General features: G+C 35.7%; 1 protein-coding gene across 1 annotated transcript; it reads right to left on the reverse strand.

Moving 5' to 3' along the window:
* Positions 1–21452: 21452 nt before the first annotated feature.
* On the reverse strand, positions 21453–23848 carry LOC123552191 (uncharacterized). The gene is made up of 2 exons (XM_045341655.2): positions 23718–23848; positions 21453–22018 (listed from the first exon to the last, which is right to left on the reverse strand). The coding sequence occupies exon 2, from the start codon at positions 22011–22013 to the stop codon at positions 21453–21455; it is 561 nt and encodes a 186-aa protein (XP_045197590.2). The 5' UTR covers positions 22014–22018; positions 23718–23848.
* Between the last annotated feature and the right edge of the window lie 48241 nt (positions 23849–72089).

The raw sequence follows: 72089 nt of genomic DNA on the forward strand, positions 1-72089 counted from the left end.
TATTATAGGCAGCAGAGTATATTGGCAGTTGTATAATTGACAATCTTTTTGATAAAAACAGCCACTCCTCAATGTATATAAGTAGCTGGAAACAACAATATTAGGAGGCAACATAAAACGAATATACGTTCCCTAAATTATAAAAAGAAAGAAAGAAAGAAGAAAACGTTAGGACCATAGATTATTGTTGTCTTATATTGACAATACCCATGTGTTTTGTTACAGGCAGCATGGTTTATTGGTAATTGGATAAATGACAAGTTTAATTTCATCGGTCATGCAAAAGTGCTCTCTTTTTTATAAAGACAACACTTTCAGATTTTATCATCTATTTAGGTACAGTGGTGCCTGGTTCTTATTTCGTAAGTGATGGTAAGACCACAATCAAGCGATAAAGGCAAAATAAATGACGTAATTCACACTAATTTTACCTCTGAAGACACAAATTTGTTTGACCACAGCAATTTCATGGTTAATTATGAAGGTCAGATTTCTTCACCCACACATATTTGCCAGTAAGTGAATAAAACATTTTTATAACCGGGTTTCGCCCGGTTATCAAAACCTCTTACCTATACTAAGAGGCAACAAAAAATGTTTCTTAAATTAGAAAGAAGTATATCTGTTCTGTTTGCAGGTCTGTTTTGGATTTTACTTGGATAGTTTCATCTTTAGGTGTGACTAATTAATGACCTGTCTATTACATTGTTTGGCATTTTGATGTAGAGGAAGCATTCAATTTTATATGTATTTTACTTTATTTCTATCCCATTTATACTTTTAAATGTATTCCTACAAATTTTATATATTGATGACAATGTTTCCATTGTTTTGAAACACTGTAAATCTAGGAATAAAATACATCTAGTCTCTAATGTACTAGAACTTAGAAGGAATATTAGGGTTCAAAATTCTACAAGTTTTATCTACATCAGTGTCATTTTCGGAATAGAAGTTGGATTTGACTGTGTTGTCAATAAAAAGGTAAGACAAGAAAAAGTTAAGAGATTTAAATAAATCGCGAAGCGGGTTGCGTAATCGGCTTACCTTCTTAAGCGTTGATCTACGGATCGTGGGGTCGCGAGTTCGATCCCCGGGCGGCGTATGTTCTCCGTGACGATTTGATAAAAGATATTGCGTTTGAAATCATTCGTCCTCCACCTCTGATAATTAATGTGGGGAAGTTGGCAGGTACTTGCGGAGAACTAATACAGAATCAAGGAACGCCGGTTAGGTTAACTACCCGCCGTCCAAAAAAAAAAAAATAACATTCCTTCCAGTACAACTTTGACTTGATAAATTTTCCTGCCAGTTTTATTTACAGAGTGATTCAAGACAATGGTTACACTTTCATCAAAGTAGAGAATTATCTAAAATTTAATACAGCGCCAAAGAAAGTGCTAACAGGCAGGACAATAACTGGTACTGATGAGAAACAAACAAACAAAAAATAAAATAACAACAACAAAATGTACCTAGAGATTATAGGCAAATCGGCCCGTTAAACAGCACCAACTTACTTTTTTAATTTAAGGAACATATCTTTATTTTGTATTGCCTTTTAATATTGTCGTTACCATTTACTGAACCCGTTGTACCCAATAATTTTGGTTGTTTCTGGCTCATCTGAGCCATAGGCTCATGGTGAGCTTCTGTGACCGCTCAATGTCCGTCGTGTGTCGTGTGTCGTGCGTCGTGTGACGTGTGTCGTGTGTCGTGCGTCCGTCAACATTTTATAAAAACTCTTCTTCTTGAAAATCATTATGCAGAATTACACCAAACTTCACAGAAATGATCCTTGGGCGGTCCTCTTTTAAAATTATTCAAAGAATTTAATTCCATGCGGAACTCTGGTTGCCATGGCAACCGAAAGGAAAAACTTTAAAAATCTTCTTGTCCAAAACCGCAAGGCGTAGAGCCTTGATATTTGGTATGTGACAACATCTTATAGTTCTCTATCAAAATTGTTCAAATTGTGTCCCTGGGTTGAAAAGAGGCCCCGCCCCCGGGGGTCACAAATTTTACATAGACTTATATAGTAAAAGAACTTAAAAAATGTCTTATCTAAAACCACAAGACCTAGGCCTTTGATATTTTGTATGTAGCATTGCCTTGAGATCCTCTACCAAAATTGTTGAAATTATGCCCCTGGGATGAAAGGAGGCCCTGCCCCGGGGGAACTCAAGTTTTACATAGACGTATACAGGAAAAAAACTTGAAAATATCTTCTTGCCTGAAACTGCAAGAAATAGGATTTTGATATTAAGTATGTTGCCTTTCCTAGTGTTTCTGTACCAAAAATATTCAAATTATGTCCCTAGGGTGAAAAGAAGCCCTGCCCTGTGGGTACCAAGTTTAACATAGACTTATATAGGAAAAAATAAAGATCTTCTTGTCTGAAAGTTCAAGGCCTAGGCCTTTGATATTTAGTATGTAGCATTGCCTGGTGGATCTCTAACCAGTTTGTTCAAATTATGCCCTTGGGTTGAAAAGAGGCCCTGCAATGGGGGTCACTTGTTATAATTATGAGTTATATAGGAAAAAATACTTCTGAAATTATCAGATCATATTTCCTAACTGTTTAGTTATAATTACCTGATGACCCCAAGCGATTAGGGATCACTTGACTGTGATTTTGACCTGCTGACCTACTTTCTTGTTTTTAGATCACCTGAGCAGAACTCAGAACTTTGGTTGCCATGGCAACCGAAAGGAAAAACTTTGTCCAAAACCAGAGATCATAGGGCTTTGATATTTGGTATGTATCATCATCTAATGGTGCTCTACCAAATTTGTTCAAATTATCCCCCTGGGGTCAAAAATAGCCCGCCCTGGGGGTCATATGGTTTACATAGATTTATATAGGGAAAAATTTGAAAATCTCCAAAACCACAGGTCCTAGGGCTTTGATATTTGGTGTGTAGTATCATCTAGCGGTCCTCTACCAAGTTCTTTTCAAATTATCCACCTAGGGTCAAATACGGCTTCGACCCGGGGGTCACATGGTTTATATAGACTTATATAGGGAAATTTTTTGGAAATCTTCTTGTTCAAAACCACTGGGTCTAGGGCTTTGATATTTGGTATGTTGCATCCCCTAATGGTCCTCTACTAAGTTTATACAAATTATCTCCCTGGGGTCAAATATGGCCCTGCTCCTGGGGTCACTCGGTTTATATAGACTTAAATAGCGAACAACTCTGAAAGTCTTCTTGTCAAACACCACAAGGTCTAGGACTTTGATATTTGGTATATAGCATCATCTAGTGGTCCTCTATTAAAATTGTTCAAATTATCACCCTGGGGTCAAATACCCTTTTAAAAAATTGTCAAACCATAAGGCCCAGACCTAACATATTTAGTAAGTGTTATGCTCTACTGGTTCTCTGTCAAGATTGTTCAAATCATGATCCTGAGGTCAATAAAGGCCACACCAAGGTGGCCCCTTGTTTTACCTAGACTTACTTGTTTTTGAAGAAGTGACAAAGAAATTGACATCACAAGCGAAATGTTTGATACAGATTTCAATATTAATCTAGAATTGTCTTAATCATGACCTACTGACCTACTTTCTTGTTTTTGAAGGTACAGCATAAACATCTGGACAACATTTATAACTTTTGATACTGATTTCAATGCTCATCTTTAATATTCATAACCGTGTTCTGCTGATAAACATTTGAACAACGTTTATAACTTTTGATACCAGTTTAATGTTAAAGCAGATTTAAGTAGTTACCTTGAATAATCTTTACCATGACCTACTCACCTAGTTTTTGTTAGTGAAGCTAAGAAATTTGTTTAAACAAGTTACTAAACTCAGGTGAGCGATATAGGGCGAGCATGACCCTCTTGTTATCAAAAAGAGAACACTTTTACATGACACGTAGAATTAAATTTGTCAATTATACAATCACCAATATACCCTGCTGCCTATAACAAAATTTGTAAAACTGAACAATCATGGATATTTGTCAATAATTCACATTACCCGCTTCATGGGTTAAGTATGTATCCTCTTAAATATACTATCAAAAGTCGATTTTGAAAGTATATAATGTACATGTTTTTAGCTCACCTGTCAAGTGACTAGGTGAGCTTTAGTGATCGCGCGGCGTCCGTCGTAATATCTAGGTCAAGTTCGAAACTGGGTCATGTGCGGTCCTCTCTAGAGGTAAAACTTTTCAATGGATCTTCATGAAAATTGGTCAGAATGTTCACCCTGATGATATCTAAGTCAAGTTCGAAACTGGGTCACATGCCGTCAAAAACTAGGTCATTAGGTCAAATAATAGAAAAAACTTGTGACCTCTCTAGAGGCGATATTTATCATGGGATTTATATGAAAATTGGTCAGAATATTTATCTTAATACTATCTAGGTCAAGTTCGAAACTAGGTCAACTGCGGTCAAAAACTAGGTCAGTAGGTCTAAAAATAGAGAAATCTTGTGACCTCCCTAGATGCCATATTTTTCAATGGATCTTCACGAAAATTAATCAAAATGTTTAACTTTATGAAATCTAGGTCAAGTTCGAAACTGGATTACTTGCGGTCAAAAATTAGGTCAGTAGGTCTAAAAATAGAGAAATCTTGTGACCTCTCTAGAGTCCATACTTTTGAATTGATCTTCATGAAAATTGGTCAGAATGTTCATCCTGTTGATATCTAGTTCAAATTTGAAACTGGGTCACGTGCCTTTAAAAACTAGGTCAGTAGTTCAAATAACAGAAAAACCTTGTGACCTCTCTAGAGGCGATATTTTTCAAGGGATCTATATGAAAGTTGGTCTGAATATTCATCTTGATGATATCTAGGTCAAACTTGAAACTGGGTCAACTGCGGTCCAAAACTAGGTCAGTAGGTCTAAAAATAGAAAAACCTTGTGACCTTCATAGAGGCCATATTTCTCAATGAATCTTCATGAAAATTGGTCAGAATGTTCATCTTGATGATATCTAGGTCAAGTTCGAAACAGGGTCACGTGCGGTCCAAAACTAGGTCAGGAGGTCTAAAAACAGAAAAACCTTGTGACCTCCCTAGAGGCCATATCTTTCAATGGATCTTCATGAAAATTGGTCAGAATGTTCACCTTGATGATATCTAGATCAAGATCGAAACTGGGTCAACTGCGGTCAAAAACTAGGTCAGTAGGTCTAAAAAATTATATAGGAATAAATACTTCAAATATTATCAGATCATATTTCCTAGACTGCTTAATTATAATTACCTGATGACCCAAAGTGATTAGGGGTCGCTTGACTGTGACCTTGACCTACTGACCTACTTTCTTGTTTTTTGAGATACAGCCTTGAAATTTGGATGACATGTACAGGTTTGCACACCGATCTTAAATCTGACTTTCAATGACCATGAATGTGACCTACTGACCTACTTTCTAATATTTTAGCATCAGTTTGCCATTTTAAACATGTGGCTCTTATTACTCAGGTGAGCGATTCAGGGTCATCATGGCCCTCTTGTTTCATAAACGTTTCCTATTTTTATCTTTTTTCCAAATTAACGGTATCCTTTGATAAAAACTGCGTTGCCTGATAAAACAGCTGATTATTTAACATATCTTGCTCTACTACTGCTAGAATAACACTCAATGCTTATTGCTGCCCCGAAGCAGCAGCTGGTGACTATGCCGGAAGTTAGGTCTCTGGTGGTGCACATATAGAACAGGTATTCGAAAATGGGCAGTAGAAAATGAGTACAATTACGTGTTCAAAAATGTTCTTTTATGAATATATTAAAAAAACTAAAGGAAACAAACCCAGATCAAATTCAATATAATTTATTAGGATTAGATCTAATTAGATCACATCCATATTTATCAATATTATAATATTTATAATATCATCAATATGTAATCAAAAGAATTTCAAGACATACTGTTATACATATCAAACAGCATAATAATTTTCAATATTCAAGAAAAACGCCAACCCACCGGCCAAGCAACTGAATGAATTTACAAAATTCATGAAAACTATAACACAATAGTAATATAAATAATAATAAAATAATAATAATAATAGAAATATAAATGAATTTTAATATAATATATACAATAAAAATATTGTAATATATATGTAATAACACAAATTATAATCATGAATGACCATCAAAATCAGAAGTTCATGACTTGTCACAAGAATTTCACACAAAGAAATAAAATAGAAATTCTTAGAAATAAAACTGACTCTAAATATACATATTCAGTAACTGTCTCTCAGAAATTAATCTGACACTTATTAGTTACACGTCATGACTGTCTCTTTCTAAGAAAACGTCAAATACCATTTTCTTTTAAACATATGTCCAAAGTATACATACTACTTTGTAGAGAACAGACTTCCTCTGATAAATTATCGAAAAGTGAAGTTTACTAGATCCGTAAATTAATCTGACATTAAATATTATATACTGGAACATCGTTTATCTAGGAAAACGTCACATACCATTTTTTCTAGAAAAAACATCTCCAAAGTATTACATACTACTTTTTAGAAAACAGAACTTCCTCTGATAAATTATCGAAGAGTGAAGTTTACTAGATCCATTTCTATACACTATATAAAATTAAGCAACTGTGAAGTGTTAATCCCAGAAATTATTACAGACTAATTTCTCAGGAAAAATAATTACAAATTGTTAGATACCAATCTGCAATTAATATTATTTCTTCAGAAGATCATGTGCCCTGAATAAAGTTTTAATCAATTATACTCAAACCAGTAATTTTCAATTTTAACTTGTTATACTTGAACAAGTATATCAGTACACACAAAAAATTATTGTGCTATTTTTTTAACCTGTCAAATGTGCATACATTACACGCTCTGTGCATTCGATATTATTCTATTCGGCCCAACTTCGGTGCTATCCGTATGCTATCCGTATGTTTTACGGAAAGAAATTTTGGTTAAGTGTCCAAATTTCATTATTAGTATTGTAAGTGGAACACATATTCGTCGTTCGTATCTGTGGCTCAGTGGTTACAGCACATGACTCAAATGCTGGAAATCGCCGGTTCGAACCCATTAGGGAGAGCATTTTTATTTTTCATTTTTAATTGTTTATATGATTTATATGACTCCGATGACAGCAGTACCGATTAAACTGAATGGTGAATTTAGCTAGTTGTAATCTGTATGTATGAAATTTGTAATGTAGCGAAATGAACTGTGAATAAAATAACATAAACATATATTTAAAATGAGAAATTAAAAAAAAAAACGAGATAAAAATATAAAAAAATACTTGTGATAATACAATGAAGGGAACATTGCATAAAAATGTACATGTACAAAGTGTTTCTTGAAATTTGTGAAGAAGAAGAACAAAAAAAAACCCACACAGACTCTGAACAGTTTCGATCTTAAGACCTGCAGATTTCAAGCTATAGACGATTACCACTGAGCTATCGTGACTTGCGTACATCCGTATGGACGCTTTAAATATAAATCACTTTAATTGCTGGTTACTTTCCGTATACTATACGGAACGTACCGAAAATCAACCGAAGATTAAAATATTCCGTGCACCGCCCATATAATCAGTATGCATTTGACAGTTCAATAAAATAGTACAATACTAAATGGAAAAGTATACTCTGTTTTGCTCTAATTCGCTTCACTCAAACGAGCACAAATTATTTATAACCTCCAAGCATACACCTTTTATATATAAACAACAAACAACTGTATATATTTAGGCCTGAGGTCGCCCGGGAGCCGTCTTTATTTGTTAACCCAGCCCTAACAATCTCAGATTCTGAACATACAATAATATCATTACATTAATACGAATATTCATATACCAAAAACACCTGAATCAAATCTTTTTATTTTTAAATGCAGCCAAACTCTGAATGAATCTAATTATTTATCAATTTTTGATTTAGTCCTTACACTGTCGTTATTCATGATGATCTGAACCGAAAGATGTTTTAAAAACCAAAGTCGGACTGCAGAAAGCGGGGCACACAACCCTACTCCGTCTTCGGAGGGGGACGTGCGACATCAGAAAAATGCCATATCCTTTAAAAGGATTCCTTACTCCCGTGCTTTGAAACTGCAGCGAGTAAGTGCGCCTGTCCGACGATTCCCTAATTTTGAATCCAAATTTAGTTATAAAATAGTGTTCAATACGTTCTCAAAATTAGAAAGCAAACAGTAAAATTAGCATGTAAAGAACGATAAGATTAAATAATCTGTAAAATAATGCACAAATTAAGAATAACTAATCCAGCATGCCTTCGATATAGAAAGTTCATAATCCTGGTAACTTTATAATAAGTATTCCAAAATTCGCTTGTAGGTTCTTCTAAGGAATTTTCTGAAAATATAATACATAAGTACATGGCGTATATGCATAAAATGGATAATGTCCAGAATATGAAATGGTAACGAACGTGACTGAATCATAAATCAAATGTAATCTTCGAAACTATGAGCACGTTTAAACCAATATAAATAAACAGGAATATTATTTACAGATGTTTAGGAAAATGAAAATATAATTTATAATTAAAATTACATTTTCGGAAATTTAGCAACTCGACGGCTGTAATGCGCGCATTCGAATGATTGTCAAATCATAATTCCGTGCAAAATACCCGCCAAAACCGTTTACACAGCACACACCAATCAAAAAGAAAATCGCTGAACTATGAAAAACACCTTTAAAGGTGTATACCCACCGATAATAAATATATTTAAAGTGTTAACTTTATTTTGCAAATTAAAAAAGACTTTGAAATTCCTAATAAAGAACCTTTCTCAAGACCTAACACTGATTTCTAAGATAATTACATATGTGCTACTATGTTTATGAAGAATTGTCAATCTCATTGAGCCCTCTAAGTTGAGGTGCAAACCCCCTTCTTTAACAGCATAACGTTCTCTACGAGAAGAATTGGCCTTAAGAAACGGGCGAAAGGTTTTTAAAAATCTGACCTTTCTATCCTTACACATTGCCTCTAAAGACAAATTTATTTCTTTGACTTTAGAACCAGTATCTGTAAAATCAACTGGTCTTGGTAAAATTGATGAAAAATACACTACAGAGTTATCTGCATATGTTTTAGCACATGTGATTTAATTGGAATAGAGGGTAGATATTTCACCAACTGAATGGTTATTAACAGCATTAAAGCCCACATAAAAAATAATGTTATCATAATTGAGATTTATTGATCCTTTTGCTATTTTGGAAGTCAAATATGAAATGATGGCTCCTGGAAACGAATATCTGTGTTCCAAATATCTTTAACGTGTTTGCCCATGGAATCCGAGATGATGAGGCACTTGTTGACGTTGATTTATTCTAGAAATTGAAGAGAAAAAGGAGAAAAAAAAAGAAATTTTAAATTCTGCCTGAGCAAAGACTAAGAGATCATTAAAACTGCAACTAATCACTTAACGAAAGTAAAATATTGAGTTTGTCTTCTATTGAAAGTGAAATATATTTTTTATACACATATCTGACTGCCAATCGCCTAAAGTTTGAATTTCATCAGCATTTAACTCAAGAAGAGGCGCCTTAATGTACGCTGTCCAAACTGAATAGTTTTTGACCGCCTCATTGTCACACATAAATTATCCCCTATAGGAGAAACATCACTTCTCAACAAACAACGATGTGATTCAATATCAGACTTAGTTGAGGGAACTAGATTTGACTTTTTGGCGACCAAGAAGAGGGCAAATAAAAACAAACACCAAACAACAGAATCATTTGCTTCTTTGCAATCAAGAATGTCATGTAATTTACTCAAAATCAAAGGTGTTATAGGCTCTGCTTGTTTAATACAATGTTGTTTCATTCTAGTCAATCCCTTTAAAGACAGGTTTATAAGAAATTGATTAACATGGTCTAGAGAGTTACCCAACATTAAATGCATGGTCCTAATACCACTTAAATAATCCCTAATGCTATCAACTGATTTAAACGATCTACTCAAAAACTAAGCATACAACTGTAAAGTGTATGTTTCAGCAGGTAAATACTGTAACCGAAAATATAAGCAGAATAAAATGAAAGATTCCCATTGAATCTTCAAATTCTTTCTCGAACTTGCTGCATAAGCTGACAAATTTGACACTTTGAGATCTTTTTTTAGATCTTTAAACTGTTGGTCTGAAATAAAATTATAGCTGTTCTACCAGACATTTGCAAACTGAAATAAATCATCTGATACAAAACATTGATATGTTTCTAAATGACTGGTTAATAACTCGAAATCTTCTTTATACTTTTTACTTAAATGCCATCTTGAAAGAGAATCTGCTAATCTATTTTCACCAGTTGTTAAATGCTTAGTTCTGATTTCACATTCATGAAGAGCTGACAAGTAACAAACTTCTCTTAAACCTTCCTGAAATTCTTCTGACCTTGACCTTCCAGTGTTTAAAACTTGACACACTGACTGATTATCACAGTACACCATAATACGATTGTCTCTAAATTCCTGACCCCATAATTTTAAGGCAATGATGATAGCTATTAATTCTAACATACCAATATCTAATTTCTTCTGCTTAATTTTGTCAGGGAATTCTGAGTGAAAGAACGAGCTATTAAAGTAACCCCCACAACCTGTTAAACAACTGTCAGTGGAAAAAATTGCATCTTGCTTAGACTAGTCTAGACTTACAAAGTCTGTTGAGATCAAATAATCTGTAATAATATTAATTTCTTCACACTGACACTAAATTATTTTCGCAGAAAAACATTTTCTCTCTAGGCTCATCTCAACACAGAGACAGAGGCAAGAGATATTGTAAATTTTTTTAGAAAGTGGTATCAGAGAGGATTGATTTTATGGCCAGGTGCTTTACATTCAATGACTCTAACGACTGATTCCAGTCTAAGACCAGTCATCATATAGCATAATGGAAATACCATTATAATGTAACAGAAATCTGTCCCAACAAAACAAGTCCTTTTTAACCATAAAAGGAATATTGGTCTGAATATTTGGGTGTAAAGCATGTATGGACCGTAACCAATTCAACATTCTATTTATGAAAATACGCCCTGGCCTGACGCAAGCTGCAACAGAATTTAACTTTCCAATCAGAGATTGTAACTCTCTAAGAGAAGCAGTCGATTTGTTTAACCAAAGAGTGATTAGCTTCTTAATTTCATTTAGTCTATCAGCTGTAACCTCCATTGTCATGGAGTTGGAGTTGAAGAAAACTCCCAAGAAAATCATAATTTCTGATGGAATGCAAGCTTCTTCTTTTGATTCTTCCAAGCCTGCTTTCTCTAATACTTCTTTTAGAGAATAAAATGCAAACCAAGCCTTTTCTCTAATTTCCACACCTACTAAATCATTCAGATAGTTTAAAATAGCTATACCAATTTGAAACATCATGAATGAAATTGCATTTGTAACTCTTTGACAAATAGCTGCAGCGTTTCTTAGACCCATAGACAAAACTGTATCACAGAAAATGTGCTTTCTCCAACGAAACGAAACTAAATTGTAGTCGCCTGGATAAATATTAATTTGTCTGTAAGCTTCGCGCAAATCCAACTTGAACATTAAACAATGTCTACCTTTTGCTTTTATTAACTGAATGAAATCATCAATTTTTGGAAAGATTAATTCTATTTCTTCACCTAAATATCTCTCTTTACTAATAAAATCATTGACAGCATTACCCTTTGGGAAACTGAGGTCTAAAATAATTCTTCTCTCTTCTGATTCCTTTTTTGGTACCGAATTCAGAGGAGAAATTTTTATGTGATCTGAAAAAGGATTGCTTTTAAAAGGCCCAATAATAGAATGATTTGCCTTTTCTTTTTCTAAATATTTTGTATTTTCTGCAGGATAATTTTCAGTCCCTTTATGATTTTTGTGTTTCCATAACTCTATTTGTCCAAAAGAATTTACATCACCATAGAAATCTAAAGGGAAACCGTATTTTAATAGATCTATAACCAGAGTATCCTTATAACCTGTTAACATTCTTTTCCAAAACTAATCATTTATTTTATTATTGACAACAATGTGACAACCCTGAAAATTATGTTTACCTGCCCTTTTGTGTGTAAATTAACCATATCTAGAGATACATTATCCACTTTTGTTTTTGTTACTTTACAAACTTGACATTTTTTGAGTGATAACAAAGTGAATGTTTTATTAGTACTTGTTTCCTTTTGGTCAATAATGTTATCAATTGCAACCAAGCAAAATTTTGGAAGAAATGTATTAACTAAATGTTCATTTATCGTACAAGCTTCTGAAAGTTGTGCAAAACGCGTTCTAAGTCACTTTTGTGTGTGTGGACAAGCACATGAACATTCCGGATGCTCTAATTTCTTATTATCCTTTAGCCAGCAAGAAGCACAAATATGCTGAGCCCACCTTTGCTTTCCCTTAACAACCATTAAGTAAGACATGGATTTATGTTGACATTTGTTTTTCTGATAAAGAGGGCAAAACCATGTCTTATCATCTGGTTGTTTTTCTTTTCTACTTTTAAAACCTATCTTTTTGTTAGAGGGAGTTGAAGATCTCTTTACTGAAGCTCTTGACAAAATATTGGTCTCCACATAATGAAAGTCATCTCCCCAACATTTGTGACCCAGTTCTATTTCTCTTAGAATTGCTACATACAATGATTTAATGATTTGAAATTCGTATGAACTGCTCAAATACATTAAACGCTTCAAAAGTTCTAATCTTTTTGGTTGTAGACTGAGAAATGATTTCCAATTCCCCGGCCACAAATAAATTGAAATCTAGTGAATCAAAACTGATTTTGGCAGAAACATGTTCATACCGTAAGTATGCCTGTGGGTAATTTTGTATGAATTTGACATGGTCAGAAGATTTTGCCAAAATTCCAGATTTTTTTCTTATACTTTCTACTTCTCTTTTTATGAGAAACAGAACTGTCTGAATCTGAACTACTTTGTGACTCCGATGAACTTTCTGTATCAGCTGTTTCTGATTTTTTTCCTTTACGTTTTTTGTCATCTTTACTTTCAGCTGACTTTGAGGTTTTTAAATTATCTCCAGACTCGGTAGGCTCAGAACAGAATCTAATTCCGATTCCGAAACCAGCTCACAGGAATTTAATTCTTTTCGTGCTTTAGCACGTGGATTCTTTTTCTTTCTTAAATTTTGCAGTGTTACTTTACTGTCATTAACATTTTTAATAGGCTCACCTCGTAATTCTGCTACAGACTTTCACTAACATCCTGTCCAAGTGTCATAAAGATTGGGTCACAAATGTGGCCTCTAGAGTGTTCACAAGGCAGATGTTGACGGACGACGCACGACGCACTGACGCACGACGGACGCCGACGGACGCCGACGGACGCCGGACAATGACCGGTTAAAATAGCTCACCTTGAGCACTTTGTGCTCTGGTGAGCTAAGAAAACAGAATGAAGCGCCAATTCAAGAATACCTATATATTTACCTATCTCTTACCTATCAAAGCGAGAATATACAATTAAAAATGACCAATCAATTCAAAAATTAAAGAATCCATTGACCAACCGAAATTATTGATACAACATATAGGACTACTTCATTTTTGAATGAAGGAAAAATTATAGTTCCACATAATTTACCGATTTTAATGCAAACAATAAAATACGCTAAATATATTGACACCTGTTGACATCCATTTTGGCTATCAACTAACATACTGACTGAAAGTTCTTGAAAAATCTCCGGCAGTTTTAAAATGAATCCGACTAAAAGTTAACCCAACGTCAAATTTCCTAACAGTAAGAAAGTTGGTGCAACATGCAACAAAAAGGAAACTCCGCTTCAAACAAAGCAGTGTATGTTGTACTGATGATATAACGATACTTATGTCTTTGTTGTAGACCATAGGCAAACAGACCTAATTATTGACTGATCATGAGCCATATGCTAAATCGACCTCTAAGTTTCATTATATGGAATGAAACGTATTGTATACACAAGGTTGTGCTTAAATTCAGTTTTTAATACGTAGCTGTTCATCCGAAGTGACTTAGTTTCAAACTTAGCTCAGATGTTATCAAGACCATTATTCTGATAAATGTCTAGTCAGCCCTACTAAGGTGGGCCGGTGGTCTAGTGGTAACACGCTTGACTGCCAATCCAGAGGCCCAGGGTTTGAATCCCGATCCAGAGCCTGGAAATTTCTTAGATGCTCTTGAGTGGCTCCCATCTGACTAAGAGGCCTGTACTGGTTCTTCCCAGGAAAAACGGCTTCGCATGTATCGGTGCTATACACCGGGCACGTTAAAGAACCAGACTGTCTATTCGCAAAGAGCTAGGCTAAATTAGCCGGACAGGCCTGTATCCCTCTCTGTTCTCTCTGTCTTTTCTGGGGGCTTTATCTCACTCTGTTCCTCTGGTCAGATCGTTCTGTGTCTGTACTAGTAGAGGATGAATTTTGCGCCCTGTGTGGCTGCGTTTGCTGTATGTAAAGCGCCTTTGAACGTGTTTATCATGAAAAGGGCGCTATATATATATATCTGGTATAACAATAATGATAATAATAATAATAATAATAATAATCAGGAATGTGGGATGCATATGATACTTTCAAGTTAAATTATGAGGAAGGACAGAGATGTACACTGAATGAAACGCAACAATCATTTTTCCACTCAGATTTCAAATATAATGTGGTACCGGTAATTAAATGCTGATAATGATAGTTTTAACTTAGATGTTAAATATTCTAGTTGTTAATGATACACAGTACTAACTTTCTATTGTTGTTAGATATCGATGACATTATTTATTTCTTTACTATCAAAGAATAATACGCATTTCAATGTTACACAATTTCAGCTCTCATAAATAGAACAAAACTTGCGACCCTTTCCGATATACGGATAGAGCAGTAGATTTATAGACCTTTTGACACAAACTATTGATTGCTATGCTATTTCACGGATGTTTTGATTTTAACGCGCATGCGCTCTTTACGTGTGGCAAAAGAACGCTAAACGATAAGAAAACCTACATAAAAATATCTTTTTTTGCCACTATAAAGATGATTTCAGTCAAGTAATTTATTATACAGTATGCTTTGATTAAAAACATGTATGTATTAATAACTTACCTCAAAAGCCTGCTTTATTTCTATTTTCGTCAGAAAAGAACAAACATTTCCAGTCTACTTTCACACATCATACAAATATAAAACTTGTTCCTTACATTTAAAAACGTCATATTTTCTTTGATTTCATCTATTTTTCCACATTTTAAAATAATTGTTGTATTTATTTTCTTCGACTTGAATGACGTCTACATACTTAGGGGTCGCGGCTCCATGTCACTGAAGTTGCTGTTTTAAGTAATATACCGGAAATTAAATAGAGCGGATCATAAAAGTCATGAAGCATATAAGATGGCTTTGATGTGACATACTTTAATGCCTTCTGTCACCAATGCCATAATAAGAACTCACTCGGATTAATATATCACGTAGCGGAGCTGTTTTGTGAATCAAAAATAAACATTTCACGTGATATCTAGTATTTTAAAATCTATAAGAATATACTTTGGAACTGTAATAGACATTTCCTTTTAAAACGATGAAAGTGTAGTTATAAAAAATCTAGATTTGTAAGATATGAATCAAATTAAGGACTATAACTACATACTGAAGGAAAATACCTAATATAACTTTTTTATCTCTGAAGTTTACAGGCTGGATCATTTTCATATTGAAAATGTATCGTGCGCACTCATTACCCGTAAGTTAATAGAAAATTATGATAAACTTGAATTCCGCAAAGAATAGGAACATCGTTTTACAACAGATGAAGAATGTAAGTAGAACACCTCTCCCTTCTACCTGCCTCTCTCTCTCTCACTCTCTCTCTCTCTCTCTCTCTCTATTAAATCTGACCGCTAAATTCACCACCCAAACCACTTTGATATTGCCAAATAAAAACTTTCAAATTCAAAGAATCGATAGAAATAAAAAATAACAATTTTTCGATTATTATTACTTTTTGAATACGGAATGAACTGATATAATTGGATACAAAATCAAAGGCTGAACTTTTGTTAATTGAACATTTTATTTTAAACTTCATTTAGTTAAAGTATATCAGCTGTGGGTTTGCAAAGATCTACATATATTTTCCCTTGTCTTGCTGTGGATATTTACTATAAAACAAACTAATTATTGATCCAATAGATTGAAATGCAATATAACTTTATCGTAATTTATATTGTGCCCCTTTTTGCCCTACGTAGAGTGCACAAGCGCGAAAATTGTCTCCCTTGCTAAGGAAATAGCTCTCTGTAAAAAGGTCTACACCGGTTTCTCAATACAAAAACACAAGTCTCCTTTATCTTATTTTGTTTCCTGTAAATTTTCATTTTCATATTATAATAATTACATTTAATGAAGAAGCAAATCTTACTTAAATAGATACAGTTTTTCAAATAAATGATTCATATACATCATTGATTTACTACCTCCATTTTTTTTTAATTTTCTCGTGGAACGTCACTTTCGTGATTCCATACAACGTTACTTATCTTATGTATTTGTTAGCCAGAATAATTGCAAAATATGTAATCTAAGACTTGTGCATGTGACTTGATAAAGGCCCTGGTCAAAAACGTTGTCGCAAAGAGTGATAATTAAGAAATTATTTGTACGACGTATTACCGCCCGAGTGTACGAATTTAATTTTCTTTCATTCCCTATATAAAAAGTGGTGGTTACCACTTGTGGTGAATAGGATATACCATGTGTGGGTGACCGTTCGTCTGTCACACTTTTGTCCGGAGAATAACTTGAAAAATGTTAATGGCATTTGATTGAAACTTCACATAATCATATAAGCCATTGAGATGAAGTGCAGTGTCAAAGAACCATGACTCTATCTTACCTAGTTTTTTTAAAAATTATTTCCCGTTTTTATACAAAATAATGCTTGTCCGGAGCACAACTTGTAAAGTATTTGCAACATTTGATTGCAACTTCAACCAATGATAGAGGCCATTGAGAGGCAGTGCAGTGTCAAAGAACCTTAACTCTACCTTACCTTGTTTTTTAATTATCTCCCTTTAATGCTCAAAATAATGCTTGTCCGGAGCGTAAATTGAATAGTATTAAAGGTATTTGATTGAAACTTCCATTGAGAGGAAGTGCAATGTCAAAGAACCGTCACTCTACCTTCCCTAGTTTTGAGTTATCTCCCCTTTTTATACAAACTAATGCATGTCCGGAGCATAACATGTATCGTTGAATCAGACTTTTTTGTGATTAAAACTGCCATTTGAGCAGCGCTTGTCACTAATTTCACTCACGTCAGCATATTTCATGACCGGACCGAGTCTTAATGCAAAGCCAAAGTTGGTCTGATCAAGGTTAAACCTACATTCGTAATGGTATAATTATGTTTACTTCGATTAAAACTGATCCAAAGTATATGTGTAATTTAAATGATAAGTTTCCTTTCTAATTTCAGGCTATCATATAGCCAGTCCTACATTATCGTGAAACGAAACCCCAATTCAAGGTAAAACTTTATTACTAGTAAAACTAAATATTTTAAATTAAAAAAAAAAGACATCTGCTACTGAGTCTCATTCATATTTCAATGTTATATGTTCTCTTCTGAAAGAGAAGAGAAATAAACACACTGGAGGAAATCTTTAGTAAAGGGGAACAACCATATTACACATGCTGTATATAGTGAAACTTATTAAGCACTTAAATGTAAACCATCATGACTTTCAAGAAGAGAGGCATCTCCTGTTATAGACTGCTAACAAGAAAAAACGACAAAACAAAACAAACAAAAACTTTGATGACAAATCAAAACAAAAAAAATCCCCCTTTTTTAACAGTTTCCAAGTTGTTGTTTTTTTATTAGTATTACAGAAAATTATCTCTCATTTATATTTCTGTTGCAAACTATAAAAACTTCATCACATATAGCAAATGATATTTTTGAGAACTTAATAAAAGTAATTTGTTATTATTCTTCTGTAGCATTTAGCTAGATATGTATTAATATGTATCATGTGATGATTATATTAAAAATAAATTATAAAAAAACCCAGGGAACTTTGCATGTATAGCAATACTTATATCACATTTTAAAACAATAAATTCTTTCTAATTTCAGTCTATCATAGTCCTGTCGTATCACCGAGCATCATGCTAGTTCCATGCTAGCTCAAGGTAAAACTTTATTACTCATAATGCTTACTCAAATCTTAAATATTTTGTTTTCAAAAGGAAGCTTGAACAGTTACTTAATGGGCCATATAAATAATCGGAAGTGTTTATACTGTTACAGAAATGTAAATCTTGTATACTAGAAGTAACTGTATTTATAAACTACATTTGAATAATGAGTTTAGATATATATGAACTAATATAATCAAGTCATCTGTTCATACTGGATTAATATCTGATTTCAGTGATAAATCATTCGAGAGTCCAAGGTGAACCGAAGGAGGAAAAGATCTCCAGAAGTAGAAATGCTATACTCAGCGGATCTCTAGTGTTCGGCGGGAGAAAGCAGGTAGAAACGTCAGTAAACTTCTTCCAACAGTTCGAATGGGCATATCGGAGAACTAAGTATCATCTGCTGTAACCTTGTTCATAACTTGACATAATATACTTAAATAAACTTCCAACTCCGCTTACATATATATTCAGATATCTCCAGAATAAAACGTCAGATTTATTGTAAAAGTCTATATTTTGAATAAATGTTTGTTTCATGATGTGTTCATGTTTCATGTATGATTTAATGCATAATAAAGTTCTTCTGGTATATCACGATTTAGCTATATCCAGAAGGAGTACTGGTCACACCATATATTTATGCCTCCCCAACAGGGCGAAATATTGTTTTTACCCTGTCCGTCCGTCCGTCAGTCCGTCTGTCTGTCACACTTCGCTTCCGCCCAATAACTAGAGATCCATATAACAGAGTATTCAAACTTCATAGGATGATTGGACTAATTGAGTAGATGATCTCTATAATTTTGGGGGTTAATAGTCAATCTTCCAACAGTCAATAACAAGGAATCGGTAAAACCGAATGCTGCTCCACGACGCATTTGCTTGACACTACACTTCCACTCAATAGCTTTGATCATTCTGTGAAGTTTCAATTAAATGTCTTTAATAATCTTTGAGTTATATTCCAGAAAAGCATTAGTTGGAATAATAAAGGGAGATATTAATAAACTGACAAAAGCAGAGTTATGGTTCAGCTGCCGTTCCTTGCAATAGTATCTAGGCTTATGTGAATTTTCAGTCAAATGCCTTTAATATTTTTCAAATTATGCTCAGGACAAGCATTATTTTGTATAATAAAGGGAGATAATTCAAAACTTAGGTAAGGTAGAGTTATGGTCATTTGACACTGCACTTCCCCTCAATTACCTCTATCATTATGTGAAGATTCAACCAAATTCCATTAATCCTTTACAAGTTATGCTCCGGACATGCCTTATTTTGTATAAAAAGGGGAGATAATTCAAAACTAGGGAAGGTAGAGTTATGGTTCTTTGACACTGCACTTCCTCTCAATGGAAGTTTCATCAAATGCCTTTAACACTTTTCAATTTTCTAAGATGACTTTCATTCTCTTTTTTTTGCCTACATTTCGCCTACCATGTGCACACAGCCGTGTCGTCTAGACCGAAAGATCATTAGGGAAGTTCATCCAAATTTTCTCAGTAACAAGTGTGTCTCTGCGATATAAAATATTGAGATGTTGTGACCGGTGCACGATGGAAGATAAATTAACGCTTGTTCAATTCGCCTAGTACCCATTTAACGTATGTAGCGTGTTTTGAGGTAGAAATGCGCGATTGAAATGAGCTAGTATATTTTCCCTTTCGCGACCACATAAAGTAGGGTATAGGATGTGCTGTGTTTTTTCTTCTTTCTGGTCTGGTGCCAGTGTGATTAATAGATTATGGTGCTCCGGTATATATCTTGTGCGTAATAACAGACGTTCTGCGTATTCACCGTTTGAAAATTTTGCAAATACATTTGAATGCTTTATCAAGAGATTCTTTAAAGGTCCAATACTAAGGAAAGTGAACATTTTGATTTCTTTTAAAAAGCACAGAAACTATTTCATTTTATTGGAAAATGATAGTTGGTATGTAGAAATTCGAAATAAATCTCAGTATATGTACAATTATTTTTCTATGAAGTATGAAGAAAGTTAAAAAGACCTGGGGGTCATTCTGTCGATTCATTGAAATTTCAACATAATACACATACATTTCTTTGAGTTCCAAAGACCTTCTGTAAATTTTGACCTGCCAATCTTCATTATTTAGTGTCTTGCAGAAGTCTATGCACTGGCTGTGAAAAAAATTGCCAACTCACTTTCCCTTAGTAATGGACCTTTAACTTAAGCTTATGACTAGGATTGAGATTTTCACTGAATAAAGCCCAATTAAGATATTTTGGGACTTTCAAATTTTCATTATTAAAGTTACATTCAACCTTTTCACCGGGTGGGCTAATTTCTTTAGCTTCTTTAATACAACCAAAAGCTGTGTTACCCTTAATTTTCACATCAACAGCACTTATATCCATTAATCGTTTCGGAATACATCCATTTTAAGTCACAGGATTAACCAGTGAATAAAGACAATGATACAACTTTCACATTCATCACTATTTTTATGATGGTGTAACTATTTCATACCAATAGCAGAACATTGCTCTTTAACTATTTTTTTCCAGAGTTTGCTGGTATAATAGTAGACTTGGAACATTTAACATGAGCTGCTAGCATTAAAGTTGGATACCTTTTCCCAATTAGCCGTAACCTTTGCTCTTAACCACTTGCTGTAAAAAGTCAAGACCTAAGAGACCACCTTCTTGAACTGGTGCAACAAAAACTTTCAATTTAAACAAACCTACTTCAAGCTTATGGTCAATAACCATTTTTTTCTAGTGGTGGACAGCAATCAGTTGGCAGACTGTTGTAGATTTTTAATGAAATGATTGTCACCACTGCATCTGTATCAGAGATAAAATTTGCACTCCTATATTTTTTTCAGGCAAAAGCAGAAATAATCCACTGTAAACATCACTAAAACAAACTTTAATAATTCTCTCTTTTTCCTGGACTAAAGAAGTGCCATATGCCTTAGTTCTGTGACTTTTCAGACTTCTATGCACCTGGTAATCACGCGCACAGCGACCGAGATTATGGTACTCATAACATTCAACTTCTGCCATATCTTTCCGTTTGCTTTTCACAGTTCTTCATTGCTGACAACAATTCTTCAAAATTCTTATCAATTTCTTGCTTAAAGACCCACCATGACCTAGTGACCTACTTTTTCCTCCCACATGATATTCGTGCAAATCTCTGATAATACTGGTTTGATATAGTTTAGGCCCTATTTTCACAATTTCATTTGAAAACTTATTTAGTCATTCTCTTTTCAGTATAGTTTTATAAACGTAGAATAATAACTTGTAGAGTGACTGTACCAGCCGTACTTTCAACAAAACGGAACGATTCTGTGTCCTCAGGAGTGTCCATCAAGAGAAGGCCAAGGTCAACATACTCATCAGCCCAAATCTTGCTTTTTAATTTTGAATCAATGCCCAATAACAGGTGAGGAACTGTAGAAGAGATAGCTCTAACAGGCGTATTACCTTGGAGAGTATTGGCAGCGTTTTGATCTGTTGGTGGCACAATGGAATGTGATGACCTTCCAGACATCATTGGCGGAGCAGGAGTGCTAGCAGGACTGATACTTTGGACCTGGCTATCATCTGTGTGAGGAATGTCTGCACTTGAAATCACTCTCATTTGAACTAGAACATCCAGAACTCCCTTTGTAACTTGCGGTACTAAATTGTCTACTAGTTCCTGTGCCAAGTTTGAAGATGAAGCAGACGTTTGCTGTTGTACAGCTGACTGGTCCTCCTGTGCGGATTGTGTATTAACCCTGGGCTGACTTGGAATGGGTGGAGGATCAGGGTATCTCCTTTTGCGGGTAGATGGCATGGTTTCTGTAATAATAACGCGAATGGTAACAAGAATCATAGGAACATAAAATTAGTAATACTAAGGATAATTGGGTCAAACGTAAATTAAATCCTGTTTACAAGAAAGGTAGTTCACAAATTGTCTATAAATATATATTTAAATAAAACAATCAAATATTGGCATAATATTATTTGCAGTTGTTTCAATGCATACTTTTATAAATACAGAATTAAAGAGTTGTTCCAAGTTAAAGACGTTGCCGGACTAAGTGCAAAGCAAAATCGTGTGCAAATATAATGATGGGAACAGAATTTGATTCTGTAGACAGTACAAAACCTAAAAAAAAAAATGATAATATGTAATTAAACATATATGTCAGAAGTATATGCAGATATGCAACATTTTTTAAACAATGTCATAAGCATATGACCATAAAGCTTTTAACCAAGCAAATATTAATATTTTGTAAATATATAGTATGTATTAAAATAAGAATACATGTATGTTAAACAGCACGCAAATGTACTTTGTAATTAACTAATGATATATGCCAAACAGCTTTGAACCAAGCAAGCGATGCATATAATAAACTTCAAGTATAGGAGTAGCCAATGTGTTAAACGCAACATATATGCCAAATAGCTTTGAACCAAGCAAGTGATGCATATAATGAACTTAAATATATACGTATTCAATGGGTGTAAGAAAAAATATATGCCAGACAGTTTTGAACCAAGCAAGTAATGCATATAAATGATAATAAATACACATATTCAATGTGTGCAACAAATACATATGCCGAATAGCTTTGAACCAAGTAAAAGATGTATAACTATCCTATATATGTATACTGTAAAAATTTTAACGGTGACATCATGCAAGTAATGCACATAATTCACTCCACCTACAGACAAAGCAGCTGAAACCAAGCAAGCTATACATATATGATGCATTGCATACAAACACCTTAATTGTAACCCCAAATATGATTTTAATTATAAACATGACTAGCACCATCTACTCTTCCGAAATTGGGATGGGTTTGGGTGGGTTTTTGTTTTCTTATATTTCTATAAAAATTGTATCACCTTTTCTGCTGTTAATTGTTGCGTAAAAGTGTAGTGTTAGAATAACTAATTGTGACTTCTGCAAGACTAATTTCCGAAATGTTTACATTATCCGAAACGGACAAAAAGGTAGTCACAACGCTGTTAACCTATCAGGTGCTAGATCATACATAAAAATATTTATCTCATAAATGTCAATAAATAATAATTTATGTCTGCCTCATAATTTGATTTTCAACCTTCCAATGCTCACCGGTAGTTTTTCTCTGTTTGATTTTGAAAGGAAAAAACACAACACTGGCTGAATGAAATATTGTCATTTAATGAAAAATGACGATTGAAAAACTAACAAAACTAAACAAAGATAATCTAAACTAAATAAACCAACACACATACAAATTTTCGAAACAGAACAAGATGTAATATATATAACCAGTCAGAAATACTATTATGTGACACTAAATTATTTAAGCGTTAAAAAGTCAAAATCAAATGTTGGTGAAAATAAACGGCCAAAAATTGCAAAGCAATCCCCCAACAAAAAACTACCAATGAGCATCATATCCATGAATTTATAATGAGAAAAAGCAACAGTGATAACAACTTGCAGCGACATTGCAATATAACCAAACTGCACAAAATGTCATGTTATTACACATTCTGAATTGTCACTGCACCACGAATACTTCTGTAGAAACGAATTGTTCCTTCTGAGTTGAAATGGATCCCGTCTCGAAAAATAGGAACTATGGGTTGCCAGACATTGCGGATTTTCCAGAAAGTTAATCCATGGAGTTGTGCAAGACGTTCGAACTCAGAATTAGCTATCGCGATAAACTGGCTGAACTCCAGTTCAGTCACATGACTTGGTCTCTGTCGTGGAAAAAGTTGTAATATCGTTACTTTTGTTATTCCACACTGGTTTTTCCACATAGTTAATATAGTTACAATACGGAGAGCTATTTCCGCAGCTTCTGATTGGGTCATTCCGACCGAGTCAATGTCATTTCCACCGATTTCAACAATCAAGTGCGCAGGTCGAAACGAATTCACTTTGCGAAACCATCTTTGCACATGTGAGGATCTTTGAATTTGTCCACCACGTATGCCATACAGCTGCGTTGGCATTGGATTTTGTAAAGCTAGAGGATTAATTTGTCCATTCATCCGAACAATATCATGATGTAATCTCGCCGTGTGAGAGGTTCCTAAAATAAGTACAGAGGAACTGTGACTCGACATGGTGGTATGCCATGAGTTTCTCCGTTGTGAAATTAATACTTCCTCGACAATATGTAATGTCACGAAAAGTCTGAGGACGAATCCAACGAAAATATCAGTGTCTGTCACATCGTAGAAAGGCACAAAAACAGAATGTTACTGAATTCATATGATAATCATATATCCTATGCTTCAATAGGAGTGAATACTAACTCTCGGAAACGTTTTGTTTTCTTATATTTCTATAAAAATTGTATCACCTTTTCTGCACCTTTTCGACGTGTGAAGATGAGGTCAAACTACTAGGTGTTACACTAGACTCCCTACTTGATTTTGACAGCCAGGTAACTAATATATGTCGCAAAGCAGCAAAACAGTTAAATGTATTACAACGGCTAAGTAAATTCCTATATTTTCAAACAAGATTGGTCATTTTTAAATCCTTCATCCGATCCAACTTCAACTACTGTCCGCTCGTGTGGCATTTCTGTAGTAAATCAAATACTGAAAAGCTTGAAAAATTACAGTATCGTGGCTTAAGAATTGTTTATAATGACTATGAATCATCTTATGGAACCTTATTAAACAAAGTTAAACTAACTACTCTTCACCTAAGCAGATTAAGAACAGTTGCTATTGAAACTTATAAAATGATAAACAACATCTCACCAGAATATATTAGATCCTTAGTAAATGTAAAATCTTCTTCTTATAATTTCAGATATGAAAACACATTAGAAATACCAACAGTAAAAACAGTCAGGTATGCCAAGAACTCTTTTAGGTTTGAGGCCGTTCGGGTGTGGAACAGTCTGCCAAATGATATAAGGACTGCACAGGAATACAAGGAATTTGTCAGGCTGATCCGCACCTGGACTGGTCCCAAATGTAAATGTGCCATGTGCTTATAGTTGCTTTTATACTTTTCTTTGCTGTTTGGCTTGTTGTGTTGCTTTATTTATTAATTTGTGTGCTTCTTAGTTTCGTCCTTAGCTAAAGACTTTTTTTTTTGCATTTATCAGTTTAATTTGTTTGTCTGCTTCCATGTTTTTTTTTGGTTTTTATTCTTATTTGTGGTGTCGCCTGGTGGAGTCTCAGCGCGTGTGGACTGGCCATACAGCTGGCAAAACCAGGCGAAACATATCTTAAACTTTTTATCACTACTTCATCTATCCATTTACTCATTATCTTAACAATAGTTTTTCATTTTAACTAAGTACTTACGTTTAAATAGTAATATAAGTCATAATTTAGTATATTCTTAATATATTTTTTTTATATATATCTTTTTTCTCTCTCTTTCATGCATGATGCCAATCTGTTTTTATTGTGATAACATTGTAGATGACAGAGGCGGGTGTGGCACTGTGTATGACCCTCTCAGGCCCCTTTTCCCTCTCTACATCTTTCTTTCGGTAGGTTGGGATAAGTACTTTACTTGGGGAATTAGGTTTTCTGTCTCACACTTGTCACACACCCGACTGTCAACTACTAATTTCTTATTTTATGCCCATAGACTTGTATTTTTACTTGCATGTACCAATATAATATGCTTATCTTTTTTTATGCTATGCTTTAACCATGTACTTTTCTCTTACAGCCTTTTTTAATAGTTATATTATTTTTACATATGTTTGTCGGGAAATAGCTTTAAGCTAATGTTTTTGTTATATATAGTATCCGACGTTAAATAAAGTTTCTTGTATCTTGTATCTTGTATCTTGCTGTTAATTGTTGCGTAAAAGTGTAGCGTTAGAATAACTAATTGTGACTTCTGCAAGACTAATTTCCGAAATGTTTACATTATCCGAAACGGACAAAAAGGTAGTCACAACGCTGTTAACCTATCAGGTGCTAGATCATACATAAAAATATTTATCTCATAAATGTCAATAAATAATAATTTATAAACGTAGAATAATAACTGTCTTACACTGTAGAAACAAAGTGTAGTCTAAACTCACCTTAACACAGCAAGTACTGCTCATACTTCTTCATTATTTTAATAATATACTTCGACACTAAACACAATATCTTGGCCTTTTATATGTCACTGTCAATTTGTAATCAGCTTCTTGTTATTTCTCATTTTCTTCATGCAAAACATGTATTATTACCATCATGGAAACACAAAAGAACACAGATTTTTGTGGTGTGTATTTAAAGGAAAAAACAGTCCACCCTCCCTCGTTTATTCAATCCTTATTTTGGCAGAAACAAAGTGTAGTCTAAACTCACCTTAACACAGAAAGTACTGCTCATACTTCTTCATTATTTTAATAATATACTTCGACACTAAACACAATATCTTGGCCTTTTATATGTCACTGTCAATTTGTAATCAGCTTCTTGTTATTTCTCATTTTCTTCATGCAAAACATGTATTATTACCATCATGGAAACACAAAAGAACACAGATTTTTGTGGTGTGTATTTAAAGGAAAAAACAGTCCACCCTCCCTCGTTTATTCAATCCTTATTTTGGCCCTGCCTATAATTTCGTCTTTCAAGTTTTAGTATGTTTCCAAATTTTCTCTGGCATATCCCATTGTTTTAGGATCTTTCATACCTAATGGCAGTGCCATCTGGGAGTCGCCCAAGACTCTAATGAATTGACATTAAACAAATGGCGCTGATTGTATGATCATCAGCTGTGGAGTAGCCTTTTTGAACAAGACGCTTACCATCAGCAAGACTTCACAAGCTTTTCCGTGAAATGTAGCTTCGAATTCTCCAGCTCAGTCAGATATGAAGGTGTGAACTGCCTCTCAACAAATCTTGCTGCCAAGGACTGCTCCAAAAACCCGATTCTCTGCACACACTTGGTTTAAGAAATATTCAGTACCCTCATCACGTAGATTGTTTAGAAGGCAGAATACCCTTTCCTTGTCATCCCAGTGGTATGTTCTACCTAAGGTTTCAAACTGAATGTACTACCTAAGGTCTCAAACCGTTGAATAAAAGCAACGTATGACGTTTTCCCATCAAACAAAAATTGTTCTGTGATCGGTACGTTATACTGAGGAACTCTCCTTTGGTTGCATTCCTGCATGGCACTATCCTGCAAACCTCTAAATTCAATGTCCTGCAAACTGTACAAATTATTTTGCAATTCAAGAACATAATTTAATTTCATAAATATGATGGCCCCTATTTGCCTAAGTCCTTTGAAACTGTCTTTGTATTTATTGTTCAGCCTCACATTGAACAATTTCTTGAAGTCAGATTTTTTCAATTTGCAAAATACTCACAGTTTCTTGGAGTTTTTCAGTGTTTTCTGAAGCTTCGGTCAAACTAGCATGCAAATCCTCATTACCATCCAATGTGTTGCTAGTTTGTGTCTAAGGTCAACTTGTTTTGGCTTCAATTCTTTATAAAAAAAAGGATCAAAGTTTTATGCTTACTTAATAATCAAGTTTCCACATCTTAGTCACTATAAAAATTACAAAAAAAAAGTAACATCACTGTGGGGAATCACATGATCAAAATAATCTCTAAACCAAAATAAATTTATGAATAATATGGGATAATATTGAAGCAAGTTTTGCTGTAAATCTAAAATATAGCCTATCATATAGCAACATAGATGTATCCTAAAACTACATAGATTTCAATCACAATCACCTTCTGATTATCTGGAACACTGAGATTTCTCATTTTCCTAAGTGTTTGTAATTACAGGATATCTATCATTATTGTCAACTACATAACAATTTCATAATTTTCATTAGTCATATGTCAGACTATGTTAAAAGTTCATATCTTAGCATGGCAGGAAATTTATTCATGTTCTTCAAAATATAACTTTGGTTTAGAGATTATTTTGATCATGTGATTTCCCACAGTGAACATACCTGGAAAGAAAAGCCAGACAAAACTTTTAAACGATTTGCAAAATATGTTTATCTAACTTCCATCATACGAATAAAACTTGCTATAGCAAACAGGGTTTTTTATGTTCCAGCTTTTTTCAGGGGATGTTTGTTAAAAATGCAAGGTGTCAAGCCAAAATAATAAAGCCATATTGTTAGGTGCTATTTAAAGTGATAATCATTACTCTAGTACATGATGGCACAGCAAAAAGTAGGAAATTTATACAAATTACAAACATCATTTTGATACCAAGAAGTCATATTGCATTTAGAGATGTTCAGCTGTAATGTATTACAACAACAAAAATGCAAACAATGAATCGGTAAAACCGAACGTGCTCTCTGATGCATGTGCTTATCCCAATATGGGGAATAATGTATTAGAAAGCAAACAAGAGGGTCATGATGATCCTATGTCGCTCACTTGTTACACTTGGCCTTGGAATCATCAAGATAAACATTCTGACCGGATTTCATGAAGATAGGGTCATAAATGTGGCCCCTACAGTGTTTATAAACTTTTCCTTTGATTTGAGTGGTGACCTAGTTTTTGACCCAACATGGCCCAGTTTCGGACTTGGACCAGGAATCATCAAGAAATACATTCGTTCTTACCAAGTTTCATGACGATAGGGTCATAAATATGACTTCCAGAGTGTTAACAAGCTTTTCATTTGATTTGAGCCGGTAACCTAGTTTCAGACCTAACATGACCAAGTTTCGAACTTGGCCTAAGAATCATCAAGATAAACATGATGACCAAGTTTCATGAAGATAGGATCATAAGTGTAGCCTTAAGAGTGTTAACAAGCTTTTCCTTTGATATGACCAGGTGACCTAGTTTTTAAGCTCATATGACCCAGTTTCGACCTTGGCCTAGGAATAATCAAGATAAACATGAATTCAGACCAAGTTTCATGATGATCGGGTCATATATGTGACCTCTAACATATTAACAAGCTTTTCCTTGGATTTGACCTGGTGATCTAGTCTTTTACCCCACAGCACCTAGTTTGGCCTATGAATAATCAAGATAAACATTTTGACCAAGGTTCATGAAGATACATAAATGTGGCCTCTAACATGTTAACAAGCTTTTCCTTTCATTCGAGCAAGTGACCTAGTTTCTGACCCCACATGACCTAGTTTCGAACTTGGCCTAGAGATCATCCAGATTTTGTACAAGTTTACATCAAATCAAAGCATAAATGAAACATATGTGGGTGAATTGGCCAACACAGAAAATCTTTCTTTCAAAGGCAGTAACTCTAGAACCCATCATCTAATCTAGCCGGTTTTCGAAAGGAAACGAGATCTTATTTTGACTTAAGTTGTTTGTAAGTATGGTTAAAATCGAATGTAAAATGTCACTTCTATCGTGTTCACAATGTAAAAATGAACAAACTTTGGCTCTTTCAGGGGTCAATCAGGGGCTGTAATTCCGGAACCTAAGATTGGCTCTGATGAATCCATCATTGAATCCAAGATCTATTGTTGTTATATTATATTAAGATATTTTGCAAGTTTGTATAAAATCAAACCATAAATGAAGTCTCTTTATGGCTGCAAAAACCACCTAAATAGCAAATTTTGGCATTTTAATTATCCATAATTCTGTTTTCGAAAGGAACAGTGATATTATGCAAATACAAGTTGTGTGCAAGTTTGATTAAATTCCGTTGCAAAATGTGGTCTCTATTGTGTTCACAAGCCAAAATAGCAAATCTTGGCCCTTTAAGGGGCCATAACTCTGGAACCCATGGAAGGATCTGGCCAGTTTCCGAAAGGAACCGAGATATTATGCAAATTTTGGTCCTTTAAAGGGCCATAACTCTGGACCCACGATGAGAACTAGCCAGTTTTCGAAAGGAACCAAGATATGTCAATACAGGCTGCGTGCAAGTTTGATTCAAATTATTTGCAAAATGTGGTGGTCTCTATCATGTTCACTAGAAATTGTGAACTGACCACAAAAGCACACCTTGTCAGTACATGATAGATGACCAAAAATGGAGATAATAAAAAGAAGAAAAATGAACAAAAGGAGACAATTCAAAAACTAGAATGTGTCTGTAGGACACAAGGTGTGCCGCCACTGGTACATTTGTCACAAATAAGTGGCAATAGTTCAAATGCTTGCAGTCTTAAGGGAGTATAACCTCAACAAACATTTTATATAAAGGATTAATTATTCTAGGTCATATACTTTTTGAGCTATGAACATCACAAACAAACAATATGTCCAAATGGTCTTAGGTCATACTAAATGTCATGAACATCCTGCCTAAAATGTAGCTCCTACTACATTCACAAAAATTTTATTTGATTTTACTGGGTGACCTAGTTCTTGACCCCAGATGACCCCTATTTAAACTCGACCTAGATTTCATCAAAACAAACATACTGGTCAAATTTCATGAAGATCCACTTAAAAATGCAGTCTCTATTGAAAACATAATGTTATTCTATGATTTGACCGGGTGATCTAGTTTTTGACCCAACATCACCCATATTTGATCTTGACCTAGATTTCATCACAGCAGTAATTTTGATCAAATTTCATGAACATCCTGCCTAAAATGTAGCCCCTATTGCATTCACAAAGTTTTCCTTTGATTTGTCTGGGTGACCTAGTTTTTGGCCTAAGATGACCCCCATTTATACTTTACCTAGATTTTATCGAGACAAACATTCTGATCAAATTTCATAAATATCCAGAGTAAAATGCAGCCACAATGCATTTTCTTGCAATTAGTCCAGTGTATTTTCTTGCAAACAGTCCAGTACATTTTCTTGCAGTCTGGTGCATTTTCTTTCAAAATTAGATAATTTTTAAGCTAAACCTCAACAAGAGGGCCAAGATGGCCCTAGGTCGCTCACCTGAATAACACACCATAACAGGGTAAAAATGTGTTACTTAGTGGTTTCAAGAAGACAAATATTCTGACCAATTTTCATTTAGATTGGACCGAATTATGTGACTTCTTGAGAGTAAACAAGCATTCTTTTTACTTGACCTAGTGACCTAGTTTCTTACCCCACATGACCCAGATGTGTCCAAAATTTCATGAAAACAAATAACCTGACAAAGTTTCGGGAAGACTGGAGCAAATAGTGGCCTTGAGAGTGTATACAAGCTTTTTCTTTGATTTGACCTAGTGACCTAGTTTTCGACCCCACCTTACCAAGACTTGAAATTATCCCAGACTTCATAATAGCAAACATTCTGACCATATTTTTCGAAAATAGGAAAATAGAATAAGAATTGTGCTCCCTAGTATGTAAACAAACTTATTCTTTGATTTGACCAGGTGACCTTGTTTTTGACCCCATATGACCCAGATAAAAAGTCGTCCCATATTTCATGCAGAAAAAACATTCTGACCAAGTTTCATGCACATCAAATGAACAGCAGTGTTAACAAGCTTTCCTTTGATTTGACCAGGTGACCTAGTTTTTTACCCAATATTAACCAGTTTCGAACTTGGCCTAGGAATCATCAAGATAACATGATAACAAAGTTTCATGAAAGTAGGGTAATAAATGTAGCCTCAAGAGTGTTAACAAGCTTTTTCCTTTGATCTGACTTGGTGACCTAGTTTTAACCCATTTAACCAAGTTTTAAACCTGGCCTAGAAATCATCAAGATAAAGATTCTGCCCAAGATTCATGAAGATAAGGTCATAAATGTGGCCTCTAGATTGTTAACAAACTTTTCTTTGATTTGACATGATGACCTAGCTTTTGACACATGACCCAGCTTCGATCCAGACCTAGAGATCATCAAGATAATCATTCTGTGCAAGTCTGTATCAAAGCAAAGCATAAATCAAACCTCTATATGGCTGAAAAGGCCAAAATAGAAAAGTTTGCCCTTTTTAGGAACAGTAATCTAGAACCTATAATGGAATCTAGACGGTTTTCGAAGGAACCGTGATCTTACTGTGACTTAACTTGTGTGCAAGTGTGGTTAAAATATAAATGTCACTTCTATCATGTTCACAAGGTAAAAGTTAACAAGTTTCGGCTTTTTTTCAGGGGTCAATTATGGGCCGTAACTCCAGAACCTTTGATTGGATCTGACAGATCTTCATGGAATCTAAGACTTATTGTTGTTAAAGGTATTTTACAAGTTTGTATCAAATCAAACCATAAACGAAGTCTCTGTACTGCTGCAAAAGCCGAAATAGCAACTTTATGTCCTTTAAGGAGGCATAACTCTAAAAACCATGGGATCTGGCTAGTTTTCGAAAGGAACTGAGATATTATGCCAAACCCAATTGTGTGCAATTTTGATTTAGTTGATTGCAAAATGTGGTCTCGATTGTGTTTTGGCACTATAAGGGGCCATAATTCTGGAGCCCATGACGAGATCAATTTGTGTGCAAGTTTGATTAAAATCCATTGCAAAATGTGGTCTCTGGCGTGTTCAGAAGAAATTGTGGACAGACGACGACAGACGGACGACGGGCGATCACAAAAGCTCATCCTGTTACTACGTGACAGGTGAGCTAATAATGCAATACAACATAATTTTCTTTTTGTTGAAAAAGTAATGAAAATTAGAAACTAGAATAGCATGTGGAATATTCTGGAACCACAAATTACTAATAGATAGAATACAAAATAGAAAGCTTCTACTTACCCAGGAGTCACTGTTTTAATTAAGCAATTCAAATAATTTTCTTCTTGAAGAAGTTTGACCTTCAAAAGGCAAGCCCAAAGTGAACTAAAATTACTCCAAGCAATCTATTTAACTGACCACTGGTCAACAGAAAATCACTCAGGTGTAACCAATGTTACCTTACTGGTTATACAGTACTATGTAAAGAGGGCTCAACAGTGAAATTACAAATTTTTCTAATAAAAGATTAAACCATTATATAAAATCAGATATATTGGTAAAATTAAAAATGTATCCGTGACAATTGCATACAAAATGTTTTTCTTTGATTTGACCGGGTTACCTAGTTTCTGACCCCTTATTACCCATATTCGAACTTGACCTAGATTTAATCCAGACAATTATTCTGATCAAATTACATAAAGATCCAATGTAAAATGCTATCCCTATTGTATACACAGGGTTTTTCTTTGATTTGACCTAGCGACCTAGTTCTTGACCCCAGAAGACCTACCCATATTCGAACTTGACCTAGATTTCATCCAGACATTTTTACATTCTGATCAGATCCGGTGTAAAATGCAGTCCCTACTGCATACACAATGTATTTCTTTGATTGGCCTAGTGACCTAGTTATTGATCCAAGATGACCCATATTCAATTTGATCAAGATTTTATCAAGACAATCATTCTGACCAAATTTCATGAAAATCCTTTGAAAAATACAGCCTCAATAACACATGCTAAGTTTTTCTTTGATTTGACAGGGTGACCTAGTTTTTGACCCAAGATTACCATATTCAAATCTGACCTAGAGTTCATCAAGGCAACCATTCTGACTAAATTTAATAAATATCCAGTGTAAAATGCAGCCACTATTGCGTACACAGTGTTTTTCTTTGATTTGACTGGTGACCTAGTTTTTGACCCAAGATAACCCATATTCTAACTTGACCTTAATTTCATCCAAACAAATTTCATGAAGATCCAGTGTAAAATGCAGTCCCTATTGCATACACAATGTTTTTCTTTGACCTAGCGACTTAATTTTTGATCCCAGATTACCCATATTCAAATTTGACCAAAATTTATTAAGGCAACCATTCTGACTAAGTTTTATAAAATTAATATCTATTGTAAAATGCAGCCACTATTGTGTACAAATGTTTTTCTTTGATTTGACCAGGTGACCTAGTGTTTGACCCAAGATAACCCATATTCGAACTTTACCTTAATTTCATCCTAACAAACATTCTGATCAAATTTCATGAAGATCCGTTGTAAAATATAGTCCCTATTACATACACAATGTTTTTCTTTGATTTGACTTAGAGATCTAGTTTTTGACCACATAAGACCCATTTTCGAACTTAATCTAGATGTCATCAAGGCTATCATTATGACTAAATTTTATGAAGATCAATAGGAAAAATACAGCCTCTACCGCATACACAAGCTAAATGTTGACAGACGACAGACGGACGGACGCCGGACGCCGGACATCGAGCGATCATTATAACTCACATGAGCATTGCACAGCCATAAAATCCACTATATTTATCATTTCAAGGGCCGTAACTGTGTAATAAGCGCTAAAATTTCAAGAAGAATGCCAATCGTGCAAGGTCACATCATAATAAAGACTCATGCAAAGTTTCATGAATTAACATCAAAATACTTTTTGAGCTAGGCACGTCATTAGGTAAAAATGTGCATTTTTGACCATTTCAGGGGTCGTAACTCTGCAAATAGGGGCAGAGCCAGACAAAAATAAAAGGAGTTGGCAAGTTTATATCATGATAAAGACCACATAAGACCCCATTTTTGAGTATTTCAGGGGCGATAACAATGAAAATAAGGGGCAGAGCAAGACGGAAATGAGTCATTCTATATTTTCGTCACATTTTTGGGCAAGTAACGTTTGAAAACTAACCTTCATCATTTGTTGTTTTCATCTGGTGGATTTAATAAATAGAACATATCTCAATGTGACTTTAACTAAATGCAAGCTTAATACCTCTTCGTTTTACCAAAACAGAACATAATCTGAAGACAGAACCAACATGTTTTCCCTCCTGTAACAATAATATCAGTGACTGATACTTTATCATAAGATACAGTAAACACATCCAGATCATTACAATATGACAAATTGAGATTTATTTTTATAGAAAAAAATAACATCTATGTCCTATATGTATCACAAAACAAAATTACGATGTATTTCAGGTGATATTTTAAAAACACTATTTTATTTCATAGTTAAAATATTATTTGCACTTTTAATTCGGTCAATGGATCAAATTTCAACCAGTGCTTTTGTGAAAGGAAAATCTGTAGTTCCTTAGTACTAAGGTTATAGGGATAAGAAGATAATAGTGAAAATTATAATCGAAGATATCTACAATGTTACAGCAAGGACATACGTGTAACAAGAAGGACACCTTTTTGTTATGGCAGTGACATTTAAACAGAAAACTAAGAATAGTTACTATGTTTATTGAACATAAAAATAGAATAATTGCTCAACAAATGTGAAACATGTCCGGGACTGAAAATAGAGAAAATGGTTTTTAAAAAAGGTTTACAATCTCGAGTTTTTTCATAACTGCAATAATGATGTGTTACGTCAAGGACACTTTTTGTTACAGGAGAGAAATTTGACTAGAAAAGCTAGACAAAATGTTCTTTTTTAGAAAGTCAAACAATATTTTGATTAGTTTTGAAAGATATAACCATTCTGTAAAACTCAACAAACAAAATTTATGACCATGTTTTGAAAACATTTAATATAACTCTTCCATATACATTGTTATGTAACAGGAGTGAAAAATATGCAGAAGTATGTTTAACACCATTCTGTTGTAACAGAAATTCGCAAAATCATATCAGATTGAAACGACATCAACTGTAAAAAAAGATACTTATCTTGTTTAACTGTAATTTAATAAATTATAATGATTGTACAGGTAAATAAAAAATGATTACAAGATGACATGTTGTTTATTGTAACACTAGTGACATATATATTACTATCATTATATTTTATCATATTTACATAGCGCTCTTTTCAAAATAAATACGTTTAAGTAAACTTTACATACAAAGATAGCCACCCACAACGACAAATTCGTATATTCTACTAGTACAAAAACATAGCGAGATAAAGAGAGAGACAAACAGAAATCTGACTAACATAGCCTAACCCGTCTAGTTCTTTAACATGTCCGGTTACACGCAAATCGGATTCTCCTGGGAAGAACCAGTTACTGGACTCTTTGGTAGGCGGGAGACTCTCAAGAACATCTCAGAGAGTTCGAGTACTCTGACCATGATACGAACGACTGAGCTTTGAAATGACGATTCAAAGCATTACCTTTGGACTGCCGAGCAAGTACTCATGGCGGTCGAAACTAATGAACGATTCAACGTTCATGACAGGTAATCAAGTCTCAACCTTGCATCAACATCATGTGTCCAGTGAGATAGCATTAAATGTTTAAGTACGTTTAATCTTCTTTTTAATGAACAAGAAAGAAAATTGAATAACCAGCTCAAATACGCTTAACAATCACCATATACTGCTTATATATTTACCTTTTACCTCTTCATGATTTTGTATGAAAGATTACTCGAAATGTTTTCATTTGTTTTATAATAAATGCGTGTTACTTATTGCAAATATGTTTTCTTTATAAGTTAATGTCCATCACTCCTTGAAGCTAAGTGAAAATGTTGTTGTTTCTTTTCAAATCTTTGTTCATATGATGTTTCACAAGCTTTTTCAAATACTCGTGAGTAAGGTCATTTATCATACTTTGCCATAACATATTTTATCCATCACATGACCTTAAGTCTTGGATAACGGCGATTTGTTTACTTTGGATATGTTCAAATTCAGCGTCTTGTTTTTCTCTTGATGCGTGTGCTATTTCAATGTTTTGCCTTCTTCCGCCAAACCGTGTTTTGTTGTTCTGTTTCTGTCCATGTTATTCTGCGGACTATAGTTCTTCAGACATTGTATGTGTTACAATTACCTTTTATCTCTTTGGGCTCTATAATATCAGATGCAACTGTTGCATTTATTATTTCTGGTTCATCTGTAAACGGTTTTGGTTTTATACTTCCTGGAATTTCTGATGTATCTGACACCACTCTCTGCTAGCCCATCCATGTGTTGTGTCAACTCTATTTTCAGTCTTTTTAAATGCAAGTACAATGTATATTTGTCATCTCTCTACTTGTTGTACATCTTTAAGTTCTGTGTCCGGGTTCTTCGTGCATTTCAAGTTTAAGTGTCAACGATGTTTTTAGTGATCTACAGGTACATTAATCTGTTTACCTGTCACCTACTTCAGGAACTACTTTGTGTTCTCTAACTGTTTTTTTTTTTTCTGCAAGATAGTCTAATTTTGATCGTTATTCTCACTGCTTGTTTATGCAAGGCTTTTGTTTTGTCCGTACTGTATCTTCTTGCACTTCTGCAAATACTGTTCGACCTGTAATATTTATGGGTTTTTGATCTTCAAGCTCTACTGACCCGTGTGTTACTACGCAGTCATCTGCCGACTCACTGGGAAAATCTTGTTCATGTGTCTCCACCACTTGTGTACATGATGTCTTTCTAGGTTCTTGATCTTCATGCACTACTTTATCATTAGTCTTAACTGGTTCATCATTTAAATTTATGGGTTTATAATCAATTACACTCGCCTATGACCTGAATCTGAATCCATTTGGAGGCAGAAACTTTTATGTAGTTCAGCATTTGACATTACCATGTCGTCTCCTGTAAAACTATATCATTTATTATTTTACTTTAATTTAGCAAATTAGATCATTTTAGACTGCAAGTAACATTTAAAGAACACTTATTTCAATCATTCATCTAGATGCCTGTCCGTCCTTTCTATTATACGTCCCAGTTTAATGGGATATTCATGCTCATTTCTTCCGTACTGTTGTCAATGTTGCGTATTTAAATGAAATACAAACAGTTAAGAGTATCTTTTCAGATATGCACTCGAACTATAAATGCAAATTGTCATTTACATAACATAATCTTGTCTCTCCTGTAACAGTTACATAAAACACCGATAGTTTCCATGCATGTAAAGATAACTTTTCTGATTCAAATTTTGAAATAGTACAGATACTCACTGGTTATCATATTGTAAATTCAGTTTGGTTCAGATACACTCAGTCGTATATTATTCATATTTACAGACTGGACGTCTTTCCTGTTACTGCTCTGTACGTCTCTCCTGTTACAACTTTCTTGTAAATACAATTTAAATAGCAGACATCCCATTGTTAAAGTAAAACTTAACGGTTATCTTATAAGGAGGCAACACATATTCAAATACAACTTATATACGTGGTATTAAGGTGTTTATCAGTTAAAATATAAACAGTTGTCTTTGCTGTCACACAGCATGTCTCTCCTGTAACCACAAAACTAAATATATGGCAGGAGAATTAAAGATATTAGTGCTATGCTTGCTGATGTATGTTTTTAATTTGGATTATGAAGTAATTGAAACAATGTTTGAAGTTAATTAGATATACTCTTCATATAGTTTTATTTTATTGGTTGTTTTGCAAATAATTTCATTACTGTAACAGTTTGCTTCTTTACTGTTATAAAAATGGCCGTTACATGAGTGACTGTTACAGGAGTGAATTATTTTGTGTATTTGTATATCTAAAATAATAATGAATCCCTTAGAGATGCCCGACGTGTTATTTTTGGAATTGTCGCTTTTGAAATACTTACCTTACACTAATGAAGCCTCGCATGTTTTCATTGTAATGAATTATTCACTGTTACATGAGGGACAGAAAATAAAATTACGCATCTAGTTGCCAACTTTCAAATGGTATTTCCTCGATAAAGAAAAACGAATGTCCGCCGTGGCACCTCAAATGTTATCTTGAAAAATGATACTCTTCCAAATGGCGGTGATGCATAGATAATATAATAGAGGGCTCAGCTGTTATTTTGACTGAACAGCTTTCTGTTACACGAGTGAGATAAAACTTGGGGACAAGCTTTGAAATCAGATTAAGTGATGATCTTTTCCCGAATTTCCAACTGTATGTACACTAGCATTCAGACCAAGTGTCAAATAAATATTGATGGTATATTTTTTAGCTATAGAACTTTGCAGTTTTTTTTAAATTTTTACTTCAAACATCTAAAAAATTACTTTGGGACAGTGGAAAATGTCAATTTTACATACTTAAACGTACAAAAAATTATATTAATACCATTAATAAGGTACAAAAAAGTGCATCAATATACTAAATTAGTCACATATTTTCACCCAAAGCAGATTCTAATGTCATATCTTTAAACTGCTTTGAGATTTTTTCCCTGGACAGAAAATGTGACGAAAATATAGAATGTTTGTTTGTTTGATTTGGGTTTAACGCCGTTTTTCAACACTATTTCAGTCATATAACGGCGGGCAGTTAACCTAACCAGTGTTCCTGGATTCTGTACCAGTACAAACCTGTTCTCCGCAAGTAACTGCCGACTTCCCCACATGTATCAGAGGTGGAGGACTAATGATTTCAGACACAATGTCGTTTATCAAATAGTCACGGAGAACATATGCCCCGCCCGAGCCTCGAACTCGCGACCCCGCGAAATATAGAATGACTCAAATAGGAGATGCGCTAGTTCATATTATAATAAATACTCGTGCAAGGTTTTATCAATTTCAGAGTGTCGGACGTGTTTGGGTACGTTGACATTTTAAGCGAGAGCAAAAGGTAAGTTGACACTAAACGGCCGATACAGGCGAAAGTGAAAGTACGTAAGTACACATTTTACCTATTTTAATAATATGTCAAGTCTGCTAATCAAAAGAATAAAGTCATCCGTACATCATGTGATGACTACATTGGACAGTATGTTACAAGTTATAACAATTAACGCGCGATGAAGCGTGTTAAAAAGTTTTTGAATGCATAAGATGTTTTGTTTGAAAACAACACGTGGACAAGCCAAGAAATCATGAAATATTACCGTTAAATGACACATAGATATTATAATTCAGTAAAGAAATGTTACAAATAAGCTATATGGCAAAATGAATTACAAAAATGTTCCACTTACTTGTGGATTATATCAAGAAAACGCATTCACAAAGTGTAAGTACGTTTTTTGGGTTAAATGACATAATTGTACGCATAAAATATGGTTTGTTGAGGCAGATAAATTGTGAATAATCTGTAGGAATAATAGGCAAATAATTTCCATTTCAACACATATCTGGTAATATTGTAACGTTTTAAATACTGATGCAGAATTTATATTAAAAAAAAACAACTAAATTTTATATCCAGCTCCCGTACTTCTCAAGAAAAAGCTCAATTTAATATATATATACTTATTCTATACCTATTTTATCTATCCAGTCGCGAACGTTCATTTGCAACACGTGACCGTACAATATATTACGGTATTTGGATGCACGTGCGTACAAAAATCCTGTATTTTCTGTATTTGGACGCATGCGCGTACAAAAAAATCCTGTACTTTCTGTATTTGGACGGTTCAACAGTCCCATGTTAAACATACGATAAAGCCCGAAACGCGTGAAAATGTTCCAAATGTAAATCGGATGAAGTAGGCGCTCTATGTACAGAGTTTGATTATGCGTCTTTAAATCTGGATTTACTTTGAGTTTTGTTTTGTTTACAACACACTAAAACGATTAAAGGGCTAACAATGCTATTTGATTTAGATATCAAAACGTCCGTTAATAATCAAAAACTTAAAAATACTGTAAAAAGGATCATCAAATGTTGGAATATTTGAAAAGTCAATAAAAGAAGCCCATCCCCAGCTTTTATTATATTTGACTGGCTTATCATAGTAGGTTGTCCCCCTTGAAAACTATCCAATAATCAATGTTGGTTTCCCTACTGATATTAGTTTGAGCAATAGATTATATAGGAGATTTATTTTCAATGATTAATTTCAAATATGTCTTTTGGTTTGTGAATATTTTACCAGATATGACAGTAAACTTCAATTTCTTCTCTTCAATTTAATGTGAAAATATTTATTCTAACTGAACATCTTCTTGCTTCCAATTTTGTTTTAAAAGTATCACCATCGCTTATATTGAACATATAGTGAAAAACACGAAACTTTTCAATTTCTTTTACTTTAGAGGCAAATAAATTATATTTTCCAAAGCATAACAATTTATTATCACATATGTAGGTATTCTTGATTTTATAAACAATACAATAATATAATTATAAGTGTAATAGGGTAAAGGCTTCTTGCTTCCATTTTACTTCAAAGTGTATCAAGAAATAAAAAAAACTTGTGGATTTCTTAAATTTCTGATGTAACTTAAACCGTGTTAATTTACGGAACTGCATATACCAACAACTGACGTACGATTCACTATAGTCTTTTGAAATAATAACGTTCATAAATGTCTAATTAGTCAAAAAATAGAAAAAAATAATAAAAGAACAGAATAGAACAGAGCATTGATTTTTCACCAAACTGTGTATGAGAACAATACGAATCAACATAAATTACATAATTTCTGACTGAAAGCTAAATATGTTTGTGATGCTGAAACATTCGACGACAGGAGAATAACTATGTCAAAGAATAATTTTCTTATGAAATAGTGTAATTTGCAAGCTAGGCGCTCATTGAAAGCTGGTGAGATTTTGGATTTTGTGTGTGTGTGTGGGGGGGGGGGGGGGGAGAGACAGAGAGAAGAGAGAATGTGTACATTTATTTAAACAAAAGACACAGCATGGTTTTCACGATATGCAAATAAAAGTGAAATTAACAGACGCGCAATATCATGTCTATTTTAGAAATGAAATCCAAGCTTGTAAAAAAAGAAGAAGAAAAATTGGCGTGCTTTCCATGAGTTTGCACGGCAGGATTATCTCTTTAGTAAGACCTACATTTTTGTCACGGCTTTGTTCGTGGAAAGCATGCAAAATAGCCACCTTTACAGCTAAAGGCTTTAGTAAACACGATAAATTTGATTTCATGATTGAATTGTATAGTATGTACAAACACATATCTGAATGGTATATTTGATTCATGTATATCATTGATTATACAAGTAACTTATACACTATAAATAAGTAGACAGGGTGAATCAGAGCTAATTGTTTTAAAAAAAATGAGTCCGAATCTCTATGATACATCAATGTTGATAAGAAGAACAGAAACTTTATTCATAATTAAATATATTCTTTCTTTCTTTCTTTGATTTCTATGGAAAACCTTGGATCAAGGCCAGTTAATAAAACATGTATGTACGTGTTTTAGTAACATATATGTTTTTTAAAGTTTGTTAAAATGCTCGGGTTTTCTTTGCCATTGACTGTCAAATACAGTATTGCTTAGTTTATTACTTTATTTTATCATGTTTTAGAGTAAACTTCTAGGCATGAAAGTTAAACAAAAGTACCGTTACATGGACAAGAACAATCAGACAAAATGGGAAATACATGTATCTTCACACAAGTTTCGTTTTTCTCGAGGAAAACTATTATACATGTTTTTGTGGGAAAGCTCGTTTATGAAATAATTATCAGATTTCAGTGTTTAGCGGTATTCAAAGTGTCAAAAGAAAAGAAAAGAAATTTATTTAAATGTTTTCTTTTCTGTTACATGACAACACGCATTTTACGATATCATTAGCTAACATAATGGGTTTTTTTAGAGAAATGTTTTATATCTTTACGAGAATAATATTTCTATATGAATTTATAAAACAACATGATTTATACCAAAAACTGGCTACTTGTTGCTTTCTATGGAGTAACTTGCGAGCTTAATTTCCGTGTAATACCTAAAGCAAAAAATTAGATCAATGCAAAATCCATGACAAAGAATATGAATGACACGACCTTAGCTAATGTAAGGGAGGCAATCCAATTTGAAGGGAATTGCTTTAACAAGTCAATCATTAAGGGAGAGAATTCTTGCAAATTCTCGTTAAAAGCTGACCATGCGTTCCGGACGAAACCTAGAAATTGGTTTCAGCCCTGACTGTCTGAATAGCTACCTCAGCAGTTTTAATTTAACGGTTAAGAAACAAAATGGAGAAGATTATGAATGGCAGCGGACGGGCGGTCAGCATCCAAAACATGTCTGCTCTACAATTCAGTTTTCGTCGGATCTTCACCAAACTTGCTGACAATGTTTGTAGGCATTACATCTCGGCCAATTTCGATAACCAGCCAAATTGTACCAGGCACTCTTTGATTATAGTCCTTGAATTACTCGAAAAACGGGGAATTTAGCCTTGTCCACTCTTTTAAGTCGAACAGCTTTCATCCGATCTTCACCAAACTTGCTGACAATGTTTGTGGGCATAATATCTCATCCAAGTATTATTGCCACCCAAATCGATCGCCAAATGGCTTTTGTAGGGAGGTTGCACCATATACTTTTTTAATGATGATACGCAGAAAAAAAACAACATTCAATGAATTAAGTATATTACTTATGAAGTGAAATAAATATAGAATAAAAAGGTTATTTAAGGTCTAACATTGTTCTGTATATATATATTTGCACTCATACCAAGCTGGGAAAAACTAGAAAAGGCAGGAATCCATTATTTATTGAAACATTTTAACTTAAACTATTATCATAGTAAGATAAAATAGATATAGAATAAAAAGGTTATTTAACATTGTACTGTACAATACGAGATATATTTGGACTCGTACCCAGCTGAGAAAACCATATTGAACTCGCCTAGGGGCTCGTCCAATATGGTTTTCTTAGCTGGGTACTCGTCCAAATATATCTCCGTATTGTATAGAACAATGTTAAATAACCTAATAATATATGATATAAAAGACATGGTGACTTATTCGTCCTCCACCTCTGATCTATGATGAGATGCTAACAGTTACGTGCAGAGAAACAGAAGTATAGAAACCAGGAACATTGGTAAGGTTGTCAACCCGCCAAACTGTTACATATATTTATATACTAATCGGACTGCAATCAAATCTTTTCTTTTTACTTTATGTCCACACACTCGGTGGGCTTTTCAAACTAAAATGGATTTTTTGGGCTGTGTGCATTTTAGAATTTTATATGATTACTCGTTTACCTTAAAATTGATAATGCAAATAGTCAAAATTGTTGGTTAATTTAATGTATTTAATTCGTATGTAATTTTAAGGCCTTGATCGTTTTTACATTTGTATTTGGGTTCAAATTTTTCCTTAAAGGACAGTCGATTTGGAAATATTATTATCTGCTTTTAAAGGTATACTCAAATTACATATCTGAAAATATGAAAAATCACTACATAATGTTTATGTAGTTTATATGTATTAACGGTGTTATGAAATAGGTTTAAAATAGTAGACATTCTAAAATTTATATTGCAAAACAAACTTTAAGTGTGCACTCACACTAAAAACTTGACATTTTTTTAACAAATCCCATTTCTGCATTACATTTATTTATAAAGAGTGTCTTTTCATATTGATTTTTTACCGAGCTGGATAAAATGCGAGACTCTGCCGAGCATTTTATCAGTTTTATTTAACAAGATTTAAAAATTCAATGCGGAAAGTCACAAATGTAATATTCTTTTTATCACATGTTCGTTTTTCCTGTCGATTTTTTTTTTAAAAAAAAATCTTCCTTCTTTTGCTATTTAAAACAATTTGATTTGACCAACGTTTCATATACTTTAAACGACGTCGACGTAAAAAGTTTATTACATAAGTGTATTATCAATTTTTATTCCCCCACCCTCGAAGAAGGAGGGGTATACTGTTTTGCAGATGTCTGTCGGTCGGTCGGTTTGTCGGTCCGTATGTACACGAATCGGTTTCTGGATGATTCCTTAAGAACGCTTGAGCATAGGATTATGAAAGTTAATAGGAAAACTGGTCATGTCCAGCAGATGACTCTTACTGATTTTGATGTAAGTAGGTCAAAGATCAAGGTCACCGTGGCCCGGAACAGTTAAACAGTTTCTGCATGATAACTCAAGAACGCTTGGGCATAGATCATGAAGGTTAATAGGTAGGTTGGTCATCACTAGCAAATGACCCCTTTTTGTTTTGAGGTTAGTAAGTCAAATGTCAAGGTCATAGTGACCTAGAACAGTTAAACGGTTTCCCGATGATAACTCAAGGACGCTTTGGCCTAAGATCAAGAAAGTTGATGCGTATGTTGTATACGACCAGCAGATGACCCGTTATGATTATGAGGACAATAAGTTAAAGGTCAAGGTAACAGTAACCCGGAACAGAGAAACAGTTTCCGGGTGATAACTTTAAACGCTTGGGTTTAGGATCAGGACATTTAATAGGGAGGTTGAACACGACCAGCAAATGACCCCTATTGATCTTTAGGTCAGTAGGTCAAAGGTCCGGATGATAACTTGAGAACGCTTGGGCTTAGGATGACGAAATTTAGCAGAGGTTGAATTTTGCCAGCAGATGACACCTGTTGATCTTTAGGACAGTAGGTCACATGTCGATGTCACATTGACCCAGAACAGTATTTTGTTTTTGAAAAATAACTAGAGAATGCTTTGGTTTAAGATAAAATTTGATATCTAGCTCACTTATGACTGGTAAATGAGCCAAAATTATTCATTTTAGGTCAGTTCGTCAAATACCGGTATTCTCAATACGAAAAAATAACCCCGGTAGTGCCAAATATATGTACACAATTAATCTTAAACCATTTTGAGCGTACATTTAGTTTAACCAACTTTTTTTGCATTTGTACACCATATTTTTAGTGATGCGGCTGCTTAATGAATCTATGGCTCATAAAATAAGGTCACACGCTTCCAGTTAAATATTACATGATGTAAAATATAAACAGCAAAGATAACCTAACCAAATTAGTTCCAAATTGATGTTCTTTATAAACATTTCGTTGGCGAGAAAGAGTAAGTTGTAAATTTACACTCTAACTTTTTATATATGACATAGTTCTTCCTTGTAAGAACGGCAAAACAGCTGAAACATTTGTCCACCCGATGCAGTTTAAACAAGTGAATGAAGTATTGCCATGCAATACAAAGTCCCCTACTGGAAGGCACCTAATTTTCTCTACTGCAGTATAACATCATGAACTGATATCTGTCAATGATGTATAAACAATATTGTACTATTATATACAATATGTTATAAGAACACACCTGGATTAAAATGTGCATATATAAAAACCCACAGTTGTTTTCATATTGAAATGTTTTTGCCGATTATAAAAAAGTTATCATATAAGTTATTTATAGTACCAACAAAGGGAAATAAATCTTAAAAAAAAATCTATATAATATAAGTCCACAAGAAACTCTTTACCAGGTAGAGATAGGTCAAAATACACCTAAAAAATGGATGTAACATGCATGTTGTACCCCAGAAAAGTGGTCTCGATTTTTCTCTACTGCCAATAATAAAAAAGTTACAATAAAATCTATTTATAGTAACAACAAAGGGACGTAATTCTAAAAACAATGGTGCCTCATGGTGGTGAACATTTGGTCCAAGTTACATCAAAATCCCTCAATGCATGAAGAAGAAATGCTCCGGACAAAGTCATTCTTGAATTTGACCTTTGACCTCTAAATATGACCTTGACCTTAGACCTAGGGACCTGGTTTCTGCGCATGACAATCCGTCTTATGTTGGTGAACATTTGTGCCAAGTTACATCAAAATCCCTCCATGCATGAAGAAGAAATGCTCCAGACAAAGTCATTCTTGTGTCTGACCTTTGGTCTCTAAGTGTGACCTTGACATTACGCCCTGGGCTTGGGTTTTGCGCATAACATGTTGTCTCATCCAGGGGAATATTTGTGCCAACTGATATCTAAATCCTGTTTTGCATGACAAAGTTTTAGACTGGACAGGAAAAAAATCCTACTGACCTTTGACCTCAAAGTGTGACCTTGACCTTTAAGCTAGGGTACTGGGTTTTGAGCATGACATGTCACCTCATCATGGGGAACAATTATGCCAAGTGATATTGTAATCCCTTGATGGATGACAGAGTTCTGGATCAGACAGGAAAAAAAAAATATTGACCTTTGACCTCCAATTGTGACCTTGACCTTTGAGCTAAGGGTCCGGGATTTGCGCATGACACATCGTCTCATCATGGGGAACATTTGTGCCAAGTAATATTAAAATCCCTTCATGAATGTCAGAGTTATGGACCGGACACGAAACAGACCCTGTTCATGCTATGTTAACATTTGACTGCTAAGTGTGACCTTGACCTTTGAGCTAGGGGTCTGAAAGTTGTGCATGACACATCGTCTTATTATGAGGTACATTTGTGCCAAGTAATATTAAAATCTCTTCATGGACGGCAGAGTTATGGACCGGACAGGAAAAAAGCCCTGTTGACCTTTGACCTCAAATTGTGACCTTGACCTTTAAGCTAGTTGTCTAGGGTTTACGCATCACACGTCGTCTCATCATGGGGAACATTTGTGCCAAGTAATATTAAAATCCCTTCATGGATGGGAGAGTTATGGACCGGACAGGTAAAAAGCCCTATTGACCTTTGACCTCCAACTGTGACCTTGACCTTTGAGCTAGGGGTCCGGGTTTTGCGCATGACACGTCGTCTCATCATGGGGAACATTTGTGCCAAGTAATACTAAAATCCCTTCATGGATGGGAGAGTTATGGACCGGACAGGAAAAAAGCCCTGTTGACCTTTGACCTCCAATTGTGACCTTGACCTTTGAGCTAGGGGTCCGGGTTTTGCGCATGACACGTCGTCTCATCATGGGGAACATTTGTACCTAGTAATATTAAAATCCCTTCATGGATGACAGAGTTATGGACCGGACACGAAATTGCGGACGGACGGACGGACGGACAGACGGACGGATGGACGGAATGGCGGAAAAGCGCATTCCTATAGTCCCCGAAACTGGTTTTCAACCAGTAGGGGACTAATAACCACAATAATGTTGAAATTAAATATATAAAAGTTGACAATGAAGACACGTTGTATGTACACTGATGAGCCGATAGGCGAAACTAAGTTTGTATTTTTATAATCAAATACTATTGGAAAGGCATGTGAAGTCATTTTATTTATTTGATATATATATATGTTTCAAAATACTGACCTTGCATCTTGTTTTTACTGACCTTGCATCTTGTTTACGTGCTTACATCCGCCATTTTGTGTCAACTAACCTTTTGCTCTCGCTTAAAATGTCAACGTACCCAAACACGTTCGACCCCTGAATTTAGATGAAATATGTTTTGAGCTATGCGCGTCACAGGGTGAAAATGTGCATTTTTGACTATTTCAGAGGACGTAACTCTGAGAATAGGGGTGGAGCCAGATGAACAAGGCAGTCTGAAAGGCAGCTGTATCCCAAGTCACCATTATAGATAGTGAAAGTGTTTATGGTATTGGATGGAACCATTAAACATTCGAGTTGTGACCTTGATCTTAAGCTGGCAGGAGTGTATTTTGAATTTTGCATATCATCTTGATAAGGGGAATATCACAGCTATATCAAAGTCCTTCAATGGGTTTTGAAGATACAGAGCGGACAAAAAAATGGGAGGCTCAAAACTTTGACCTTAACTTGTGACCTTGACCGTAAGCCAACACGACTGACTCATGAGTACTGCACATTGTCTTGATGAGGTTATCATTTGACACAAGCTTCATGAAAATCCTCAAAGGGGTTTAGAAGATAAAGAGCGGACACAAAATTGAAGGCTCGAACCTTTGACCTAGAATTGTGACCTTGACCTTGAGCCAACATGGCTGACTCATGAGTTCTGCACATCGTCTTGATGAAGTTATCATCTGACCCAAGTTTCATAATTATTCTTCAAGGGGTTTAGCAGACACGAAATGGAACGCTCAAACTTTGACCTTGAGTTGTAACCTTGATACTTAGCAGACGAGACGTTTTGATGAGATGATCATTTGACCCAAGTTTCATGAAAATTCTTCAAGGGGTATAGGAGATACAGAGCGGACACGAAATGTTACGGACTGGTGGTTGGGAGGATGGATACCATTCCCCAACACTTGTGATGTGGGACTGATAATAGGAGATGAGCAAGTTCAAATCCTGATAAAGACTCAAAGGTTTCATTAATTTATATCAATTTCTTTTTAGCTAGGCACCTCACAAGGTGAAAATGTGCATTTTCGATTATTTCTGGGACCATAACTTTGGAGATAAGGTGCAGAGTCAGACGAAAAATAGGAGGTGCGCAAGTTCATATCATGATAAAGACTCATGCAAGGTTTCATCAATTTATGTTTGTTTTTTTTTTTTTTTTGGGTTTAACGTTGTTTTTCAACAGTATTTCAGTCATGTAACGGCGGGCAGTTAACCTAACCAGTGTTCCTGGGTTCTGTACCAGTACAAAAACAAAGAGAAATATCAAACAGGGAATGCCACGCACCAAAAGCGCAGCCTCCTCAAAACGAACCCCCCAGCACGCAAACGCGTGCACCACACACACACTCAAAGCTTACACATCAGGACAAAACGAACAACACACACACACACACCCAAAGCCAACACATAAGGACAAGACGAACAATAAGCATACACACACGCGCGCACACAAAGTCAACACACAAGGACAAAACGAACAAACAAAGGAACACAGTGGGGCACCGCCTTGGAACGGTCAGTGGCAAAAACACCACTGGGGAGCTTAAACCGGTTTATGGTGCGCACCCAACCTCACTCTTACCCCCACCATGTTCCAAAGACATGGGACAGTGTAAATAAAAGTAATCCCCTCCAGGTGAATCTCTAACACACGTAATGGAAACAAAAAGGCATGGCATGTAAAACACAAAAATACTCGTGTATAAATATATAAAAAGCAAACCTTAAGAACCAAAAACATATGTACTCAATGCCTTTTCAGAAGACACAGCAACAAGAGAAACACCCTTAAGGGCCCGACGAAACAGGTCAGAAGACAAATATCAAAACAGTTCAGTCCCGGTAATATTTAAAAACTGCTCATCATAGAGTCCTCCCCCTCTTCCGTCAGACGCAATCAAAGAGGGAAGCGTTGTGTCCAACTGTAAACGGGTTGAACACTAAACATGCGGTATGTCTCAAAACAGTCGGGTCGTAACCTCTTTTAATAAAACGTTTGATAATCTTTCCTAATACATTTCGAAAATTACCATGACCCCAAGATCTTACGAAGTTTGTAAACCACATCCCCATAAAAACGGGTTTAGAAATACCTTCTCGCAGAAGTGTCTTTAAATTACTGTTGAATTTTAAAACTAAATCAGAATTACGATAATAAAATTTAGTAAAATATTTACGCAATTTGTAATAACGGTAGCCTTGCTGAAGAAGTTTACTTGTAATATATTGGTTACGTTCATTGAAATGCTTGACATGACTACACGCTCTGGCAAACCGAATTAATTGAGAAATATATACCCCATAAGATGTAGCCTGAGGTACATCCCCATCCAAATGGGGAAAATTTACAATACTAAAATTAAAATCATCCCTCTTGTCATAAATTTTGGTATGTATAATATTGTCATAAATAGAGAGATGTAAATCTAAAAATGAAGCATCAGTATCCGAATTGTTAGTTTTAATTAACTGAAGCTCCCTAGGATAAATAGTACCCACCAAATGACCAAAAAACGGATTATCCATATTAAGAATATCATCCAGATAGCGTGATGTATTATTAAATGCAGTTATAATATCTGCTTGCGTATCTGGAGAAAGGCTCAACATAAAGTCTCTTTCATAACAATATAAAAACAAATCTGCGACAAGGGATGCACAATTTGTTCCCATGGGAATACCAACAACTTGTCTAAAAACTGCATTCCCAAACCTGATGTAAATGTTGTTCAATAAAAAGGAAAGGGTTTTACAAACTTCGTCACAGGTCCACATAGCATAATGTTTAATAATATTGCTAGTAAAAAAAGCTTTATCAAAATTGCAAGCGATAAATGTAGCATTCTCTCTGGCAAAAGTCTTGAATTAGGGCAGTTAATTTGTCATTTATTAAGTTATGTGGTAAAGTGGTATACAAAGTAGAAAAATCGTATGTACTGACTGTAGATACCTTGTAATTATTAATTTTCAACTTATCCAGGATTTCGCCAGAATCTTTAATCGACCAAAATAAGTGTTTACCAGAGTTTTCGTATACTTTATTGCATCTTTCCACGTGGGCTTTCACAGCAGTTACACATGATGTTAATAGTTTTGAAATATTTGTAGTTGTACAAGAGCTTGAATTAGCGATAAAGCGAGCTTTATATGGTTGTTTATGCAATTTAGGAATCCAGTACATGGTCGGTAGTTTAATATGTTGATTAACAAACCTGTTCTCCGCAAGTAACTGCCAACTTCCCCACATGAATTATCAGAGGTGGAGGACTAATGATTTCAGACACAATGTCGTTTATCAAATAGTCATCAATTTATATCAAATATTTTTTGAGCTAGGCGCATAACAAACTTGTTTCTGACGCACGAATGCACGGACGGATGCACAGACAAGACTTGATACATACGCCCTCACCGCTCATAGTGGGAGCACAACTAGGTAAGGTAGATTTATGGTTCTTTGACACTGCACTTACCGTCAACGGCCTCTATCATTTTGAGATGTTTAAATGAAATGTCATTAATAATTTTCAAGTAATGCTATGGACAAGCCTTATTTTGTATAATAAAGGGAGATAATTCAAAAGCTAGGTAAGGATTAAGTTATGTCTCAACGGTCATGTGATGTTGGCGAGATATGCTCTATACGCCTTTCAAGTTGTCGATCTTTATTTTTATAGCTCTTTGTTAAAATCGAATGTAAAATGTCACTTCTGTCGTGTTCACAAGGTACAATTAACAAATTTTGACTCATTCAGGGGTCAATCAGGGGTCAACTCCGGAACTCAAGACTGGGTCCGCAGGATTCATCATGGAATCCAAGATCTATTGTTGTTAAACATATTTTGCAAGTTTGCATTAAATCAATCTATAAATGAAGTCTCTATTTGGCTGCAAAAGCCAAAATATCATTTTTTTACACTTTTAAGGGGCCACAACTCTGGAGCCCATGATGGTATCTGGCCAATTTTTGAAAAGAACCGAGATATTACGCCAATACAAGTTGAAAATGTGGTCTCTATCTTATTCACAAGCCAAAATTAGTTTGGTCCTTTAAGGGGTAATTACTCTGCAACCCATGATGTGATCTGGCCAGTTTCCGAAAGGAACCGAGATATCATGCCAATACAATTTGTATGCAAGTTTTATTAAAATCAATTGCAAAATGTGGTCTCTATAATGTTCACAAGCCAAAATAGCAAATCTTGGCGCTTTAAGGGGCCATAACCCTAGAGCCCATGGAAGGGTTTGGCCAGTTTTCGATAGGAAACGAGATATTATGCCAATACAAGTTGTGTGCAAGTTTCATTAAAATCCGTTGCAAAATGTGGTCTCTATCGTGTTCACAAGAAATTGTGAAGGGACGGACGGGCGATCAAATCTTTTCCGTTCGCCCTACACTGTCAGACCAGTAGCCTCGATAAAACTTGTGGTTTGCCGCAGATCCTCAATGCCTCCATACAGTTTCTGGTGAATTGAGGTATCTATCGGCCATTCGCAGCTCGCTCCTGGCCATGCCTTTTACATTTCTGGAGTATTTGCCCCGTAGCCTTATCTTCCACACCACATGGACATGCTTGTGATGAGTGCCAGTGTATTTCTTGTACATGTGAGCACTAAGCTTGTGTCCTGAGCGAAGCCTGACCAGCATCACTTGGTCAGACCGATCAAGGAGATGAAAAGCATCTTCCTCTATCCTTGGTCTCGTTAGTGACTTGCTTGTAGCTCACCGGTGTTGTTGGTTGTTCTGACCGAGCTCCTAGCTTAGCCAGTTCGTCTGCCTCTTCATTGCCTGCAAGTACACAGTGGGATGGAATCCACTGAAGTGCTACTTTGCATATTTATTGTTGACCAGAGTTTCCATGACAGACATTGCATCTGTGAGAAAGACGACTGAGCTTTCTTTAATCATTGAGATGGCCATCATGAGTGCTTCAGTCTCCTCCTTGATAATACTACAGTATTTTCCTGTATGTAATTTTTCTATCTTGCCAGATGTGTATAAAATGAAAACTTCTGTTCCTCCATCTTTTGATGGCGCATGTGGCTGATCCATCTGTATAGACATGTGTCCATGTTTCCGGAGGATAGTCTTCATTGATCATAGCTAGTGTGAGGCTCTTCCAAATATCTTCACCGTCGTGTTTCCAGCAGTCAAGATGAGGGACAGCAAGTCTCACAGTCACTGAAGACAGATCATTCCCTACAGGATTTATAGTCTTCTCAACATGGGGGGGGGGGGGGGGGAAGCGGGGAGGGGGGTATTAGTATGTTCAGCTCAGTTTTGAAATAGAGTTTCTTTGCCTCGTTAACGAAGCTGCTACGTTGGAGACGATTTTTGGTGTAGCTATCCAATTTGGCTTTCATAGAATGGTCGTGAAGAGATCTGAACTTCTCTGCTTGAAGCAAGACCTTTGCATGTCTTCTGTCTTGTAACGGCTCTGTACCTGCTAGCTTCTCTGTGGAGATTGGTGTAGGCTTTGTAGCACCTGTCATGATCCGCAATGCTTCGTTTTGTACCTTATCTAGAGCCTGTTAGTTTAACTATACTCTAAATGGGGTCTCACTGTTCCCTGATATACTGTCTTAATATGCCTCATTTGCTCCCCACGTTCTTTCAGCAAGTTTACGGATCATGGCAAGCTTCCTACGGGCTTTCCCTTCTGCTTGACTAAAATGGGGTCTCCAGGTTAGCCGTCTGTCAAAGGTTACTCCAAGGTATGTTGCCTTGTCTGCAGTCAGCGAAGTATTTCCCCTCTTGATTTTATCTGCCCTCTGCTTTGACGGCTGGAAGAATACTGTGGTGGACGATTTCTCTGTATTTATCGCCACACACCAATCTTCAGCCCAAGCTGAAAGCTTGTTGATGGCTTCCTGCATACTGTATGTGGCTGTTGTGGCATTGTTCTTCCTTTCCTAGCACCATAACACCAGGTCGTCAAGGTAGAAGGGCGATCACAAAAGCTCAAACTGTCATTATGTGAATCTAGTTCAAATCTGAAATTTGGTTATTTTGGGTTAAAAAAACTAGGTCAATATTTAAAATTATATAAAATTCCTTTTAACAACAAAGAGGCCACACCTTTACTCCATTTACATGGATCACTGATGGAATGTTTATAGTTGTGAAACCTAACCAAAGTTATGGGGTAAAAAAGTAGGTCACTAGACTGAATCACAGAAAACTCTTAACTCTCAATATGACACACTTTCTTTCTGATCAACAGAACATGGTCAAATTGTTTGCCTGTATGAAATTTTCTCCTGTTTCGAAACTAAGTCATCTGAGTGTCAAAATGTATGCCACTATTTTCAAAATATAGAAAAGCAGTTGGCACTCTACTGCCAACATTTTTCATCTTAAATACACAAAACCTAAAAGAATCTTCATGGCATCTAAGTAATGTTTTGAAACTAGGTTATCATAGAAATATATTGTTTACTTTACGAGTGACCCCATTTTCTACCTGTTTGTCTATACAAAGATCTAGACTTAGTAAATACAAAAATGTTATTGACATTTTATATGCAAAAATTTCTATTTCATTCACATGAGATCTGGTCAGAATATTTTGTTATTAAATATATAGGAATTCAAAATTGGGTCACTTGAATTTTAACCCTAGAAATCATAATTTGAATGATTTGATTTGATTTATTTTGTTGGGTTAAACGTCACACAATGCAAGTATTTGTCATATGGCGACTTTCCAGCTTTGATAGTGGCGGAAGACCCCAGGTGCCCATCCATGCATTATTTCATCAGGAGCGGGCACCTGGGTAGAATTACCGACCTTCGGTAAGCCAGCTGGATGACTTTTTCACATGGAGAATTCAATGCCCTGAGTGAGGCTCGAACCCACATCGATGTGGGACTGATTTAAATGAAATGTTTGTTGTTCCTCTAGAACTTTTGACCTCAGTCATCCCACATTTGAGCTTGATCTAGATTTTACACAGAAACATTCTGAAAAAGCTTAATGATAATCAAATAGAAAATGTGACCTCTGGAGTGTTAGCAATGTTTTCCTAGATTTAACTAAGTGACCTAGCTTTTGAACTCAAATTAACCAATTTTAAACTTTGCTAAGATTTCACAGAGACAAACATTCTAACAGTTTTATGATGATCAAGTATAAAATGTGGCCTCAAGATAGACTGGCATCAGTCGTTAGAGTCATTAAATGTAAAGCACTTGGCCATAAAATCAATCCTCTTTGATAGCACTTTCTAAAAAAAATTACAATATCTCTAATCTCTGACTCTAACAACTGGACAAATGCGGTCTGAGCTAGGCAATTTTCATCCCAGCTATAATAATCACCATCTCATTAGAGATCATTGCAAATGAATTCATGATGTAACATAACCCTTGAATGACTCCAGTGCCCTGGATCATAGTTCTCCTTAATGACCTTTACGTCTGTATAGAAGTGCTTGCCAACGTTTTATTTCACATGTTAATCAACTTTATACTTTCATAAATGTATCATCTTTAAATTGCAAATTAAGTAGAAATGAGTGTTTAGTACCAAAAAAAAAGTATCAATAGTTTATTGTCATGTTAAATCATGCTTTAGATGCAGTTACAGTAATTTCAATACTTGAACTGTATGTAGAAAAAAATTATTATAACACCAAACAGATATTGATTATCAAAGCTCTGTCCTCGAGATCATAGGACAACGGAAACAAGAGGGCCAAGATGGCCCTAGGCCGCTCACCTGAGTAACACACCGCAACAGTGAAAACGTGTTTGACCTAGTCATTTCATGAGACAAATATTCTGACCAATTTTCATCAAGATTGGAAAAAAAAACGTGGCCTCTAGAGTGTAAACAAGCATTTTCTTTGATTTGACCTAGTGAACTAGTTTTTGCACCCCACATGACCCAGATTAGAACTCTACCAAGATTTCATGAAAACAAAGTTTCGTGAAGACTGGAGCAAAGAACATGGCCTCTAGGGAGTAAACAAGCTTTTCCTTTGATTTGCCTCCACATGACCCAAGTTCAAAACCATTCAAGACATCATGATAACAAACATACTGATCAAGTTTCGTGCACATCAAATGAAAAATGCAGCCCTTGTTGCCTACACAAGGATTTTCTTTGATTAAACCAGGTGACCTAGTTTTTTACTACAGATAACCAGATTCGAACACGACTTAAGATTTCATCATGAAAATCATTCTGATCAAATTCCATGAATATCAAATAAACAAGTGAATGAAGTATTGCCATGCAATACAAAGTCCCCTACTGGAAGGCACCTTATTGTTTCTACTGCAGTATATCATAATAAATTGATATATGTCAATGATGTATAAACAATATTGTACTATATATACAATATGTTATAACAAAACACTTGGATTAAAACTTGTATACATAAAAACCTATAGTTGCTTTCATATGGATTTATTCTGGCAAATTATGAAAAAGTTATCATATAAGTTATCTATAGTAACAACAAAGGGAAATTAATAAAAATACAACAAAAAAACCCAAAAACAAACAGGACAGAAAAGTGGTCTCGATTTTTCCCTTCGGCCAGTAATAAAAAAGTAACAATATAATCTATTTGTAGTAACAACAAATGGAGGTAATTCTTAAAAAAGGGTGCATCATGGCAATGAAAATTTGTGCCAAGTTACATCAAAATCCCTCCATGCATGAAGAAGAAATGCTCTGGACAGTCATTCTTAAATTTAACCTTTGACCTCTAAGTATGACCTTGACCTTAAACCTAGAGACCTGGTTCGTGTGCATGACAATCCGTCTCATAGTGGTGAACATTTGTGCCATGTTTCATCAAAATCCCTCCATGCATGAAGAAGAAATGCTCATGACAAAGTCATTTTTGTATCTGACCTTTGGTCTCTAAATGTGACCTTGACCTTAGACTTAGGGCCCGGGTTTTGCGCGTGACATGTTGTCTCGTCCAGGGAAATATTTGTGCCAACTGATATTTAAATCCTGCCTTGCATGACAAAGTTATAGACCGGAAAGGAAAAAAATCCTATTGACCTTTGATCTCAAAGTGTGACCTTGACCTTTAAGCCAGGGTTCTGGGTGTTACGCATGACATGTCGTCTCATCATGGGGAACATTTGTGCCAAGTAATATTAAAATCCCTTCATGGATGGCAGAGTTATGGACCGGACAGGAAAAAAGCCCTGTTGACATTTGACCTCCAATTGTGACCTTGACCTTTGAGCTAGGGGTCTGGGTCTTGCGCATGACACGTCGTCTCCTCATGGGGAATATTTGTGCCTAGTGATATTAAAATCCCTTAATGAATGACAGAGTTATGGACCGGACACGAAGCAGACCCTGTTCATGCCATGTTAACATTTGACTGCTAAGTGTGACCTTGACCTTTGAGCTAGGGGTCTGAAAGTTGGGCACGACACATCGTCTTATTATGAGGTGCATTTGTGTCAAGTAATATTAAAATCCCTTCATAGATGGCAGAGTTATGGACCGGACAGGAGAAAAGCCCTGTTGACCTTTGACCTCCAGTTGTGACCTTGACCTTTGAGCAAGAGATCCGGGTTTTGCGCCTGACAAGTCGTCTCCTCATGGGGAATATTTGTGCCTAGTGATATTAAAATCCCTTAATGAATGACAGAGTTATGGACAGGACACAAAGCAGACCCTTTCATGCAATGCTAACATTTGACTGCTAAGTGTGACCTTGACAATTGAGCTAGAAGTCTGGAAGATGGGCATGACACATCGGCTTATTATGAGGTACATTTGTGCCAAGTAATATTAAAATTCCTTTCATGGATGTCAGAGTTATGGACCGGACTGGAAAAAAGCCCTGTTGACCTTTGACCTCCAATTGTGACCTTGACCTTTGAGGTAGAGGTCCGGGTCTTGCGCATGACACGTCATCTCATCATGGGGAACATTTTTGCCAAGTAATATTAAAATCCCTTCATGGATGACAGAGTTATGGACCGGACAAGAAATTGTGGACGGACGGAATGACAGAATGACGGAAAAGCGCATTCCTATAGTCCCCGAAACTTGTTTTCAACCAGTAGGGGACTAATAATATGAGCCACATGTTTTAAATGTCAAACTGATGATTTTTAGAACTTTTTTGGAAGATTTTCCGATGTACAATCAAGTAACCCCTGGGGCGGGGCCAATTTTACCCCGGGGGTCATGATTTGAACAAATTTTGTAGAGGTCCGCTAGGCAATGCTACATGTGAAATATCTCAGCTCTAGGGCTTCTGGTTTATTTCTAGAAAACTTTGAAGATTTTTCTATGTACAATCAAGTAACCCCATGGGGCAGGGTCAATTTGACCCCGGGGGTCATGATTTGAACAAATTTTGTAGAGGTCCACTAGGCAATGCTACAGGTCATATATCTAAGATCTAGGCCTTCTGGTTTATTTTTAGAATTTTTTTGAAGATTTTCCTATGTAAAATCAAGTGACCCCTGGGGCGGGGTCAATTTTGACCCCGGGGGTCATGATTTGATCAAATTTGTAGAGGTCCACTAGGCAATGCTACATGTCAAATATCTAAGGTCTAGGCCTTCTGGTTTATTTTTAGAAAATTTTGAAGATTTTTCTATGTACAATCAAGTAACCCCATGGGCGGGGTCAATTTGACCCCGGGGGTCATGATTTGAATAAATTTGGTAGAAGTCTATTACGCAATGCTACATGTCAAATATCTAAGCTCTAGGCCTTTTGGTTTATTTTTAGAAATTTTTTGAAGATTTTCCTATGTAAAATCAAGTGACCCCTGGGGCGGGGTCAATTTTAATCCCGGGGGTCATGATTTGAACAAATTTTGTAGAGGTCCTCTAGGCAATGCTACAGGTTATATATCTAAGCTCTAGGCCTTCTGGTTTATTTTCAAAAAAGTTTTGAAGATTTTCCTATGTAAAATGAAGTGACCCCTGGGGTGGGGTCAATTTTGACCCCGGGGGTCATGATTTGAACATATTTTGTAGAGGTCCACTAGGCAATGCTACATGTGAAATATCTAAGCTCTATGTCTTCTGGTTTATTTTAAGAAAATTTTTGAAGATTTTCCTATATAAAATTAAGGGGCCACCCAAGGATCATTCCTGTGAAGTTTGGTGTAATTCTGCCAAGTGGTTTTCAAGAAGATTTTTGTAGAAATTGTTGACGGACGACATACTACGCACGACGGACATCAAGCAGTCACAATAGCTCACCTTGTCACTTCGTGACAAGGTGAGCTAAAAAGAGAAAATTTTAGGTAACAAGTAATTAATGCTATAAATCTTAAGAAAGCTTTGAATTAATTACTGACAGACTTTATGTTATTGAAACACATGAGAATTGGTTGTTTTTACTAATTTTTACACTGGACCAGAAGTGTTTATAACATTTTACTCGAGGTAAACTGCCTAATTATAAATATTGTTGTATACATATTCAGGTCCTTAGCAGCAGGAAAATTTTCATTGCTGTGGCTGCCCGGGCTCAATTCCCGATTCTGGCATCTTGTTTTTCTTGAGGAAATTAAAGATAATTTAGAAACAAAAACTCGTATTTTAATGTTCATAATATGACCGAACTTCAATTTAAAAGAAAAATCATTCTTGCCAAAATTTGTAGGTCAGTGCCTTTGATGAGAGAAAGTTTATTAATCAAATCACACAATCGGTCGAAACAATAACTGGCAGTCATAATATTTAGTAACTTTCAAGATATACTTTAATTATACTTTTGCACTGTTCACATAATTTCAAGAGAGGCCTCTATAGCCGAATGGTAAAGGTTCCAGACTTTACATGAGATGTTCCAATTCTTCATGCGCATAAACCGTCCGGGTGGCTTATATATGGAAGGTCGGCGATTTTAATCTGATGTCTGCCCATGCCTGGAACAATGCCTAGAGATGCCCCTTGGGTCTCTTCCTCTGCTATTAAATGCCATCGCATGATCAAACTGTGACAGTGTGACTATACCCCAACTATATATCCCGAAAAATACCAAAAACAAAAAATAAAAAGTTCAAAAATATCTAATAAAACAAAGTTCAAAAATATCCAATAAAACAATACTGAATTATTGCTTACTTCATCTGTCGAATTCAGAACTTGGTCAAATGTGTCTTTAATTTATACTTAGGAAGTTTGTGCGAGAAATTAAAAGAAGGGAGATGTTTAAATAATTATTTTTAAATATATAACCTATTAGATAATCAGGAATTCTTTATGAAATTATACATGTACTATCTATTATTGGTTCTGTAAACAAGAGCTGTCCGTAAGACAGCGCGCTCCACTATTCGGCGATTTGACAGTAAAATGAATATATGTCTCTATAAGAGACCTCTATTTTAAGAGGAAGATACACCAAATGGGCATAATTCTGTCAAGAACACAAATTAGAGTTAGTCGGATTGTTACCACACATGCAGATGATGATGGTAAAGATATATTTTGAGTTTCAAGTCATTATCTTATAGAGTACCAAAGTTATGTGAAGAAACCAAGTTTGTCAAAAAATTAAAGTATGAAAGGGGCATAATTCTGTCAAAAATACAATTAGAGTTACAGGGAATGTAACCACACATGCAGATGATAATTATAAAGAAATATTTTTAATTTCAAGTTACCAAAGATATGTCTATAAACGAAAGTTTCGATAAAATTTAACATGAAAATAATTCCAAGTATAACAACTTTATTACCTTGACCTTGGGTATAATAAGCCCAGGTCCTGCACATACTTTGTATGCTGGACAATGTTTTTGTGAACTTACAGTAAGATATAAGCAATAGTAACAAAGATATGTCAGAAACAAGAGGACAATGATGGTCCTGAATCGCTCACCTGTCCCCACATGACCTAGTTTTGAACCGAGTATGATGTCGTTTTTTCTATTATTTGACATAGTGACCTAGTTTTAGAGCTCATGTGACCCAGTTTTGAGCTTGACCTAGACATCATCAAGATAAAATTTCTGACCAATTTTCATGAAGATCATTTGAAAAATATGGCCTCTAGAAAGGTCACAAGGTTTTTCTATTATTTGACCTAATGACCTAGTTTTTGACCGCACGTGACCAAGTTTCAAACTTGACCTAGATATCATCAAGGTGAACATTCTCAACAATTTTCATGAAGATCTCATGAAAAGTATGGCCTCTAGAGAGGTCATAAGGTTTTTCTATTTTTTGACCTAATGACCTAGTTTTTGACCGCACGTGACCCTGTTTCGAACTTCACCTAGATATCATCAAGGTGAACATTCTCACCAATTTTCATGAAGATCTCCTGAACAGTATGGCCTCTAGAGAGGTCACAAGGTTTTCTATTTTTAGACCTACTGACCTAGTTTTTGATGGCATATGACCCACTTTCGAACTTGACCTAGATATCATAAAGGTGAACATTCAGACCAACTTTCATGAAGATCGATTGAAAAATATGGCCTCTAGAGAGGTCACAAGGTTTTTCTATTTTTAGACCTACTGACCTAGTTTTTGACCACACGTGACCCAGTTTCAAACTTGACCTAGATATCATCAAGGTGAACATTCTCACCAATTTTCATGAAGATCCATTGAAAAATATGGCCTCTAGGGAGGTCAAAAGGATTTTCTATTTTTAGACCTACTGACCTAGTTTTAAAACGCACGTGATCCAGTTTCGAATTTGACCTATATATCATCAAGATGAACATTCTGACCAATTTTCATGAAGATCCATAGAAAAATATGGCCTCTAGGGAGGTCACAAAGTTTTTCTACTTTTAGACCTAATGACCTAGTTTTTGACCGCACGTGACGCACTTTCAAACTTGCCCTAGATATCATCAAGGTAAACATTCTGACCATTTTTCATGAAGATCCATTGAAAAATATGGTCTCTAGAGAGGTCACTAGGTTTTTCTATTTTTAGACCTAATGACCTAGTTTTTGACCGCACGTGAACCACTTTCGAACTTGACCTAGATATCATCAAGGTGAACATTCAGACCAACTTTCATGAAGATCGATTGAAAAATATGGCCTCTAGAGAGCTCACTAGGTTTTTCTATTTTTAGACCTACTGACTTAGTTTTTGACCGCACATGACCCAGTTTCAAACTTGACCTAGATATCATCAAGGTCAACATTCTGACCAATTTTAATGAAGATCCATTAAAAAATATGGCCTCTAGGGAGGTCACAAGAATTTTCTATTTTTAGACCTACTGACCTAGTTTTGGACCGCACGTGACCCAGTCTCAAACTTGACCTAGATATCATCAAGATGAACATTCTGACCAATTTTCATGAAGATCCATTGAAAAATATGGCCTCTAGGGAGGTCACAAGGTTTTTCTATTTTTAGACCTACTGACCTAGTTTTTGACCGCACTTGACCCAGTTTCGAACCTGACCTAGATATCATCACGATGAACATTCTGACCAACTTTCATAAAGATCCCATGAAAAATGTGACCTCTAGAGTGGTCACAAGCGAAAATTTACGCATGGACGCCGGACGCTACACGATCACAAAAGCTCACCTCATCACTTTGTGACAGGTGAGCTAAAAAAGGTTGCCGAAAAACTTTAACCTTAAAAATAACCTAAGTTCAACACCTTGGTGACCTTGACCTTTGGTATAATGGGCCCAGCCCCTGCACATACTTTGTTTGTATGCTAGACAATGTTTATGTGAACTTACAGTAAGATATAAGCAATAGTAACAAAGATATGACAGAAAAAACAAAGGTTGCCGAAAAGCTTTAACCTTAAAAATAACCTAAGTTTAACACCTTGGTGACCTTGACCTTATATATAATGGGCCCAGCCCCTGCACATAATTTGCTTGTATGCTGGACAATGTTTATGTGAAGTTACAATAAGATATAAGCAATAGTAACAAAGATATGACAGAAAAACAAAGGTTGTTGAAAAACTTTAACCAAGAAAGGTCACGCCAGCGCCGACGCCGAGGCGAGTTGAACAGCCCCCCTATTCTCCGAATAGTGGAGCTAAAAATTCATATTACTAAATATATCTATACTAATTGACCACAGAAGTCCATCTAACGTTTTCAAAAACAGTTCTTATGATATTATGATAACAAGAGCTGTCAGTGGACAGTGCGCTCGACTATTCTCAGTGCTTGATAGTATAATATAAGCTATGAGTAAAACTATAACATTACAATAAGCATATTCTAAGTCGAAAAGGGGCCATAATTCAGTCAAAATGCTTGATAGAGTTGCCTCCTCCTTTTTACAAACAGGGGTCATGATAGTAAACAAGTATGCAAAATATCAAAGCAATATCTCAATGGACTTTGAAAATATTTGGGGTGGTACGCAGACTTTGAAAATATTTGGGGTGGTACGCAAACTTTAACATTTATTCTAAGTCGAAAAGGGGCCATAATTCAGTCAAAATGCTTGATAGAGTTGCCTCCTCCTTTTTACAGACTGGGGTCATGATGGTAAACAAGTATGCAAAATATCAAAGCAATATCTCAATGGACTTTGAAAATAATTGGGGTGGTACGCAAACTTTAACATTTATTCTAAGTCGAAAAAGGGCCATAATTCAGTCAAAATGCTTGATAGAGTTGCCTCCTCTTTTTTACAGACTGGGGTCATGACGGTAAACAAGTATGCAAAATATCAAATCAATATCTCAATGGACTTTGAAAATATTTGGGGTGGTACGCAAACTTTAACATTTATTCTAAGTTGAAAAGGGGCCATAATTCAATCAAAATGCTTGACAGAGTTGCCTCCTCCTTTTTACAGACTGGGGTCATGATGGTAAACAAGTATGCAAAATATCAAAGCAATATCTCAATGGACTTTGAAAATATTTGGGGTGGTACGCAGACTTTGAAAATATTTGGGGTGGTACGCAAACTTTAACATTTATTCTAAGTCGAAAAGGGGCCATAATTCAGTCAAAATGCTCGATAGAGTTGCCTCCTCCTTTTTACAGACTGGGGTCATGACGGTAAACAAGTATGCAAAATATCAAATCAATATCTCAATGGACTTTGAAAATATTTGGGGTGGAACGCAAACTTTAACATTTATTCTAAGTTGAAAAGGGGCCATAATTCAGTCAAAATGCTTGACAGAGTTGCCTCCTCCTTTTTACAGACTGGGGTCATGATGGTAAACAAGTATGCAAAATATCAAATCAATATCTCAATGCACTTTGAAAATATTTGGGGTGGTACGCAAACTTTAACATTTGTGTGACGCTCACGCTCACGCCGAGGCGAGTAGGATAGCTCCTCTATTCTTCGAATAGTCGAGCTAAAAACATAAACTCCTGTCATATTGTCCATAACAATGAAAGTAATAAAAATTTGTTGAAGGGTGTAAATGTTAAAAATATTTAACGTTAGCGATTCAGCAACTATAAATGCTTGAGCATACTTCTGCAGGGAATTTACAACATGGTAAAGGCTTTGCTTTCTTTCATTCTAGAGAAAAATCAAACATCTGGTACAGGTGATTTGAAATAGTTCAATTAATCTTGTTGCCGGTCAGTTTAGGGTGGCTATTGACAGGTGGAACTAATCCCTCTTCATGACATTATATAACCCCAGAATCGCGTTTTATAAGTCTGTTGAGATGAGCCTAGAGAGAAAATGTTTTTCTTGGAAAATATTTGTGTCAAAGACAGAATAAACTTTATTACAGATAACTTGATCTCAACAGACTTTGTAAGTCTAGCCTCAATAGTGTTAACACTGTTCTTTTATGATATGACCTAGTTACCAAGTGTGAAATCTCATTTATCCCAGTTTCAAACAACTTGACCTAGATTTCATAGAAACGTGTGTGTGTGTGTCTGTCTGTGTGTGTGTGTGTGTTCCTCTTAGAGTGCGGACAAGGCTAAATTCGCAGTTTTTGGAGTAATTCTTTTGTACAAGAAGATTTTCAATGTTTTCCCCATATAAGTCTATATAAACCATCTGACCCCCGGGGCGGGGCCATATTTGACCCTAGGGGGATAATTTGAACAATCTTGGTAGAGGACCACTAGATGATGCTACACACCAGATATCAAAGCCCTAGGCCCTGTGGTTTTGGACAATAAGATTTTTAAAGTTTTTCCTTTCGGTTGCCATGGCAACCAGAGTTCTGCATGGAATTCAATTCTTTGAACAATTTTGAAAGGGGGCCATCCAATGATCATTCCTGTGAAGTTTGGTGTAATCCTGCCCAGTGGTTTTCAAGAAGACCTTTTTAGAAAATGTTGACGGACACACGACGGACGACACACAACGGACTACGGACGACGGACATTGAGCGGTCATAAAAACTCACCATGAGCCTTTGGCTCAGGTGAGCTAAAAAGTGAGATATAGTGAAAATGCATCAAAATTATCCTTAAATTCTAAGTAAAAAGGGATATAATTCATGCAAAATTGGTGCCAGAGATATGCACCTTGTGTCATATGATGATGTTGAACAATTATTTTAAGTTTAAATCAGATCCATTCAGTAATAACAGAGATAGAGTGAAAGTGCTTTAACCTGAAATTCTAAGTGAAGAAGGGGAAATAATTCATGAAAACTCTGTGCCAGAGTTATGCACCTTGTGTCATATGATGTGGGTGATGATGTTGAACAACTATTTTAAGTTTGAATCAAATCCATTCAGCAATAACAGAGATAGAGTGAAAGTGCATCAAACTGCTAACCTGAAATTCTTAGTAAAAAGGGGGAACAATTCATGAACTTGATGTATGTCCATAGGACACAGGTGCCCCCCACTCCTGCCACTGTAACATGGTTTTATGACTCAGGTTAAATAATTTTTAAGATGTCTGCAACACAAACTTTTAAGAACCTTATGTGTATTTTTTCACTTAGTTAGCCATAACTCTGGCCTAGCTGAGTAAAATCCTAAAGAGAACATTTCACAGGCTATAAAACAATCCTCTAATGTTTTATGATTCTAGGTCAAGTACATTTTAACATTTTAACATACATATTTCACAAACTTTTTTTTTTGAGTAAGTCTGGACAAGAAGTCTGGTCTTGTGTAATGAAAAAGCTTAAAAAACAAAATAAGTCAGGGGCCATAACTCCTGCATGACTGAACGAATTTGGACACAAAACCCCAGGTGCACAACTGCACATGCTGACCAACATTCCTGTAAACTTTGGTGACTATGTCAAATACTTTTGGAGCTACGTGCGACACAACATTAAAATGACCAATTTTTTACTAAGTCAGGGGCCACAACTCCTACATGACTGAATGAATCTGGACGCGAAACCCCAGGTGCACAACTGCACATGCTGACCAACATTCCTGTAAACTTTGGTGACTCTAGGTCAAATACTTTTGGAGCTATGCGCGACACAACATTAAAATGACCAATTTTTTACTAAGTCAGGGGCCATAACTCCTACACGACTGAATGAATCTGGACGCGAAACACCAGGTTCACAACTGCATATGTGACTAACATTCCTGTAAAGTTTTGTGACTCTACGTCAAATACATTTGGAGCTAGGCGCGACACAACACAACAAGAGCTGTCTCCGTAGGATGACACATGCCCCCGATGGCAATTTGAATGAATAGTTATGGCCGATGTTAGAGTTTAGGACCTTTGACCTACGGAGCTGGGTCTTGCGCGTGACACATCGTCTTACTGTGTCACACATTCATGCATAGTTATTTTAAAATCCATGCATGAATGACAAAGATATGGACCGGACATGCCCATCAATGCACTATCATGAAAAATGATCTTTAACGTCTAAGTGTGACCTTGACCTTTGAGCTACGGACCTGGGTCTTGCGTGTGACACGTCATCTTACTGTGGTACACATTCATGCCAAGTTATTTGAAAATCCATCCAACGATGACAAAGATATGGACCGGACACGCCCATCAATGCACTATACTTTAACATCTAAGTGTGACCTTGAACTTTGAGCTACGAACCTGGGTCTTGCGCATGACACGTCGTCTTACTGTGGTACACATTCATGCCAAGTTATTTGAAAATACATCCATCGATGACAAAGATATGGACCGGACACGCCCATCAATGCACTATCTTTTAACGTCTAAGTGTGACCTTGACCTTTGAGCTACGGACCTGGGTCTTGCGCACTGCACGTCGTCTTACTGTGGTACAAATTCATGCCAAGTTATTTGAAAATCCATCCATCGATGACAAAGATATGGACCGGACACGCCCATCAATGCACTATCCTTTAACGTCTAAGTGTGACCTTGACCTTTGAGCTACGGACCTGGGTCTTGCGCATTGCACGTCGTCTTACTGTGGTACACATTCATGCCAAGTTATTTGAAAATCCATCCATCGATGACAAAGATATGGACCGGACACAAAAATTGCGGACAGACCGACAGACCAACAGACAGACAGACGGTTCAAAAACTATATGCCTCCCTTCGGGGGCATAAAAACGACCAATTTTTACAAAGTCTGGGGCCACAACTCCTTCATGACTGAATGAATTCGGACGTGAAACCCCAGGTGCACAACTGCACATGCTGACCAACATTCCTGTAAACTTTGGTGACTCTTATGTCAAATACTTTTGGAGCTACGCGCGACACAACATTAAAATGACCAATTTTTTAATAAGTCAGGGGCCATAACTCCTACACGACTGAATGAATCCGGACGCGAAACCCCAGGTGCACAACTACACATGCTGACCAGCATTCCTGTAAAGTTTTGTGACTCTACGTCAAATACTTTTGGAGCTAGGCGCGACACAACATTCTCGGAAGGATGGACGGACAGAGCAAATCTATATGCCCCCACCACTCATGGGGGGGTGGCGGTGGGGCACAAAAAATGGTGCCAGAGTTATGCACCTTGTGTAATATGATGTGGGTGACGATGTTGAAAAACTATTTTAAGTTTGAATCAAATCCATTCTGTAATAACAGTGACTGAAAGTGCATCAAAACTTTAACCTGAAATTGTAAGTCAAAAGGGGGAATAATTCATGAAAAATTTGTGACAGAGTTATGCACCTTGTGTCATATGATGTAGGTGATGATGTTGAACAACTATTTTAAGTTTGAATCAAATCCATTCAGTAATAACAGAGATAGAGTGAAAGTGCATCAAACTGTTAACCTGATAATCTAAGTGAAAAGGGGGGATGAATCATGAAATATTGGTGCCAGAGTTATGGCCCTTATGTCAGATGATGTGGGTGATCATGAGGAATAACTATTTCAAGTCTGAATCAAATCCATCATGTAATTACAGAGATAAGGAGAAAAAAGAGAAAGTGTAAAAAAAACTTTAACCAAGGCCAGGTCGAGTAGGATAGCTCTCCTTATACTCCGTATAGTCGAGCTAAAAATGAAAGCAATAATAAAGGGCAGTAACTTTGTGAAAAATCATCCAAATGGAAATCTGATCGAAATATGGTCCAAATATCAATGCTGATGCACAAAAACTAAGAAAGTAGGTCAACAGTTTTTATTCAAAGTCATTGAAAGTTAAGTTTTGAGATCTGTGTGCCAAACTGTACAAGATCTCCAAATTCCATTGTTGTACCTTAAAAAGAACAAAGTAGGTCTGTAGGTCAAAACAAGGTCACTGAAAGTCAGCATCGAGATGTGTTCAAAACTGTACACGTGGTCAAAATCTTATGGCAATATCTTAAACAATAGCTCTGCCAAGTGGGGCAATATACCCCCAAAGGGTTATATCAGAGGAGGATGGGAGCAAAATTTAAAGAACTTGACTGTTGAAGCCCAAAGGACAGGAAGAACAAAGGGAAACAATTAAAAAAAAAATTCTTAGTCCACAGAAAAAAAATCTAAGTCCACAAAAAAAATCCTTACCAGGTACAGATATGTCAAGATACACCTAAAAATTGGAGGTACCATCCATGTTGTACCACAGAAAAGTGATCTCGGTTTTTCCCTAATAAAAAAAAGGTTACAAAAGAAGCTATTTAAAGTAACATAAAAGGAAAGTAATTCAATAAAAAAATTATTGTAAGTGAACAAAAAAAGGGTCTGCAAAATAACAAGAGATCACACAGTGATCTTGGCGCTCACCAATGTGTCATTTTTGTGTGTTCCAAATTTCAAGACTTACTGACTAGCTCAAGGTCAAATTTCATTTCCGTACACAACACTGTGCATGTGGTCTAAATTCGAAAGCTGTAACTTGAGAAATGTGAAAGTAGGTCACTAGATCAATTTCAAGGACAAAGTTCTTTGTACACAAAACTATGCATGTGCATCAATTTTGAAGACTGTAGTTTGAGAAATTTGAAAGTAGGTCACTAGGTCAATCTTAAGGTCAAAGTTTATTTCGGTACACAAAACTACAAGTGGTCCAAATTTGAAGGCTGTAGCTTGAGAAATGAGAAAGTAGGTCACTAGGTCAAAATCAAGGTCAAACTAGAAAATGCTTTTGTAAAAAAGCGCATGTCTCCCCCAATGCAAAGTCCTAGAGGCAAGAAGTCAATAGGGGTCAGGAGCGAAAGTCAAAGAGACACTGATGGTTGGCTGCAATAGGGATCATCTACTTGGCATGTCCAGTCATCCCGCTAAATTTCAACACTCTTGGCCTAGTGGTTCTCAAGTCACTGTTCAGGCTCCTGTGACCTTGACCTTTAATCAAGTGACCTCAAAATATATAGGGGTCATCTACTCTGCATGTCCAATCATCCTATTAAGTTTCAACATTGTAGGTCAAGTGGTTCTCAAGTTATTTCCAAAAAATGATATTACATGAACAGGCCACTGTGACCTTGACCTTTAATAGACTGACCCCAAAATCAATAGGGGTCATCTACTCTGCATGTTCAATCATCCTATGAAGTTTCAACATTCTGGGTCAAGTGGTTCTCAAGTTATTGATCGGAACTGGTTATCAATGTTCAGGCCTCTGTGACCTTGACCTTTAACGGAGTGACCCCAAAAACAATAGGGGTCATTTACTCTGCATGAACAATCATCCTATGAAGTTTCAACATTCTGGGTCGAGAGGTTCTCAGGTTACTGATTGGAAATGGTTTTCCATGTTCAGGCCCCTGTGGCCTTGACCTTTAACAGAGTGACCCTTAAATCGTTGGGGGTCATCTACTCTGCATGACCAATCATCCTATGAAGTTTCATCATTCTGGGTCAAGTGGTTCTCAAGTTACTGACCGGAAATGGTTTTCCATGTTCAGGCCCCTGTGACCTTGACCTTTGATAGAGTGACCCCAAAATCAATAGGGGTCATCTACTTTGCATGACCAATCATCCTATGAAGTTTCAACATTCTGGGTTAAGTGGTTCTCTAGTTATTGATCGGAAATGGTTTTCAATGTTCAGGCCCCTGTGACCTTGACCTTTGATGGAGTGACCCCAAAATCTATATGGGTCATCTACTCTTCATGGCCAATCATCCTATGAAGTTTCAACATTCTGGGTCAAGTGGTTCTCTAGTTATTGATCGGAAATGGTTTTCAATGTTCAGGCCCCTGTGACCTTGACCTTTGACGGAGTGACCCCAAAAACAATAGGGGTCGTCTACTCCAGCAGCCCTACAACCCTATGAAGTTTGAAGGTTCTAGATCAAATGGTTCTCCAGTTATTGCTCGGAAATGAAGTGTGACGTACGGACGGACGGACTGACGGACGGACGGACAGGGCAAAAACAATATGTCTCCTAGGGGAGACATAATTTCACTTCACAACACAAATCTATGCATGTGGTCCAAATTTAAAGCCTGTTCCTTCAAAAATGTGAACGTAGGTCACTAGGTCAATATCAAGGTCAAAGTTTGTTTCGGTACACAATCCTATTCATGTGGTCTAAATTTGAAGCCTATAGCTACAGAAATCTAAAAGTAGGTAACAAGGTCAATCTTAAGGTCAAAGTTCATTTCCGTACACAAAACTATGCAAGTGGTCCAAATTTGAAGGCTGTAGCTTGAGAAATGTGAAAGTAGGTCACTAGGTCAAAATCAAGGTCTAATTTTATTTCGGAATACAAAACTATGCATGTGGTCCAAATTTGAAGCCTGTACCTTCAAAAATGTGAAAGTAGGTCACTAGGTCAATGTAAAGGTCAAAGTTTGTTTCGGTACACAAAACCATGCATGTGGTCCAAATTTGAAGGCTGTAGCTTGAGAAATGTGAAAGTAGGTCACTAGGTCAAAATCAAGGTCAAATTTTATTTCGGAATACAGAACTATGCATGAGGTCCAAATTTGAAGCCTGTACCTTCAAAAATGTGCAAGTAGGTCACTAGGTCGATGTAAAGGTCAAATTTCATTTCGGAACACGAAATTATGCATGTGGTCCAAATTTGAAGCATGTACCTTCAAAAATGTGAAAGTAGGTCACTAGGTCAATGTCAAGGTCAAAGTTTATTTCAGTGCACAAAACTATGCATGTGGTCCAAATTTGAAGGTTGTAGCTACAGAAATGTGAAAGTAGGTCACTAGGTCAAAATCAAGGTCAACTCATGTCAAGGTTCATCTTGCCACTCAAAACCATACATGTGGTCCAAATCTGAATGTTGTAGGTTATTGACAAGAAGTTTTTATAAGTTTTTCCCTATATAAGTCTATATGAACCATGTGACCCCCAGGGCTGGGCCATATTTGACCCTAGGGGGATAATTTTAACAAACTTGGTAGAGAACCACTAGACGATGCTACATTACAAATATCAAAGCCCTAGGCTTTGTGGTTTGGACAAGAAGATTTTCAAAGTTTTTCCCTATATAAGTCTATGTAAACCATGTGACCCCCGGGGCGAGGCCATATTTAACCCTAGGGGGATAATTTGAACAATCTTAGTTGAAGACCACTAGACGATGTCACATACAAAATATCAAAGCCCTAGGCCCTGTGGTTTTGGACAAGAGGTTTTTCAAAGTTTTTCCCTATATAAGTCTATATAAACCATGTGACCCCCGGGGCGGGGCCATATTTCACCCCAGGGAAATAATTTGAATCATATTGGTAGAAGACCACTAGATGATGCTTCATATCAAATATCAAAGCCCTAAGCTCTGTGGTTTGGGGCAAGAAGATTTTCAAAGTTTTTCCCTATATAAATCTATGTAAATTATAGAAATAAACAAAGGGCCATAACTTACTAAAAATTTGTTGAACCAGTCTGATTTTCAGGGGGACACAACTAGGGT

The sequence above is a fragment of the Mercenaria mercenaria genome, chromosome 1 (genome assembly GCF_021730395.1).
Source record: "Mercenaria mercenaria strain notata chromosome 1, MADL_Memer_1, whole genome shotgun sequence".
NCBI lineage: Eukaryota > Metazoa > Mollusca > Bivalvia > Venerida > Veneridae > Mercenaria > Mercenaria mercenaria.

Excerpts from the sequence above, each read along its gene's own strand:
- LOC123552191 (XM_045341655.2), bottom strand. The coding sequence starts at position 22,013 with ATGCCATCTACCCGCAAAAGGAGATACCCTGATCCTCCACCCATTCCA.